Raw genomic sequence first — 62,620 nt, forward strand, 5'->3', positions numbered from 1 at the left:
TCTGCGCAGTCAGCTCTGCATAACAAAAAGTAAGTCAAAACTATTTGATCTATTGCCATGGCACCATTGAATATACTTTCCCTGAATGTTCAGGGAATAAATGTCCCTCAAAAAAGGACCAAAGCCTTCCGTACTTTCCATAACAAGAAGGCTCACATAGTATGCCTCCAAGAAACACACTTCACCAAAGATTCTACTCCAAAATATATTTCTCCTTTTTATCAACAAATTTACACGGCTTCTGCCTGTACCAAGCAAAGGGGAACTCTAATTGCATTTCACCGATCCACACCATTCACCTTATCATCAGAAATTAAAGACCCAGAAGGTAGATACCTGATACTCATGGGTTATATAATGGATACAGCAATCACAGTGATTTCCTACTACGCTCCTAACAAACAACCTACACCATTCCTCTCACATATATTACAAGTGATTAATACACACAAAATAGGAACAGTGATAATGTGTGGGGATTCGAACCAGGTCCTCCTCCCATTTCTAGATAAATCACCTTTTACACCATCCAAAATAACCTCTAGATTACCTTTTTCTCAACTTCTTTCCAAATACAATCTGGTAGATTCATGGAGAGAAAGTAACCCAATGAAAAAGAAATTCACTTATTTCTCGCACCCTCATCAAACCTTCACCAGAATAGATCAAATTTTTCTAACAATAGGAATGATACCAGAAATTATTGCATCAGATATAATTCCGATTCCGTGGTCTGACCATAATGCAGTATACACTACTATAGCCTCAGCCATACCAAAAGCGCATGACCCAACGTGGTACTTACCGGACATAATGCTCAAACACCCACTACATCAGATGGCCATTGAACAAGCTTTAAAGGAATACATATCAATTAATAATACAACAGACATCTCCCCAATAACACTGTGGGAAGCTCATAAGCCTGTCTTGCGTGGTACAATACAAAGACAAATGGCACTATTTAAACGGGAACGCAAAAATCTAGTAAAAAAACTAGAACTCAATTTTAATGCAGCCTACATATCATTCCAAGATAATCCATCTCAGAGTACAAAATCTCATCTGGAAAAATCTAGATTGGAATACGATCTATTTCTCACGGAGTCAGTTGATAAATCCCTCAAACGCTCCAAACACAATTTCTACATGAATACAAACAAACCAGGTACATATTTGGCTCGGGCATTAAATTCAACTAACAGATCTTTCAAACCAATACTTTTGAAATTATCAAAAAATGTTTACACTTGTAATCCAGTTAAAATAGTCCATAAATTTCACTCACATCTCGCAACTTTATACAAGACAAACAATGAATTTAATCCTACAGAGGCTGAATCCTTCTTCTCAAAAATAACCTTACCTGAGTTATCTCAAAATCAAAAAAGCAGTTTGGATGAGCCTATAACTATAGATGAAGTTGCTAACGCCATAAAAGACCTAAAACTTAATAAAAGACCAGGCCCAGACGGCTACTCGGCTTTATACTATAAAACATTCTCAGAAATACTCTCTCCCATTCTCACTGAAACTTTTAACAAACTTCTAGATGGACATTCTTTTCGGCAAGAAACACTAATGGCAATTGTTTGTATGATCCCAAAACCCCTTTCTGATGATACTTCCTGTGTGAATTATCGGCCTATCTCTCTGTTAAACCTCGATATTAAATTATTAGCAAAAATAATAGCAAAACGCCTCAATAGCATTATAGGAAAATTAATACATAGAGATCAAGTAGGCTTCATGCCAAATAGACAGGCAGGCGATAATATACGCAGGGCAGTGTTATTGGCACATATTGCTAAAAAACGGAAAATCCCTTTATGTTTTCTATCTCTCGATATTAAGAGGGCATTTGACACAGTATCCTGGCAATATATGCAATATTCATTACAAAAATGGGGTTTTGGACCCCACTTTTTAACATGGATCAAAGCATTATATAATAAACCCAAAGCCTATATAAAATATGCTGGATACAAATCTGAAGCCTTTAATATCGAAAGAGGTACCCGACAGGGTTGCCCATTATCTCCCTTATTATTCGCCCTTATACTCGAACCCATGGCCCAATACATCAGAACAAACCAGACTATAACTGGCATTGAAGTAGGAGGTATTACACACAAATTATGTATATTTGCAGACGATATATTACTTTTTCTATCATCACCACAGGTCTCTGGTCCTAACTTAAAACCAGCTCTTGATGGGTTTGCAGTCCTATCCGGCCTTATGATTAATCCTAAGAAATGCCTAGTGCTTAATATTTCACTCACAAACATGGAATTGATCCCGGCTAGGGCTGCACTCCCATTCACATGGGCAGAAAAATCAATCCCATATCTTGGAATTCATTTAACAGCATCTCATTCTGACTTATTCTCAACCAATTATCCTCCTGTATTAAGACAGATCACAAATCTAACAAAACAATGGTCGCAACTTCCTTTATCCTGGATAGGGAAGATTAATGCAATCAAAATGACTATTCTACCCAAATTGCTTTATCTATTCAGAGTCCTCCCTATTCCAATTCCTTCCTTTTTTGAGAATAGTACAAAAAAGAGCAACTTCGTTTATATGGGGCTCTTCTAAACCACGTATACCTATACACACACTACATCTTCCCAAAAATAAAGGAGGCCTGGGATACCCTAATTTTACTAACTACTACAGAGCAGCACATTTGGCCAGTCTGTCCAAATACCATGCAAAACAGGAAATCCCATTATGGGTATTTATAGAGGCTTCAGAAAATGACCCTCTATTAATATCAAATTTATTATGGCTTGATCCTAAAGACCGCTTTAAAATTCATAATCCCATAACTAAACACTTCTTATCTCTCTGGGATAAACTAAAAACCAAATATCAGTTACAATCTCCACACAATCCTCTCCTTTCTTTTATCAGAAATCCGGCCTTTTATCCGGCATGGATCTACCCAAATTCTTTTAAAGCTTGGACAACATCAGGCATTCAGACACTAAATAACTTCATAGCATCTAAATCATTCCTTTCATTCCCATCGCTTAGAGAAAAATATGATCTACCAAACTCTGAGATATTTAGATATCTCCAAATCAAAAATTTCTATACACCATTCCTAAAGGGGGATACACCATTATCCCAATTATCCATTTTTGAATCAATCTGTACAAAAGATCCATTTGCTAAAGGTACAATTTCATCACTTTATAATCAATTATATGGAGTAGCAAATCTTAATAGACCCTCTTACGTTCAGAGGTGGGAGGAGGACCTGGGACGAACTTTAGAAGACACGGACTGGTCTAACATATGGCTCACATCTAAGTCATCCTCACCCAACATCTTAGCACTGGAGACAAATTATAAAGTCCTAACTCGCTGGTACCTTGTACCCGGCTAGAGTGGCAAAATATTCACCTAATACCTCAGCTCTTTGTTTTCGAGGATGCCCAGAAATAGGCACATATTTACACATATGGTGGACATGCCCAGTAATCCAAACCTTCTGGAAGGAAGTCTTCGTGATTGCATCTAAAATATTTAAAAAAATAATACAACCAGATCCATATTTAACTTTACTTAATCTAAAACCGGAATGGTTAACACTCTCTCAATTCAAACTTATGATCCAACTAATAACGGCTGCAAAACAAACAGTGGCCAAGGCATGGAAATCTCCTACATTGGTACTAGCAGAAACAATTCACAGAATGAATAATACAATGTCCCATGCTAAGATGGTAGCCATCGATCAAAATCAAATTCCAAAATTTGAAAAACTTTGGCATCCTTGGATAAAACAACAGTTCCTGTCAAACTTCAATGACTCTGTCCTGTTGCCATGGTAACAGATTAAATGACTTACAGAGACACCCATTCTAAGGCTTCAAAGAGAACTAAAAAGAATAATAAACTGACGAGCGGGACAACCTTGTGGACCATACCTCTACCTTTCAACCCTTTTTCTTCTTTCTCTTTCCTTTTCTCCACCTTACGATTAAAGCTCATTATCAGAATTTATTTGACCTATATACACTCTACTTGTAAACAATATGTATAGTAGGTATAAATCATTTAAATACCTACAAAAGTAACTAAGGAAATGATATATATCTTTAATTTAGGTTTACGTGAACCCAATGTTTAATATTTGAAATTTCATGATATTTACCTATATAAACCCTACTGTAAAACAATGAGCTTACTTTATAGATCCTTGTAAACTTACTTTATGTATCTTTATAACATTGTATACTCAATAAACTTCTTTTGACAAGGAAAAAAGAACCAGCAGTATTGTAATGCTTCCAAGAGCTGTGATGTAATACTGAAATCAGAGCCTACCATTTCATGCTCAGTAATGTGTCTGTGTAACCCCTCCAGGTATTTATTACCTCTCACAGAGATCACAGAGGATCCTGCCTAAATTGGCCCTACTATGTGTATGTATGAATGTGAGTTAGGAACCTTAGATTGTAAGCTACTTGAGGGCAGGGACTGATGTGAATGTATATTATGTAAGTAAAGTGCTGCGTAAATTGACAGCGCTATACAAGTACCTGAAATAAATATATAAAATCACAGTACTCCCCCTGACAATGCCTTCATCTGCTTTTTTCTCCAGACGGTTGGCACCATCTTTGTTCAGAGATTATCCAGGGCTACTATCTACTTTCTGGAGATGCTGGCTCAGAGATGACACAGTTATGTAAATCCTGGTGTCTATGCAGGTCTTAGAGGTGTTCACAAACGTCTGACACAGTTGAGCCCCTGCTGCAGCTTCTCACCTTATCACTTGCTACAAAGTTACAATGTTCTGATCACTAGGGGAGAGGAGACTGAGGAAATGCTTCCCCTAGCCTGCAGCAGATTGACGACCTCAGCTCAGCCTAGACAAAATCACCTGACAGGAACTTACATTACAGATTTGAATTATATGTGTATACCTGAAATGTGCTGAAGATGTTGGTGTGGTAGACGAGTGATATTCTGAAGGAACTTACCCAACTATATTGGCGGTAGTCTCCCTGATGCGAAAGCCTGTTATTTGCCCGTTCCGTTGATCCGAAGAGAAAGAGAAAGCTGTACCTCCACCAATGCCAAACTCGTTAGAGAAGGAAGAGCGCCGCGACTGAACTGAAAGGTGCAAGAGAGAAGAGCGGTCAGACAGGGAGGAGTCTCCTACAGGAAATGTGTATATTGTATGTGCATAGAGTTCAACCACCTATGTAAGATTGCTGTGAAAGCAATTTAAATAGGCCCAGCTTACCAAAACGAGATCCCTGCACTCAATGTCTTGGTCTGTACACCAGCTGTGCCCATTATGAGAGGTTCCTACCATCCCTGTGCTGAGTTCCCAGGTCTGTATACCTGATGTGCCCATTATGAGAGGTTCCCACCATCCCTGTGCCAAGTTCCTGGGTCTGTACCCCTGCAGTGCCCATTATGAGGGGTTCCCACTATCCTGCACTGAGTTTCCAGGTCTGTACACCTGCTGTGCCCATTAAGAGGGGCTCTTGATGACAAGGATTCCAAACACATATAATGGTTTTATGTATGTAGCAATAACTCTCGGTGGAGCTGCTGGTTTATTATTGGGCCTGTCCTCTATTCTTTTCACCCCTCGTAAGTTGTTCAATCCCCTTGACACAGCTGTAGTGCAGTGTTGTAATGATATGAGTACCAACTTTAACCCACAATATACACTTATATTTATATTTACCTCTACCTGGGTGCTTGTAGCTCCACCTGCAGGAGAAATAACAACACTGCACACAAACTTCTGTAATAACCAAAATAACTTCTTTTTTGGGTAAATGATATATTTTATATAAAGAGTTATTACAGTGACTACACTATCACACCAATGTAGTGTAACAGTATAGTAAATAGTTATGACAGTCTTGGTGACATACACAAATATATCTAAATATATATTTATACCAGGGAGCTCCCCCTGCTCTAAACCGTAAAGTCACTACCCTTTGTAACTAGATGCAGGGCCCTGCAATAAAAGAGATATGCCCCGTACACACGGTCGGACATTGATCGGACATTCCGACAACAAAATCCTAGGATTTTTTCCGACGGATGTTGGCTCAAACTTGTCTTGCATACACACGGTCACACAAAGTTGTCGGAAAATCCGATCGTTCTGAACGCGCTGACGTAAAACACGTACGTCGGGACTATAAACGGGGCAGTGGCCAATAGCTTTCATCTCTTATAAAATTTCATAGCCTGCTCTCAAACTTTGTGTGTTGGAAAATCCGATGGAAAATGTGTGATGGAGCCTACACACGGTCGGAATTTCCGACAACAAGGTCCTATCACACATTTTCCGTTGGAAAATCTGTGTACGGGGCAATAGTCTTGACGTCTTCAATCTTCGCTAGCTATGAAATGGTAATTGTAATCCACAGAGAGTTCTTCTGAGGTGTTGCGCAGTGTAAGGTAATACAAAAAAGGCAATTGTAATCAAGCAAACTGATTAAGTGTTCTTATACGAAGAAGACAGACATCTAGTGTCAGCTCTTGAATATTGCAGTCTAAGCAAATGTAATATTTTCCAACTCAACTTGTTCCGTGGGACTATCGGTCCCAGCAACAATCTGTAAAAGTTCTAAGTGTGTGTGTAGTATTAAACAAACTTCCGGGTGTTAACCCTCTCACCACACGGGATCCGGCAGATGGATGTCTCCGTTTCAGCAGTTCTCCGTCCGTATGGAGCCACCACCATGCCGTCACACTGTTCCGTTTACTAAAGACCAGGAGTCCTCGGTTACCTCCCCCACGGGTCTCCGGAACAATCACTTCTGCTGCTTCAGCACACTGTAATACGATGGCAGGATCCTTGCTGCTGCTCTGCTCCTTCACAAGGTAGGCTGCAACCCTGTGGGACACATACACACCCACAGAGTTCTGCTGGCAGGCCACACGTCCTAGGAACAAGAGGCCTAAGATGGCCGCTCCCAAACCTTTTACACCCTCCCATAATGCAGTTCAGTTCTTCTCTTGTCCAGGAGCATTGTGGGTAGGTCGTAGTTTACATTCAGAAGTAAACAATCAATCACTTCCATGTCACTTCTCTTAATCATGAAACATAAAAGTGTTGTACCTTTTTAATTGTCCACTAGATGGCACTAGATCAACTTATACCTTTATAACACACTTATGACTAAAAACAAAAGTTGTCAGCGCTACATGTACCTCATGAAGTAATGCATAAAGTGTCAGCACTAGATAAATAGTGGGAAAAAAATCACTATCAGTCATCATCATTAAACATCCTCATTAACCAATCATCAACAATCACAATCCACTAGTACAATAGATGTATAGGGTGCTGTAATAACCCATACTCACCACTCAAAGCTGCTGTGGAGCCCAGCAAGAAGCACACACACAGGAGGGTCAGCATCCTGGTATTTTTAAGTTATCACCCTAGAAGATATGGATTATATTAATACAATTTACTGTAAACCAAAACCATAATTCATACAACAATTCAGACCTTTACTGGGAGCACCACTTGTTATCTTAGACCAGTCATTCTCAACCAGGGTCCCTTCAGAGGTTGCTAGGGATTCTTTAGTGTGGCTGACTGACCTCCCATCTAACAGAACCCCTAAAACATTAGGGCAAATGCCACTTGTCAAAGCCAGCAGCATGACTACAATTATTTTTTTTAGCTGTGTGTAAGGGTGGCAGTCTGGGCACAAACATAAGGGGTGTATTCTTCCCACTGACCACCAATGTAAGGAGCATTCTTCCCACTGACCACCAATGTAAGAAGCATTCTTCCCTTTGTTCACCAATATAAAGAGGATTCTTCCCACTGATCACCAATATAAGGAGGATTCTTCCCACTGATCACCAATATAAGGAGGATTCTTCCCACTGACCACCAGTGTAAGGAGCATTCTTCCCACTGACCATCAATGTAAGGAGCACTCTGCTTTATGATCACCAATGTAAGGAGCATTCTGCTTTCTGACCACCAATGTAAGGAGCATTCTTTCCAAAGGCTGCCAATGTAAGGAGCATTCTTCCCAAAGACCACCAATGTAAGGAGCACTCTGCTTTATGATCACCAATGTAAGGAACATTCTGCTTTCTGACCACCAATGTAAGGAGCATTCTTTCCAAAGACCGCCAATGTAAGGAGCAATCTTCCCTTCCCATTCTTCCCAAGTGACACTGGAGCAAAAAGTGGTCTATAGACTCCACTTTACCAACACACTCTGCTCTAGGACAATCCCAACCATCCACAGGGGGTTGCTTCAGGTTCCCTCTTACATAGAGCCTTCTATGGAAAGCGAACCAGGCTTTATCCCTAAATTTCAAAGGGATTCTTTCCAAATTGATTAGATGCAACGCCTCTATCATTACGGAGCCTGTGCAATCCATTAAGGCCAGTTACACACTGAAAGCAGAGCCTAAAATCCTCTTCTCCAGAAGCTTCCGTGGGAGGGGCTTGATATCCTCCATTGTCACCTGCCACTGCCGAAGTATTTTCAGATACGGATAAGTCGGGAGCTTGCCATGTCAGACACTCAGACTTTTCACTGGCCCGCCATCTTCACAATCATTACAGGAGACTTCCATGGATGCCTCCACTCCACATGGTGCACTGTGCTGATCCCCTCCCCCACCAGCATCAATTAGCTCTGGAACCCACAGAGGGTCAGGTGAAGCAGACTCTTTGGAGGTGACAGCCATCTTGCCTGTAGGGGAACTACTGGTCTCAGCAGGAGCAGAAAATCCATGTCCGGGCTGTATGATGCAGGTCCATTCCCATTTCTCTGATGGTCTGGTGACACCTGTCAGCGGTTTTCTCTCCATGTCTGCACAGGGTTTCTTCACAGTAGAAAGTTCCACAGGCAACATCCATCACAGCCGGTGGGTCAGATATGGTGGAAGGCAGCATGGTGTACTCAGATTTCTCCACTTGCACTGGCTTAGCTGGTCTGTATCTCCTCTGCTCATCCTCAGGAACTTCTGATGGATCATCAGAAAAGGCAAAACTGTCTGCCCTCAGGGGTGACTCCATCTGCTGGATGAACTTTAGGGTGCCATGCTCACTCTTAACCCCCTGGCTGGTTTCCACTGGCGATTCCCAGCCCTGACATGGGGGGAGAGGTGCAGAGGCAGATTGTCTGTTACCTGAGGCTGCATATCCACAGAACTTGCTGATGTCTGGCTGGCAAATCTCCTCTCATGATCAAACTTTTTGGTAAAAGAACCACTTCTGGATGTTAACTTTCCAGTAATAAAGATTGTTTCTTTATCTTTTCATCCATTTGTTGTAACTCTGGCTTCATGGCTAAACAATTCTTACTCCAGGCCTGGCAGTATTTGGCCTTGAATGATTTGTGTTCAGCTTTCAATCCTTTAAGTTTCCCCTTGGCTCTTCCAATCGCCCAAAAACTATCAATAATCTTCAGTCTAAAGATATCCACATTCTAACCAGGGCCTGGACCCACACAGTCAGGACCTCCACCTTCTTCTCAGCTCCTTCAGTGTGTCCTCCTCCTTCTCCCACTGACCACCAATGTAAGGAGCATTCTTCTCACTGACTACCAATGTAAGCGTCATTTTTCCCACTCACCCCTAATGACTTAGTTGAGGTAAGGGTTCCCCAAAGCCTGAAAACTATTTTTGGGGTTCCAGTGGGGGGTTAACAATGCCATATATGAAAAAAATTATATAGCTTGACCCTGAGTTATAATCATGGATAATGTGGGATGAAAGGATGATCAGCACTGACCGACTCACATAAACTTTGTTCATGCTCTCAGTGATGTGTGCGTCCACTGAGGCTTCTTCTACCATGAACAGCAATGAAAAGAGTCCTTCCTTATGGGTGGAACTCAGCGAGAGCCAACAGTCATGGCACCAGCAGTTGATGTAGCTCATAGGATATATATATATAGATACAGTGTATATATATATATCTATCTATAGATATATATATATATATATATATATATATATATATATATATAATTATACCATATACAGGGTTGCTTCTCTTATGCTGAGTAAACACGATCGGACATTACGACAACAAAACCATGGATTTTTTTCCGACGGATGTTGTCTCAAACTTGTCTTGCATACATGATCGCACAAATGTTGGAAATTCCAAACGTCAAGAACGCGGTGACGTACAAGACGTATGACGAGCCGAGAAATATGAAGTTCAATAGCCAGTGGGGCTCTTCTGCTTGATTCCGAGCATGCGTGGAATTTTGTGCCTCGGAATTGGATACATACGCTTGGAACTTCCAACAACAAATTCTGTTGTTGGAAAACTTGAGATCCAGCTCTCAAACATTTGTTGTCGGAAATTCTGACAGCAAATGTCCAATGTAGCCTACGCACGGTTCTATTATAAAGATACAGATCTTGAAGTTTCCACAATGGCCAATGGAGAACATATAGGAGGTTATAGTCTAAGGAGGGAACAAGAGCAAGGAGGGAGCAAGAGAGGGTGGCTATGTTCCTAAATACAGTGGGACCATGAAGAACCAACGTAGTCACCAATGTAGTCACCTTCTAACAGGAAGTCAGATCACAGCAGCAAAAGAGAAGGAAATTGAGGAGGCTAAGAGCAACATATGAGACTTTTCATAGTTAAGAATACATACATAGAGTGTATTGTCCCTTTAAATGAACAATCTTCTCTTATTAATACAATTTAAAAGCAATTAATAAAAACAAATCCACAATAATTATCAAAAGCAATGATCACCCTTTCAAAATAGACATCTTGTAAAGAACTTTGTTGCAGAAAGAGACGTGAGACTTCAAGCCAAACCGGAAACGAGTCATGGATTGTCCTGATAAAATCCTGATGCCAGGGCTGGGACAAGGGGTGGGCAGGAGGGGAAGCTGCCCTGGGCACTGTGGTATCATGTGAGGTACTGCAAGGAGACTGGGGAATGGGATTTGTGTTGCAAGGAGGAATTTGGGGGGAGGAGCAGGGGGTAAGAATTGTTCTAGGAGTGGTAATTTTGGGGGTTTGTGCCAGAAAACATGATATAGTAGAGGGGGGAGGGGATTTGTGCTAGAAGGGGAATTTTATTTTTTTTGGGGGGGATTTGTGCTATCAGGGATTATTTGTGCTAGGAGGGGAACTTTGGGAGGGAGGGACGTGTGCTAGGATAGATAGGGAAAGGAATTTGTGCTGGAGGGGATTTGGAATGGGAGGGGGGAGAGGATTTGTGCTCAGGGAGGACATTTGAGGGGTAGAGGATTTGTACTAGGAGGGGGAAAAAATGTTCTTTTTGGGGAGGGATTTATGCTGGGGGCATATGGGGAGAGAGAGGATTTGAGCTGGGGGGGGCAAAGATTTGTGCTGGGAAAGAGGGAATTTCAGTAGGGAGGTGGAATTGGGAGGGGGGGATATATGCTTAGGGGGTAAACATGCAGATTAATACTCGATTGTTTTGGAGTGAGGGACGTGTGCTGACACATATGTTTACATTTGCCAGTTACATTTACACTGTAATCAGTGCATTTTTATGGCACTGATCGCTGTATAAATGTCAATGGTCCCAAAAATGTGTCAAAAGTGTCCGATCTGTCCGCCGCAATGTCGCAGTCTTGCTAAAAATCGCAGATCACCACCATTACTAGTAAAAAATATATTGTAGGAATATGTGTGGGAAATGTTGCGCCAACTCTCATTGAGAGGGGGGAAGAAATGAAGCCGCCAACACAACAATCTGACTATTGTGAATATATAAGGAACAACAAAGTGTGGCGCTAGTAAGGTATTAGTGAAAAAGCAACAAAACACAGTATGTAGTGATAATATAAAAGGGGGGGTTGTTACCCTAATGTTGAACCCGTGATATTCTCAAAAAGTATAAATACAGAGGTATCTCCTCAGAAACAATGAAAAGTAAATAACTAGTGAAAAATAAATATAAGGAGTATTGAAGAATAAACTACATATAACTCATAATAATCAATCGTGATACAGTGAATCTATTGTGACTGAAGTGACCCAAATAATTAAATGACCTAAAAACTGGATCAAAATGAATATATTATGAATAACACACATAGATGTAGTATAGGTAAATTCAACAGTATGTGTCTATCAGACTCATTATGTAGTCCCAAATCCCTGAGTGTATCAGACAAATAAATATATGAAATATTAGTGTCCGTCACTGCAGAATGAGTTGGTCACGGTGTCTGTGTGGCACTGTAGGTGCTCCCGGTCCTCATATGTGTTAAACAGGGACTGTTAGGAACATCTCTGCATGTGGGGTAAGATCTTCTCTCAACATGACAATATAATCTCAGGCAGGTAAACATAAAATGTCCTTACCAGACAGGGTGGACTCACAGGCCGTTGGCGGTGAGTCAGAAAGGCTTGTACTGTGAAACGGTGTAGTAGATCAAACAGTAGAGTTGTTCGGATTTGGATCCTGCCGGTAGACTTGGCTAGAAGGAGCAGAAAAAAATCACCAGATGGTGTGTCCCTGAGTGGGTTGGACCGGACCCAGGTGTCCTTTCGAACCAGCTTCGATCATCAGCCAGATACCACCTCATCAACGACCATCCACATGAAGGGGCAAGGAACAAAAGAAAAACTTCCACATAGTGTAAATCCGTTTGAAGCATTAAGGAGTTGATTGGTATAAAGATTACAAAAAATTTTATCCAACAAATGATAAAAACTGGGCAGTAAAAATTAGGCTCAAAATGGGCTGGATAGCGCAATAGGTAATGGTTAGGGTAAAACAAACAGATCTGACACGTTTCGTCCTCTAAGATTTCTGCTGGGGTATGAATTATGAAATTTATCATTTGTTGGATAAAATTTTTTGTAATCTTTATACCAATAAACTCCTTTACCATGGACTCAGCCCTGGGGTGAAGGGCTAGCCCGCCCCTGGCTCTGGAGGTGCTATCCTGCCTTTGGGGTGTCAGAGGTGGTAGTCCCAATGAAGGTCTGTATTGTATGAATTATGGTTTTGGTTTACAGTAATTTGTATTACTATAACACATAACTTCTAGGTGATAACTGAAAAAAGACAAGATGCTGACCATCCTGTGTGTGTGCTTCTCGCTGGGCTCCACAGCAGCATCAAAAAGTGAGTATGAGTTATTACAGCACCCTATAAATCTATTGTACTAGTAGATGATGATTGATGTTCATGATTGATTAATGATGATTGGCGATGATAATTTATTTCAACTATTTATCTAGTGCTGACATATTATTAGCCATCGCTTCACAAGGTACATAGAACCATTCGCCCTGTTTGGAATCAGTGTGGTCAGGTGCCAATTATTCTACTAGGGGGTGTTTGGATTGTGGGAGGAAGCAGAAATATTTGTAAGGAGCTAATTACAAATAAACAATGTACAAACTCCATGCAGATGGTGTACCCAGAAGAACCACATCAAACAAGTTCCCCTTCCACCTCAAACAGAACCCAAGGATAGAGGAATATAATAATAATTCATAAATTATTTAATTTAAATCAATCGAAAATAAATTAAAGGGTCACCCCAAGCAACAAATTAAATCAGAAGACTGGTAATGTTAACCAGGAGACAGAGCCACCATCCACTTTATTTGTTTAAAAATGTAGCTGGACCCTTGGTAAGGTAGCCCTCTCCCCTTCTTAGTCTCATACTCACCTGTCCCTATTTGAATGAAATAGCCGCTCTCCACATTATAGAAATTAACCAAAAATCCAGCAGGGATGGTGAGAATCCCCATAATAGGCACAGCAGGTGTACAGACCCGGGACCTCATCACAGGGATGGTAGTAACCCCTCATAATGGGCACAGCAGGTGTACAAAGCCAGGACCTCAACACAGGGATGGTGGGAACCCCTCATAATGGGCATGGCAGGTGTACAGACCTGGGAACTCAGCACAGGGATGGTGGGAACCCCTCATAATGGGCACATCAGGTATACAGACCTGGGAACTCAGCACAGGGATGGTGGGAACCTCTCATAATGGGCGCAGCAGGTGTACAGACCCAGGAACTCAGCACAGGGTTGGTGGAAACCCCTCATAATGGGCACAGCAGGTGTACAGACCCAGGAACTCAGCACAGGGATGGTGGGAAACCCTCATAATGGGCACGGCAGGTGTGCAGACCCAGGAACTCAGCACAGGGTTGGTGGAAACCCCTCATAATAGGCACAGCAGGTGTACAGACCCGGGAACTCAGCACAGGGATGGTGGGAACCCCTGATAATGGGCACGGCAGGTGTGCAGACCCAGGGACTCAGCACATGGATGGTGGGAACCCCTCACAATGGGCACAGCAGGTGTACAGACCCAGGGACTCAGCACATGGATGGTAGGAACCCCTTATAATAGGCACAGCAGGTGTGTAAGCATGGGGACTTATTGCAGGGATGGTGGGAACCCCTCATAATGAGCATGGTAAGGGTACAGAGCCAGGAAGTCACCAGCTAAGTCCCCCCCCGAGGAAACTATCAAGTGTTTTACTCTCCAGCAACCACCAAACACTAGAATTGGTGGACCGATTCTAGCAGGTCAGCTTTCCTTATGCATCTCTTCATGATGTGCTTAGTTTTAATTGTTTACATATCCCCTAAATCTCCAACCTCAAATATCAACATATTTGATTAAAACCACACTCATTTTGTTAAGACGTGCCTATTTTAAGTTGCTTTCACAGCAATCTCTCTGTACACTATATGTATACTCACATGCAATATACACATTTCCAGTAGGAGACACCTTCCTGTTTGATTGCTCTCCATTTTTTTCACCCTTGTAGTTCAGTCGCGGCTCTCTTCCTACACTGGGGAGTTTGGAGCTGGTGGAGGTACTATCTTCTCCTACTCTTCGGATCAACTGAACGGGCAAATAACAGGCATTCACGTCAGGGAGAACCCCAGCCATGTACTTGGGTAAGGACTTCACACTATCTCTTTTCTATCACATCAACATCTTCAGCACATTTCATGTACAAATCTGTAACGTAAATTGCCTAGGCTCAGCTGAGGTCATTAGTGTATTGCAGGCAGGAGGTAGCATTTCCTCAGTCTCCTCTCTCCCAGTGATCATACTGCAACATTGTAACTTTGTAGCAAGCGATAAGGTGAGAAATTACAGCAGGGGGTGATGTGTATGAGACATTTGTGAACACAGCCAAGAACTGCACATTCACCAGGATTAACATGATTGTGTCCTCTCTGAGCCAGCATCAGTGGTGGCTGGTGCTCAATATTTTGGGTGGAGGCGGCAAACAAACCTGCCCCCCACACACGTGGGAGACGGACATCAGCGATCAGTGGCCTTACCTTAGGAGGCCGATGCTGCTCCGCGCTCCAGCTTACTGAGGGAAGAGCCTGGGCCATTGCAGAGCAGTAAGTGGGTCCTGAGACCCAATTGGCTGGAAGTCCTAAGACTCACGGTCAATCGGGTCTCAGGACCTGCTTCCTGATTTGCTGGGAGGAGAAGCAGTAAAATGTTAGCGAATATTAATTTGCTAATGTCGCACAACTTTTTTGAAGCCAATTAGAGCCTCAAGCTCTAATCATGTGCTTAAAAAAAAAAACCCTTTGAAATCCATGTATCCAGTGCCCTGCATGTAGATTAGGGGCTGAGCGCATGGATTAGGGGGCGGCGCCCCTGCGGCCCTAATGGAGCGGCCATCACTGGCCATCATCTCCAGGAAGTAGATAGTGACCCTGGATAATGCTTGTACAAAAATAGCGCCAACCTCCTGGAGAGAAAAGCAGATGAAGGCATTGTCAGGGGGAGTACTGTGATCTCTGTGAGTGACATACTTGTAAGATACATTACTGAGCATGCATGGACTTAAAGCGGACGTCCACCCTAGAATAAAAAATTACATTAACATTCTCCAAAAAAATCTATAAAAAAAATTTGAAAAAAAACAATTTTTTTACTTACCAGAAACGCCTGTTGCTAGGCAGTCTTCCTAATCTGCCTATTCCGCGGAGCTGTTCGGTTACTTCCTCCCCTTCGGCGAGCTGCCCCATTGTCTTCTTGGACATGTGTGTGTCCCAGAAGACGACAGGGCCATTCACAAAGCGCCGCGCGACTTGCGCATGCGCATTAGGAAACGGGCAGTGAAGCCGCAAGGCTCCACTGCCTGTTTCCCTTATTTTGGATGGTGGCGCCGGCACCCGATCCGATGGACAGATTGGCCTCAGGGGGCTGACATCACGGGCTCGCTGGACAGGAAAGTGCCCTTAAAAGTCAGCAGCTATAATGTTTTTGTAGTTGCTGAAAAAAAAAAAAAAAGGCTGGAACACCGCTTTAACACAGAGGGCTCTGATTTCAGCCTTACATCACAACCCTTATACGGCGTACACACGAGCGGACTTTACGGCAGACTTGATCCGGCGGACCAGACTCCGTTGGATAATTCGATCGTGTGTGGGCTCCAGCGGACTTTCTTTCCCCAAAAGTTCGATGGACCTAGAAATGAAACATGTTTCAAATCTTTCCGACAGACTCGAGTCCGGTCAAAAAGTCAGCTCGTCTGTATGCTAGTCCGACGGACAAAAACCCAACACTAGGGCAGCTATTGGCTACTGGCTGTGAACTTCCTTATTTTAGTCCGGCTGTACATCATCACGTACGAATCCGTCGGACTTTGGTTGATCGTGTGTAGGCAAGTCCGTTCATTCGAAAGTCCGTCGTAAAGTCCGTCGTAAAGTCCGTCAAAGTCCACCGGACCTAGTCCATTGAAAAGTCCGCCCGTGTGTACGCGGCATTGGAAAAATTATAATACTGCTTAGTCTTTCTTCTCATCTCTTTATATCGTTTTTCTCCAGGATCCAGCTCCAATATGGTGGCATCTGGGCACCTTATTATGGAAGCTCCTCCGGTACTCTTTTTGAGGTCCTGCTGTACCGTGGTGAAAACATCACTCAGGTATCAGGGAAAGTTGCATGCTATGTAAATGAGCTGGTCTTCGTGACAAGCCGTGGAAGAATATTTAAATTTGGGCAACCATCAGGCACAAGCTTCAACGATTTTCCACTGTTCGAGGGGACTGTACTACGCTACATTAGTGGGCGATATACCACCTCAGTCCTGACCAGCATCGGCTTCCACTGGGGCAGCCAACCCGGCTGCTACTACTATAAAGATGGCTCCAAGTGACCTCAAGAACTGAGGAGAGCCAACCAAACCAACCAGCCAGCCAGACTCTTGGCTTTTTTTTTACTTTCTACCTTTCCAGCGTTCCCTTATAATGAAATATTAAAGCTTTTAAATATTCCGCTGTGTCTAAAGAAGCTTGTTAAGTAGCTATTACTAAATGGGAATGTGATGTAATGTTGGTGCTGCGCTGTTATGCCCCGTAGACACGGTCGGATTTTCCGATGGACAATGTCCGATCGGAGCGTGTTGTCGGAAATTCGACCGTGTGTGGGGGCGCCATCGGACATTTTCCATCGGATTTTCCGACACACAAAGTTGGACAGCAGGAGATAAAATTTTCCGACAACAAAATCCGATCGCGTCAATTCCGACCGTGTGTGGCCTGTTCCGACGCACAAAGTGCCACGCATGCTCAGAAGAAATTCCGAGACGGGACAGCTCATTCTGGTAAACTTAGCGTTCGCAATGGATACAGCACTTTCGTCACGCTGCAATGTTCAAAATGGTTTAATACAGCGCACTCTCTTCTTCTTTATAATGTGACAAGAATTAAGTAGTTTTGCTGCTCATATTCACACACACTTCTCACAAACTTTTATTTGTGTTTTTTTAGTGGGATTCCCTGAATATATTGTTATTAGTTGTCACATCTGAAATTTTTTTTTTTTTTTTTGTATTTTCAGCCTTTTTTTTCTTTAATGTTTGGATTTTTTCCAAGGCTGATCTTTGTTCAATGTTATTTTTATTTTTACTCCAGAATATTTTTGTGTGTGTTTTGTGTGTCAAGTTACCCCAACACCATTGATATCTTTTATTATTTAATCTCCAGGAGATTGTTTGGTGTTGGTGTCCCTTGTTCATTTCACATTGTATATTTGAAATGTACCTGAATCCTCATAAACCAACTGTCTTTTTTGAAGTAAAACATATAGGAGAGTAGAATTCAAAACAAAAATCATTTATTAAGGGCTCAGAACCAAACAAAGAGGAAGGCAACACTGGATCAACAGGAGAAATTAGTGAAGCCTGTGACCCCCACGGCAGACATCAATTCTTCAACATCAAAATTGGTGGCCTGAGGAGTCCATATCTAAGGGAGGGCAGTCTGGTCCGGGATTCGCAGAGATCTGGAAAGCAGCAGATGACATCTATGTTCCCAGGCTGTGGTACCACAAGAGGCTGCATTTTTTGGCCGACCAGACTGAACCCAGGGCAATCACTGTCTGGTCTTCCTTCCACACTTCCTTCCGGGCTGTGGCTGTGCAGTTGGAGATGTGGCAGGAGGAGGAGTAGGACCTGGAGGAGGAGGAGGACTGGGGGGACCTGGAGGAGGACTGGGGGGACCTGGAGGAGAGGGAGGAGGAGGAGGAGGACCGGCAGGAGGAGGAGGAGGACCATCCCAAAGGTGTGTCTGAGGTGTAATTTGGCCCCTCATACCTTTCTCCAGAGCCTCCGATATGAGGGCCTCACACATGGCTTTTTGGCCCTCCTCCATCCTCTGCATTTTATATGCAATGAAGGCAGCAATGTTCTCCTCCATGGTGTGGGGTGCTCCCAGGACCTCTGTAGCCCTCCAAAAGAATCCTATAGCAGCCTCCTCTAGGGCACTCCTCCTACTGCCACTTTCTCTTTTCAGGGGGGGTGGAGGGACCTGAAGATCAGCCAGCCGGCTCGGCCCGGCCACCTCCTGGCTGAGACTTCCCTGTGTATGAAAAAGGGACATGGTTTTAGTTTTTGCTTCATCAATCACAATCATAAATTACTACTCCCAACTAACATCTAGTTAACATCATTGATTGGACAAGCAGAAATATTTAGAGGAATGCTATACCTGGCTCAATCTGGGCTCCTCCACATGTGGCCTGGAAGGCCCAGGTTGGGCGTCAGAAGCCTCAGCCGGGGGGAAGGAAGCGTGGAAGGAAGACTTGAGAGGGATGGCCTGGGTTCAGTCTGGCCTGCCAGAAAGTGCAGCCTGTCGTAGTACAACATCCTGGGGACATAGATGTCATCTGCTGCTCCGGATCTCTGTGAATCCTGGACCTTCTTGCGCTCCCTTAGATATGTGCTCCTCAGGCAACCAATTAATATCTTTAAATAGGTGATGTCTGCCGTGGGGAATCACCTGCTTCACAATTTCACACAATTGCTCCAGTGCTGCCTTCCTCTTTGCTTGGTTCTTGAAATGGGGGTGTTTAATCTCCCACAGACAGGGCAGCTCCCTTAGCATATCTATGAATACTGACATGAAGTCATTGTCTTTCAGTAAGATATCCATGTTCACTGCAAGACACAACACAAGACAAAGCCTAATGTCAGACAAAACTCTCCTAATCTTGTTACAATATAGGCCTCAATCTAGAAGCAGTATAGGCACAAGTTTGTCTCTTACCTTCGTTCTTACGATCAGCGCGTCCAATGCTCCTTCCTCCGCTCACAGATCGTACGTAATACGCACGCGTGTTACGCTTTATACACACTGGGCATGCGTGTAACTCCGCCCGCCCCTGACGTTCTTTCTAGTCTATTCCCCGCCCCTTTTCGTTCGGCGCAGTGGGTGAAGAGCATGATGGCAGATTTAGAGCAGGTGTGTGCTAATTATAGCAACGAGGAGGAGGAGGAGGAAAGCCCGGATCCGGACACGTCCCGATCCAGAAGGAGACGTTTTAAGGCCACAAATATGTCCTTTGGGGAGATGTTGGAAATGGTCGACATCATGAGGAAGTCCGACTATGACGGAAAATATGGACCTTACCCCAACCCCAACATCCGAAAGGCCAAAATCATTGCTAAAGTGATCAAAAGCCTTCACAGGAATTTCAGGGTACGAAGATCTAAAGATCAGCTCAGGAAGCGGTGGTCGGGCCTGAAGTTGAGAGAGCCAGAGCAGTACCGAAAGATCCGGAGAGTGCTGCAAAAAAGTAAGTAGTTGTGCTGTGTTCCTATTCTTTCTGTCTTTATTCCGTTCGTTCTGCTCCATATGCTTTTATTAATTGTAACGTTTAAAAGGGCAACTTTAATGTTCATGGGCCCATTATTCGTTCGTATCTGTTATATTCCTAATATCTAAATTTTAATTGGCTTTATTAAAAAGAATATGCATTTTCCATATTTGTGTGAATGATAGGACTTTGAGCTAGTGATATCCAGATGACGACTCACTGACTGAAAATGCAGGTCAAGACCCTGTCAGAATTTGATGGATTTTATAAATAATATATGTATGGGTTGAAAATCTTCCTATGTAACCAATACTCTGTTTGATTTATGCGTTTATGTTTTAAGTGGTCTTATAGGCTCTCTCACATATATCCTGTTTCATGTTTAGAGGGTTGGTTAAAGTGAAACAGATGTTAAAGAGGCTTGTATATCTACTCTAGCCCCCGCTCTTAGGAAGGAGGAGAAAGGGGAGTGTATGGGAGGGATTTGTGTTTGGGCACGAATTTGAAAGACTGAGTTCATATAGACACAAGGAATCCAGTCTTCTGCCTCTGCACACACATCTTCTGCTTCCAAGCCACATATACCTATTCAAGACACAGCTCTCCTATGCACACAGAATTCCTTCCAGGACACAAGAAGTTAATCGGCCATCTTGAAGAGCTTATTCAAAGGGAAGCACATGGTCTAATGACTTTAAGAACTTTTTTCAGATCTTTGAAACAAATGAACTATATTTGAACATTTTTTGCCTATATGAAACAATACTAATTCTGAATATGAATGTACTATTTTTGTAAGTATTTTCCAAGTTTATGTGTGTACAATAAAACACACAGTTTGATTTAAGCTGAATCAAGCAGAAATAATTCCAAAATTCGTCTCACGAGAAATCATCATTATTGAAGGCTTTTTATACAATATTAAGCCATTTATTTCATTGGCGGACGCCAGCCAGTTTCAATCGTCAGAAGTTTTTGCCACTTATTCCGTTGAACAGAGGGGAAAAAAGTGAGGAACAGGAAAAAACTTTGCAATTATTGAAAGAACCTAGAAGAATCGTTCGATTTACGTTTTTGATGATTGTGTGAAGACCAGAGGATTTTGGATACAGAAGTCTTGACAGACGGTTTAATTAGAGTCCAGCGGAAAACGGAAAAGTTTTATATTCGGTGAGTACCAAAATATGGAATTTATAAATGTGTTAGCTGAAGAAAGTAATTTAGAATTTGAAGGTTTAGCCAGTCATTTTTCTGATGCTAAGTTATGGAAATCTATGTTTCAGCAATGCCTACAGGCAAATAATGAAATTGATAAAACTAGATTTTCATTAGCTAAATCTAAGAGAAAATTAAGCAATGTGATGAAATTAATTACAGTCTTCAATGCAATGGTTTTTGATATGCCAGGAAAACAAAGGCAAAGTGTAACAGAAATTGCACAAACACAGGAGAATTTACATATTGAAAAATTAATGATTGAAAAAGATGCATTAGAACATAAAATGAATGCATTATTGGAATCGGTTAAAGAAAAAGAAAGTTGTATTGCTTTTTTAACTCAGAAAGAAATTGAACAAGAGAATGTTATAAGTTTGCTTAAAACGCAATTATTGCAAGCTCAGTCTTCTGCACATGCTCAGTGTTTAGCTTATGAACACGTGACAAAGTCAGAGGCGAGGGATAATGATGCTGATTCTGGAGTTGACTCAGTGGAGTCATTTTAGGAGGTTAATATTTCCTCAGACAATGAAAGCGTGAAGTCTGTTGATTTGAATAATAGTAATATTCAACAGAAATGTAAATTTTCATCGCCATATACTCAAAGAAAGGTATACGCAAAAAAAAAACAACTCTTAAATGTTTAGTTTGCAAAAGAGAGGGTCACATAGCTAGGTTTTGTGTGATGGCTAATAATAATGATATACAAAAGAGGTTGTATTATCCGAAAACGATGCCAAGACGCTATGAAGTGTATTCTGTGCGCTGGTGTAGTAATTTGAGGTATAGAGGCCATAATAATCAAACTAATTTCCCTTTTAAGACCCAAATGCAAAGATTGCAAACTACAAATAGTCCATTAAGACAGGAAAGGTATCACTATGTATCATATAACACTGTGAAAAACAATAGGACAGAGATTTCATGTATCATATCATTCACAGTTTGCAGGTACAGTTTTTTCAGTTACAAAGTATTCTTCATTTGAATTATTGACAGGAAGAATTTACTTTGTCACTTGTTTCACAATGAACTATTGTTGGCAGTATACAGCAAGGATAGTTAGTGTCCCTCTGAAGTGTATTATACTGCAATGCTTGTGATTTGAGAAGGGATATTAGGATGTTATTTAAAGGTATTGAATGTCATTCAGGAAGGATATTTCTTTTTGGTATTTTGTGCTCCTTTTGCATAAGAGTGTATTGGTTATAGATGATACAGGACAATTTGAACAGAATTGTGTTACATGCAGTTACTTGTATGAAAAAAATGGTCCTTCCACACATTTTTAAGTTTGAGTTAAAAGATCATAATCTCTTATTTTACAATATTCCTTGTTTAGGAGATTACTAAGAGACAATTTGTATATATACTGATATGTAGTATTTGTTTTAGAAGTTTAAAGAAACTTGTATTGTATAAGTTAAATGGTTACTCACAGAGCTCATAGCCCCACCCTTAGGAATTTGAGAGTGATGTGACACCCACTTTTTTAAAAAGGAGGGGGGAATACTCATTGAGAGTCTGCATCTGTGGGACTACAAGACAAAAAAGAACCTTTCTGAATAAGAAAAGGAGGGGGTATGTTTTTTTGGGAGTAGAATGCCTGTAACAGAGTTTTTTGTCAGACATGCATTCCAGCAGATGTTGCAACAGACATTCACTCCAGTATACACAAGACATATACACAGTATGAGAATTGCTGTTATATCCACACACACATATCTTATTCTTGTAACATTTTGTTATTTTATTATTAAAACCAAAATTATCTTTTATTCAAGATAAACGGTTTATCAAGATTGATAATTAAGAATGGAAAGATTTATTTAAATCAAAAATTAGATGCTGTTAGCATAAGTTTATACAGAAAGAAAATGGTGATCAAAGAGTTGCCATGTGTAAGGTCACACCCAGAGATGGTGAGATACACGTCACAGGCAGAATTAAAGGTTCAGGAGAAGTGGACCATGGCAAAGTAATTGGGAAGGTCCATTTGACATCTTGGATGTTCAAGGGACAATGGTACTAGTTCAAGAATTTCTCAATTTAGTGAAAAAGCATGGATAAATAAAAATGTGGGTATAACAAATGTAATATTCTGAGATAAATGATGCTGCTTTTATTTTTCCTAGGAATGAATTATATTTCACTAACCTGGAGGAATCATGGATTCTAAAAAAGAAGAAAGATGACAGTTCAACAAAAGAAAGTGTTAAAGAGAGAAGATTTATCATCATCACAGGATTCATCTTTTTCCTAGTGACAATTTTATCTGTGGTAAAATATATCACAAACTGTTCCAGCTATGCAGAGGTTAGTTAACAGGATTGAAGAATTACACAACAAAATCATTACATTATTCAGAGACAAAAGAGATCTAGACACTGATATCAATATAGATGATAAAAGTGATAAAGACATTGATATTAATACAGAGGACAAGAGTTTGATCTTAATACAAATGACAGAATATAATTCTAGATATGTTGATATTAATACAGCTGAAGAATTTTATGGATATGTATTTGTAGGACAGGGATATGATTGCTGTATAGAATTATATTTCATTCATAGTAATAATGTTGAGGTAAACGTTAAAATAGAATCCAAAACAAATTTTGTTAAAATGCTGGGATCTTATAGGTTAAACAACAGAACCCGGAACTTTTGAATGTAATATATTGGGAAGGAGTTTTTGGTCAGTATTTGTAAAAGGTAACAATCTTTGAACATTTTTGAAGATAATGATAGTTTGCATTTGATATGTAAAACAAAAATATATGTACCTCAAGATTCATTGGTAACTTGGAAAAGGAACGATGAATTTTTGGGAAGTTTTCTTCACAGTTCTACTATGATAATTCATAAAGGAATTTATGGTAGTGTGAATTGGATCAATAATACATTTGTTTATCAACAAATGAGAGTATCTTTGAATGATACTGGTATATATGAATGTTGCATATCAATAGTAAATTATCCAATGAAATGTGCGAAGGCAAGTGTTGTTGTAAGGTCTCCTAGGAAAACTCCATGTGTTGGTAAGAAAAGTGTCTCAGCAAATCCATTTCAGATTAACCATTTCCAATCCAGAACTCTTTTGAGAGAGGGAAAGTTTGTCATTATATTGTGGAACTTTAATGTTTCAGAATGGAAAATTTCTACAAAGTTTCCACAATGTCAAGGACATTTGGTTAATATGGAATTGGGTATTGAAAGATGGTTTGGAATTAATAATAGAAATCATAACAGAAATAAGCGTGGTATTGTTGAAGGTATTTTAGGAGGGATTGGCACAATTGGGAGTATTACTAATAGTATGGACATTAATACTTTAAAGTCTGATCTTGAGACAGCTGGTTTAGTGGGTAGTAACGGGATTAAAATACAGAGAAATTTAAATGAAATTTTAGAAAATATGGTTATTAAAACAACTAATATAATGGGTCAATCTATTTTACATCTTCAAAATATTACTCTTGATTTAATGTTAAGTGAACAACATTCTCATATTGCCAGAGCATGTTTAGAGATCCAGACTGAATATTCCACTAATTTTAAAATAATTGCACAAGCATTTCAGAGTGGAATAACCCCTCCTGGCATTTTACAGAATTTACCCAGAGAATATGTATATGCTATAAATCATACAGATTTATGGGTAAATAAATGTATAGGATGTAAACAGGATGTTTGTTATAGTTCTTCTATGATTCCAATAGCAGGACAAGAACAAATTTTGGTTCCAATCACTGTCTTGGGATTACTCGTCAGCAATACACAATTATTGTATTATAAATTACAGTATACAGATTTTGCATTTAACAATGAAAATTCTGAATTAGAACAATTAGATTTGTCATCATGTTTACAATTTCAGTCTAAAGTTATATGTTTACCTAATCAAGATAAAAGTATTTTTCATTCTTGTTATCATAATCATACATTATGTTCAGCAAGAATAGAAAAAGTTGAAACAATTTCTGAATTAATTACTCGTGTAGATAAAAAGAAAGTTTGTTTCCAGATCATGTCAGATACAGAAAGGGTTAAAACTTTTTTCTCTTCTTGTACAAATACAGAAAACCTAAATCAAGGCTTGTATTGTATAGAAGGAGACATTGTAGCAATAAGTATTAATGGGTTTAGAACAAATTTAACAAATATGCTTATGAAAAATATAAGTGCTCTTCCCACACAATATAATATATCTCAGATAGATGAATTTCCTTGGGAAGAATGGGCAAATGTAATTCATAAGGATAAAGGTTTATTGATAGCTTTGGCTAAGGAACTTCAGAATGCAGAAATATTGTTTAAACATGAACAAGGTAATTTGCAAGAGATATCTCATCAATGGTCAGAATTTTCAGGAAGTAATTGGTGGAAAAAATTCAGTAACAGTGTATCAATTTGGGGAAAAACTTCAATAACCTCAGCAGCAGGAAATATTTTATCACATCCTATAGTTATTCTTTTTATTATTATTATGTTATTCATTATATTCCAGTTATGTTTGATGTTTAGAATGAAAAAATTATATTATCGAATTAGAAATGAAATCAAGAAAGGAGATGATTTATTGCAAAATAAACTTAAGAGAAAGATGGGTTTTGGTATTGCAGACTCGGTTGGTGATGGAAATACATTTGGAGTTATTGGATCAAAGTCAGTATGAATGGGACATGTATGTTATGAATGGATAAAATATGATTGTTATTCATATTTCAGAGGGGAATGTTATATTCTTAATATCTAAATTTTAATTGGCTTTATTAAAAAGAATATGCATTTTCCATATTTGTGTGAATGATAGGACTTTGAGCTAGTGATATCCAGATGACGACTCATTGACTGAAAATGCAGGTCAAGACCCTGTCAGAATTTGATGGATTTTGTAAATAATATATGTATGGGTTGAAAACCTTCCTATGTAACCAATACTCTGTTTGATTTATGCGTTTATGTTTTAAGTGGTCTTATAGGCTCTCTCATATATATCCTGTTTCATGTTTAGAGGGTTGGTTAAAGTGAAACAGATGTTAAAGAGGCTTGTATATCTACTCTAGCCCCCACTCTTAGGAAGGAGGAGAAAGGGGAGTGTATGGGAGGGATTTGTGTTTGGGCGCGAATTTGAAAGACTGAGTTCATATAGATACAAGGAATCCAGTCTTCTGCCTCTGCACACACATCTTCTGCTTCCAAGCCACATATACCTATTCAAGACACAGCTCTCCTATGCACACAGAATTCCTTCCAGGACACAAGAAGTTAATCGGCCATCTTGAAGAGTTTATTCAAAGGGAAGCACATGGTCTAATGACTTTAAGAACTTTTTTCAGATCTTTGAAACAAATGAACTATATTTGAACATTTTTTCCTATATGAAACAATACTAATTCTGAATATGAATGTACTATTTTTGTAAGTATTTTCCAAGTTTATGTGTGTACAATAAAACACACAGTTTGATTTAAGCAGACTCAAGCAGAAATAATTCCAAAATTCGTCTCACGAGAAATCATCATTATTGAAGGCTTTTTATACAATATTAAGCCATTTATTTCAGTATCAAACATTTTTCTTTCGGCCTCTAGAACACCATTGTTTAGGCTATATGCATTTTTACACATTTTTTTGGGCCTACTTGGATGCCAAATATTTGTTTGTGTAGATGGGTTTGTTACTAGAATGAAATGCCAACTAAATTGTGTGTAAGGAAGGGACACTAAGCAGCTGTTTTCACATCTGGACACTGGAGCACTAGTGTGGGACCCCAGAACACCATTTTTATTAGGGGGGCCACACAGGTGCTCCAGTGTATACTATAGGGGGGCTACATCTGTGAAGCTTGTACCAAACAGGTAAAGTATTGCAGCTTGACAAAGGCCAATAAAAAATATACATCTTGGAACTCGGCTAAAATAGACAATTGTACCCCACTTCCAGGCAATGTTTCCTATTTCTAGTTCTGCCATCAAATATCTGTGTGCTAATTATACCATTTTTGTTTTACATAGGGGAGAAAAGACTCGGAGGACACCCCTCATCCCAGGAGAACACAGACCCCCACCTATGGAAGAAGGTGAAATACCCCAAACCCAAGAAGAAGAGCAGGAGGAAGAAGAAGATGTGGTGGAGATTGGCACCACAACAGGTGAGTGTCTGCGACCACAGGCTCAGGTAAAAGAGATGGATGGTGGCAGATTTTTGAGACCTTTTTTTTTTTCTTTATCTCTTTTTAGGTGATCGTGATGTGAGGGATAGAGAACGCTTTACTTCTGAAAGTGCCCAGATCCTGATCGGGGAGATCATGGGGTGTAATTCCGAACTGCAAAACATCCAGCAAAAAATCAATGATGTGATTAAAAAAAATAATAACATCATTGATGTTTTGGGGCAAATTTAAACCCCACAAAATCACTTGTTTTATTGTGGTCCAATCTTTTAAAATTTTTTGCAATGTTTTGAAAAGCCAAATTTGGAGGATGCATACAGTGTGCCAACATGTGCTATCTGCCATCACGGGAGATCAATGGACGCGTTTTGGGGGTGCAACCCCTTCCTCAATTATAAAGTAGCATTGAGGAAGGGCTTGCTCCCCCAAAGCACGTCCCTTGATCCCCCCTGATGGCAGATAGCACATGTTGACATTCGTAAATTGGTGTGCATCTTCCAAATTTGGCTTTTCCAGGGGTGATTTCCCCCCATCTGAACGCTATATCAAACCCAGTTCCTAAATACTGATGTCTGATATAGCCTTCAGGTTTTACCTAATGTGAACTTTGTAAGTTCAAGTTTTTTGGCTTTCTTGTTGGTTTTACACAGGCCTGTTTTATCCGAAATGGATATTTCGATTTTTGACAATGCTACTGCAAAAATTGTTATACAACAAACATGTTGGTTTGTTTTAAAAACCTTTGGTAAATGCACATGTGATTGTGCAGGTATAAAAAAGTGGCTTACTCAAGAATGTGTGGATTATTGTCTCAACACTACAACACTTTTGGGGTGATGTAATTGCTGTTTTATGCAAAAATGGGGGTTATTTCCTAAGGACAAATCCACTTTACACTACAAGTGCAGGTTCAGTGCAGTTGCAAGTGCACTTGGAGTGAAATGTGTTTTTGCATGTAGGAAATACCAGCCAACAGTGCTTTGTATAATAAGTTTACACAATCACGACATTTTCTGGACTCCACACATTTCTGTCAGGGTCAGCTAAAACAAACACAAGCAGTAAATGTCCACAAAGAATTTCTTTTTTTTTTTTATTTGAAAAAGGCTTCACATATTGTCTGGCATATTGATAGCCCCCGCAAAGAACTCCAGGTAGCGTAACCGGACATCACGGGCACTCAGGGAGGGCAAGCCAGGACGGCCACTTTCAAGCGCCGTCAGTGTTGTTGAATGTAGGATTCCGGCCTCAGGCCCAACTGAGCCAGCATAGTTGGCAGAATGTTTTCTTAAAAAATTATGGAGAACACAGCACGCCAGTATTATATGGTTCTGTTTATACTCCGCCATATGGATGGGTGTCAGAAATAGTCGGAACCGGCTGGCCAGGATTCCAAATGTGTTCTCCACCACTCTTCGGGCTCTGGCCAGCCGGTAATTAAAAACCCTCTGTTCCGGGGTGAGGGTCCTCATCGGGAATGGCAGCATCAGGTGGTCCCCCAGCGCAAACGCTTCATCAGCAACGAACACAAATGGGAGACCTTCCACATTGTCCTCTGGAGTTGGCAAGTCCAAGCTGCCATTCTGGAGACGCCTGTAGAACTCCGTCTGGGCGATCACTCCACCATCGGACATCCGGCCATTCTTCCCCACGTCCACATACAAGAAGTCGTAATTAGCCGACACCACCGCCAACATCACTATACTATTAAACCCCTTGTAATTATAATAGTACGACCCCGAGTTGGGTGGTGGGACGATGTGGACGTGTTTCCCATCAATTGCCCCTCCGCAGTTAGGAAAGTCCCACCGCTGGGCAAAGTGGGAGGCCACAGTCTGCCATTCCTGTGGCGTGGAAGGAAACTGTTGAGGAAAAAACAATAAACATTACTATTTTTTCACAGAAACATGGCAAGCAGATTATACACAAACATTATGGGGCAACCTCCAGATAGCATTTATTAAGGGGAATTTAACAACGCCAAAGTATAAGGTACACCTATCATATTCCCCCTCCCCCCCTCTCATGGGCCATTTCTAACATTGTAGGGGGGGAACTCTTGGACAGGTAACCCTCTTCACTTCATTGAGAGATGAATGCCTAAATAATGGGTATTACTTGGAACAGCCCCTCCTTAGTTACACTATTGGCAGCCCACTGGACAGGTAAGAAGTGTCATAATACAAAGATATAAATACACACTGTACACATTTGAGGACATTTGGACATTCTGCTATTACAAAAACTTTAAACAGTACCATTGAAAAGTATCCAGGCAGGCCCTTGCACTACATGCTTTGGGGAATTCATTCATAAATCTGAGCACTAAAGAGGTGGGTATAGTGTGTATGGGTTTGGCAAAGTCAGCAGATAGATGATTGAGGATAGATAGAGAATTGGAATCAGCTGACTTAGCAGTTGGGGGAGGGAGGGTTACTAAAAATTATTTGGGGACACCACAAAAAAAAGCCTCTGCCACTCTGCCTGAATTTAAATCAAAAATAACATTACCAAACATTTTAGGGGGTGCTTGGGGTAAAGCACTACTATGGAGCTGATAAAATACATTGTTAAGTGACTACATGAGGTGAATATAGGGCAGGAGACACCATGCTGGGGAGGTTAGTGAAGGGCAAATATGTATGAAGGACCGAAAATAATAATTACATAAAAATCCAGCATGCATGAGGACAAAGGGGACATTCACAGCATATTACAATCATGGTAATTAGGGAATGAGGAGAGAAATAAAATATATTATCAAACATTCAATACAATAAAATGTGATATAAAAGGATAAAAATCTTACCTTCATATATTCCTTCTGCAGGACCTGTATGATGGCAGAACAGGTCTCTGGGATAATGATCCCCAGAGCCTGGGGGGAGATGCCTGTCGAGAACTTTAAGTCCTGCAGACTTCTCCCTGTGGCCAAATACTGCAAGGTAGCGACCAACCTCTGCTCCGGAGTGATGGCTTGCCTCATGCAGGTATCCTGCCTGCTGATATAGGGGGTCAGCGAAGCCAACAAACGGTGAAACACGGGGTCCGTCATCCTGAGAAAGTTCCTGAAATCATCAGGATTATTCTCACGGATCTCACGGAGCAAAGGCATATGAGAGAACTGGTCACGCTGAAGCAACCAATTCTTGGTCCATGAACTCCTCCCCACCCTGTTCATGGACTGGACTTATGTCAAGGTCAGGACCCCAACACCAAGCCCCCGCACAGCACGAACTCTACGAGGAGTACGCATACGAAACATGGCTAGAAAACGGTCGGCTACTCAGAACGTAGTAACAGAACGCACTGAAGAACAGCAAGGCCTGTGAAGAGCGACCTGAAAAACAGCAACGAGCAGGCAAGATCACACAGGAAACTCTGATACGAACTGACTGCACGCACTGAAGAGCAGATACAAACCCACAAGCACAAACTGAACGGCAGAAAACGATCTGAAAGCCACGAGTCTGAAAAAGCGCGAATCGTCTCTCACCAAACTTTTACTAACACGAGATTAGCAAAAGGAGCCCAAAGGGTGCCGCGCTTGGTTCTGAACCGGCCTTTTCTAGTCTCGTCGTACGTGGTGTACGTGACCGCGTGGTTGGCGATCGGAAATTCCGACAACTTTGTGCGACCGTGTGTAGGCAAAACAAGTTTGAGCCAACATCCGTCGGAAAAAATCCTAGGATTTTGTTGTCGGGAAGGTCCGAACAAAGTCCGACCGTGTGTACGCCCTATTAGAGTGATGGAAGTATACTTAATCAATAAATAAAGGATATTTCACAAATTATAAAAAACAAATGATGCATGTGCCAAAGTGAAATGTTATTCACTAAAATGAATCGCCCAGAGTGAAGTATATCCAAAACGTGCAAATGATCAAATAAATGTTTTAAAACAAAGATATTTCATAGATATTTATTCACATTGCACATAGGTTGGACGTGTCTTTTTTCGACCTCACCTACTATGTAAAAATGTAACATTATAATAGTGGCTAGTATGTGCATAAGTGCCTGTAACTAATCAAGATACAAAATTGTGCAACTTAAATTCATACGTTGATACAATTAGGAATTGAGGCTGGGTATAAGGTTGGTTGATTAAGGAAGTATGTGTGCCTTATTATTAATTACCTGAGTGCCTTTCCCAGCCTTACCTAGTTACACATTTACACATACTCACTTTATATATGCTACTTATCATTATATTTTTTTTTGTTGTCACTCATTGTTTGATTATTTCAGTTATGATTTGATACACTTATCACATGCCCACCTTGTTACCACACCCACTAGTGGGACACATATATATATACAATTAGTAAGGTTGAATAAAGACACCAGTCCAACCTGAGTGAGTACACACTCACATCAGTCCCTACCCTCAAGGAGCCCACAATCCAAGGTCCACAACTCATATTCATATACTAGGGCCAATTTTTGGACTGAAGCCAATTAACCTACCAGCATGTCTTTGGAGTGTGGGAGGAAACCGGAGGATACCCACGCAGGCACAGGGAGAACATGCAAACTCCAGGCAGGTAGTGTCGTGGTTGGGATTTGAACCAGCGATGCTTTTTACTGCTAGGTGAGACTGCTACCCACTACACCACTGTGCCGCCCAGTTGGTTCATAAGCTTAGCACCTGCATATTTTTCATACCCTTTTGGTATTTACTCAGTGGCTATAGGGTAGCGACAATCACCTAATTTTTTATACTTTGGATATCCATGCCTTTATGAGTCGGTGTCGCTGACATCCGGGTCCACCGGTTCCAGTAAAAGTGTTTAATCTCATATACTTAGCGGGGACTCACCATCCTGGATGTTTCCTATTTCAGCCATCTCATTCTACTTGTTTGAAGATTATCACTTCATAGTTGTGGACTCCCATCCCATTTTCCTTTTTAGGACTGGATTCATTTTATGAAACTTATTTTCACATCATTTATCCCACAATGATGGACTTCATCACTATATTAGATGTATACTAGAGTTTTTTTCACTTCACTGTGTTATCTTTTCTTAGCGCTACATTTCACTTACTTTACTACAGCACATTCTGACACTTGCCTGAGTCACTTGCTTGCAGATCCAGGCCGGGGTCCCAAGAGCACGATCACAGCCCAGCACAAGCTTTATATTACCTCTCCCAGCATTCCCCTCTCCTACTCCAGGCGGCTAGTATTTGTAGTCTATTACAGTCCAGCCTGAGTGTGAAACCTGAGTCCTGGGACTACAGCTCCCAAGATGCTTTACTTTTCTCCCTGGTGTTGATCACTATGCTGGCAAGATGTGTTAACATAGAGTTTTAGCTGAGCACTAGTGGGAAGCAGTCTTACTGCAGCAATGCTGCAGAGTGTCTCCTGACAAGCAGGCAATATTAGCCAGCTCCTGGCTACACGTTTCTAACTGTAGCCCTGGGGCACACTCCAGTAGTGTAACTGATTCCTTTTTCCTCTGCAGACTCAGGGTCAATCACCCTTTCAGTCACTTTTGGTACTGGACACTCTTCAGTTAGGGCACCCCCTCGTCCCATTCCTGTTCAGACTCTCCTGAGGGATCCCAATCCTCCTCCTCTAGCAATTCAAATCCATCCCCAAACTTGGGTGACCCCAGGTCTGTCCCCTTCTCATTCTTTTTCTCCTGAGGCTCACCTGGTGCCATCGCAGCATCTGGCTTCCCAGGTGCTCTATCTCTATATGGGCTTCTCCCATATAGTGCTAGATGTTGTGTCTCCTTCCCTAGAGCAAATCTATGCCCCTGACCAGAGGTATAGCTGGCTGTCTTCTGTCCTGGCCCTAAAGACAACTCGGCCTTACCCGCGCTAAGCGCTGATAGATTTGCTGACAGCCTCTTGCCCTGCTGCAGCTTTTCCAGACAGTTCTGCCATTTCAGTGCAGAAACTGCTGTCCCAATTAACTCTTAGTACATTTGGTGGTAGATCTAGCAGTGCTTCTCCACAGTGATCACAGCAATTCCATGCCTCTATTTTAGCGGTTACCTACCTGCACTGCCCGCAGGCTATTGCAATGTGCTCAGACCCCTTTGTGGTACATAGGGCCAAGCACTCTTTGTGTGCCAAGTGCACTCCTGTATCAGTGAGCAACTCCTCCTGCAGCACTGCCAGCCAGTCTGGATACCTCCGAGCAGTATCACTCTGGGTAGTTGTCACGATCTGGTAACCAAAAAATCAGATGTGTGCCGCCATCTTGGTGCTCTCACGTGTTGCCCACATGCTGAACGCTCCTTCTCCCACGTCTGCACTCTACCTCTGCAGCTCTGAACTCCACCTCCAGTCTCTTTGATGCCAGAGCCTCTCTCGCTCCACCCACCCAAACTCTTTACAGTCCACTAGAAAATGCACCCGCCTGGCAGTGGTTCTATCTAACAGAATAACCTTGCCCCTATAACACACTATTGCATCAATCCTCTTCTGTATCCACATACACTAGACCGTCCACAGAACATGCCAAACTCCAATCCTCTCATTGGTTGCTGATAGCAACGGCTGCATACACTAAAGCAGCCTTTCTCAACCAGTGTGCCGCGGCACACTGGTGTGCCGTCAGAGGTTCTCAGGTGTGCCGCGGGATCAGGGGAGAGAAGGGCTGTCAGATGAGCCTGATCTCCCGATCTCCCGATCCCCTGCCGAACTGTACATCGGCAATGTGAGAAGCTCTGTCAGCCTCAGCAAAGTGAAAGTAAAGAGCAGGGGAGTGTGCTGTGCTCTCTGCTTCCCCCTACAGTGCAGTACCTGGCTGAATGAGGAAACTGGAAAGGTACTGTGCTAGAAGCTAGATTCGTTTTAAAAGGGCTTTTTACATGTGTCTGTGTGTGTGTGCATGTGTACATGTGTCTGTATGTGTCTTTGTACATGTGTGTGTGTGCATGTGTCTGTATGTGTGCATGTGTCTGTATGTGTGTGTGCATGTGTCTGGTATGTGTGTGTGCATGTGTGTGTATGTGCGTGAGCATGTGAGTGTCTGTCTGTATGTGTGTTTGTACGTGTGTGTGTGTGTGTGCATGTGTCTGTATGTGTGTGTGTGTGCGCATGTGTCTCTATGTGTGTGTGTGTTTGTACATGTGTGTGTGCATGTATGTGTGTGTGTGTGCATGTGTCTGTATGTGTGTGTGTGCATGTGTCTGTCTGTATGTGTGTGTGTCTGTATGTGTGTTTGTACATGTGTGTGTGCATGTGTCTGTATGCGTTTGTGCATGTGTCTGTGTGTGTGTGTGTGTGCATGTGTCTGTATGTGTGTCTGCATGTGCGTATGTACAAGTGTCTGTATGTATGTGTCTGTATGCGTGTGTGCACGTGTATGTGTCTGTATATGTGTGTGTGCGTATGTTACTTTTAATCCTGACACCCCCCCCCCATTCCTGTACCATCAGAACTGCTTTTGTAGGTCTTGTTTGTGATAGCAGCAAGGACTGCTTCTCCTCTGAAAAGCAACCTATGCACAGATCGCTTTTCAGAGGCATTTGACAGGCGGTAAAGAGGCATTATGTTGCCTCCTCACCACCTGTTTTAATGCAGCATCACTACACCGCAACCGTGCAATGTACACAGTTGCAGGGTAGTTGCAGTTCAGCCCCATTTACCCTGGGTATACCTCCAGTTGCAGCCACATGTGTACACCCCCAGTTGTTGTCTCTGCAGCTAAAGGGGAAGAATTTGGGAGTGGTAAAAACAGCTTAAGCATGTGCTTTTACCACCCCTCCAACCCAACATGTGAACAAGCCCTTGGTTCACATCTGTGTTGCTGCGTGCTGCGTGTAGTGCAGCCCATTCATTTTAATGGGCTTCCCTAACCACAAAAATTCAGGGAAGGAAATCCCCGACCTTTTTTTTTTTAAATTGCACCGCACCAAAAGCACCCCACATTTTCCAATGTGTAAGGTACCATTAAGATTTAATGGCACCCCTAAAGAGCAGAGCATTTGTCTGTGTGTCAGGAACGAGTGCGATTTTGCGCATGTTCCGCGACACACAGTATTGTGAACTAAGCCTTGGACTGGGGTGCCTCAAGACTAAAAATACTTTTTAAGGGTGCCCCGACTGGAAAAAGGTTGAGAAACACTGCACTAAAGAGAAATCCCAGACGGGCCCCCACATGTAGTGCTCACCTCCAAAAGGGCCTGCTGATTAGCCCCAGGTTCTTTTCCCAGGTTAGTGAAACAGCAGCCAGGTACACAGCAACAATCACTTTTTCTGGCTCAGTGAACAGTCTAGGGGTTTGTCTTTTTGAGATTTGTTGTTGAAAAAAATTGAATGGGGCAAAGGGAGCTGTGGGATACTCCAGTAACACTGTTCAGCAATAAGAGGACATTCTCAACTTTGTCAAAGCTTCTTAGCCCAGTCCCCAGTTGCAGCTAAGGCAATGAGCAACTCTGAGATACTATAAGGATTGCCCTAGTTAAGCAAGAATTAGCACCGATGCACAAGGGATAGTAACAGCAAACAGTCACCAGGATCCTAGACTCGAGTCTGTACTCTCAATGTCCTTGGATACTTGGATGCCTCCTTCCAATATCAGCCAGACATACACCCACAAGCCCTCCAGACCAGACTCCAGGTCAAATCCCTTGATTAGTTCCAGAGATTCTTGATAAAATAGGTCCCCCAGCTCTGGCATAGCTGGGACCCCGATAAGGACAGGTAGAAAATCAGCTGTGATGCCTAGAAGGACAGCAGCCCTTCAGGCTGGGAACTTCTCCTCCTGGAAAAGAACAGGGCTGCCCCAGACCCCAGACTATTTATGTACTCCCCAGCCATCTAGTAGGCACCCTCCCAGAGGAATTGGCTGAGATAACGTAAATATTCAGGCTGCCAATTTGCCTTTTCCTGCCCACTACATTCTAGAATCCACCAGAAGAAATGGGGAACTAATCAAAACTGCATCCAGTGAAGTCCAGAACAACCCAAAGCAATCACAAACTGCTCCACTGATTGCAGAGGAGCCAAAAACAAAATGTAAACACACAAATGTAACAACCTACCTATCTAAGAGGGTGTTACACTCATTAGGTTTGGGGGGGGCTGCAGAGGATGTATTACTTTTCTTACCCCTGCTTTGCTCAGCTCTGGGGCTCTTCTTCCTCTTGTACTCAGGGCTGGGGGAGGTCCCTCAGAGTCATCACGTACAATAAAGGGCTATTAACCTTGTATTGTACATGAAGGAGGCAGAAGTCCGACCATGGCCAAGAAAGCATTAGAGAGGAGGCTTAGAAGGATTAGTGGGACCTCAGGAGGGACCCTGATGAAGCAAGCAATGGGGTAAGCATTCCATCTTACTCATTCACCCCTACACTACAAGCGTAGATTTTGTCTAGATCCTGGAGTTGAACATTAAATGGGTACCACTTGAGAGCTGAATCAATCCCCTGCATATATCTCATCTATATAACACAACCTCTATTTTACCCCTGCCATTCTCTTGGCAAGTACAAATTACTGTTATTAATATTCCGAGTTTATATTATCTTTAAACGATATCATAGTTATTCAACCATCATCGCAATCTAATAAGAAATAGCCCAGTTTCTACTTTTGTTGTATTTTCCTTAACCAAGAAGAGCCCTGGTTATCATCAAAAATCATTTGGCTGGCCAAAGACCAGAGCACTTTTTGCGATTCGGCACTGCGTCGCTTTAACTGACAATTGCACGGTCGTCGTGCGACGTGGCTCCCAAACAAAATTGGCGTCCTTTCTTTCCCACAAATAGAGCTTTCTTGTGGTGGTATTTGATCACCTCTGCGGTTTTTATTTTTTGTGCGATAAACAAAAAAAGAGCGACAATTTTGAAAAAACGCATTATTTTTTACTTTTTGCTAAAATAAATATCCCCAAAAAATCTATAAAAATTTTTTTTTTCCTCAGTTTAGGCAGATACGTATTCTTCTACATATTTTTGGTAAAAAAAAAATCGCAATAAGTGTATATTGATTGGTTTGCGCAAAAGTTATAGAGTCTACAAAATAGGGGATAGTTTTATGGCATTTTTATTAATAATTTTTTTTTTTAACTAGTAATGGCGGCGATCAGTGATTTTTATCTTGACTGCGACATTGTGGCGGACACGTCGGACAATTTTGACACATTTTTGGGACCATGGGCATTAATACAGCGATTAAAAATGCACTGATTACTGTAAATTGTCACTGGCAGTGAAGGGGTTGTTGTGAATTCATGAAGAAACATATTTTATATTTCCTGGCAGAAACATGAGAGATGCTTAGGCCTCAAACAGCAGATGAACTGTTGCCTTTTTGACCTTTAGGACAAAATGGACGTTCTCATGTTTGAACAAGCCCTTCTCTACTTCTTCAAATATTGAAGACTTTTAGAAGCATGTATTGTAAAGGAAACTGTTGGAACAATGGCTGCCCTCGTCACAAAACAAGGAGATATTTACATAGTATGGGGAATAAACAAAAGCTGCCACAGGACACAAGGTTATATAGACTTTTCTCGCATAGAGATAACCTAACTTATTGTGTTCGAGTGAAGAACTGTTTAAATAGCTAACACCTTGGCTAACAAAGCTCATTGTATGAACTTTTAGGATGGTTTAGACAAACAAGTCATTTCTAAACACCCAGTGAGAATGTTCACGGTCCATCTCAACACGTTAGAGAAAGTTGAATATTGTGCCAGTCAAAAATATTTTAAAGTATCGATAAGGTTATTATAAGTCATTTTAAACTATCTATGACATTGTAGGTCACAGAGACATTATAATGTTGGCGTCTGCGGACCCAACAACTTTGCTATGAAGAAAATGGATATAAAAATGTGATTTTATAAGTAGAAGTATTTTAAGTAACGAATTAGTATTAGGAAAAACATATAATCATGATTATAATCATATAAGATTGTAGCCTACACTTAAGATAAACAAATGTTCAGTGGAGATACCAGAAGTTATACAGGTATTCATATAGATAATCATTTTTATGTGGTATTGATGAAATATATAACAATGTGTGTATTTCCTAGATAGACCAGTTTTTACAGATATACATTTATAGAGATACAATTATATAACCAAGTTATGTAATGATGATTAATCAAACTTATACTGAGTGTATTTTACATTAGACCGAGTACCAGAATATTTAAAGGTATATACTTATCCTTACCATTATACACCTTATGAAAATAGAATGTATTAATTAATTAAAGGATGGACTCAAAACACGTGTGAGACACCTGGTGGCTGAAGGTGGTATTATTTGAACTCACTAAATTTCCAGAGGAAGTTAATCATTACGTCTCCTAACCCAATGGGAAGTGAGCCACCTCCTTTTGGGCAGAGCCATTATAATTTTTATGGTCTTATTATCTGAAATGGTAATTAGAGGCAAGGAAGATGGCAGGAAGGGAACAACGAAAGGAGGAAGGGAGCTCAGGGGGAGAGCTCAGGGATCCACCCTGAAGGGGGGACACTGGGAGACAATACACTCCCAGACTGACACTCATGCACCATGCATGAATACATATCTTTACATTCATGAAAATTCCTCAACACCTAATACTTAGAACTCGGAGGTCACAAGAAGTAAATCCTCTTTAGGAGTATCCATTTTGAAACTGCGGCAGCCATCTTAACTCTGGTAACCAGCCAATAGGAACTGTAGCCATCTTGGAATGGGTAATTATGTCATGTTGATTTTACCTTGTATGTTCTCTCAAATATTGATATGTTCTCTCAAATATTGATGTATTGAATATTTTACAGTGGATAATCATTCTCCCGAATCAATAACCGCCTTGTAGATTTTTCTCTAAAGATTCAAATTTTTCATTATATTTTTCTTTTTGCATAGTTGCCACATTTATTGACAAAACAAACATCTAATTTATTTCACAATTTTAACCACTTACTTACCTGCAGCAAAGTAAGGGTTGCACGTGTGAAATACAGACGTTCTGTTTTATTGTCAAGTTCATAAGGTTATTGATTCTACTGAGAAGTTATCATGGTGGTATTAGGTCATAGGGACGGTACGCCCATTTTGCAAGTGTTTTTATTGATTTTCAAGACGTTCATGTAACCCAATCGGTATCGTAAATTCATGTGATTATTTGTGTTTGTTTACCAATAAATTTCTATTTCGTATGACCACACGTCTCCGTGAATAAGTTTCACAAGCATAGACTGTGTCATATTGATTTTGTATCTTAAAAATATCTTCGTTAAAAATTACTCAAGGATAATTATTGTGCGGGAAACCTGTCCTTAAAAAGGCACAACTTATTCTGACTGAATATTCACGACATAATGGAGGCACTGCTGAGATAACGTCGATGTTTTGTACAAGATCAATCATAGTTATAGTGGTGACATACATAATATTTTGCATGAAATTATTAATTATTAATTAAAAAATTTTTTTTTATTTTTATGCCAAAATGTCTGGTCAAAGTGAATTTTATGTTGATGGGGATTATCAAGAGTCAGCCCTTAGTGGTAGTATGAGCACTCAGGAAGAATTGATACAGGTACAGGAAATGTTGGAAATAATTTATAAAATGGAAACGGCGGATCAAGCCGGAAAAAGTTTGTCTAATGAGTCTGATCTAAAAGTATTTGTTAAAGGCCTTAGAAACCACGCCAATAATTTAAAAAAGGGCATGTGGACTGTAGGATGGCAAATCCGTGGACTCACAGACAGATTCCCTGAGGTAAAGGGAATAAAAAGGTGTGATCGCCTTCTTGTGGAATTATGCCTTATCCTGATGTATCTTCATAATGAGTTTAAATATCAAAGTACCCAACAGAGGAATGATATCTTAGATTTTCTAGATAAATTTGAACAATCAGAAAAAGACGCTAAAATAATTATGGACGGACTTCACCAAATAAGTAAAAAGTGGGAACAATTAATAGAGCAGAGGGAGAGCTTTCTGCAGGAAAACGAGTCTCCTGATGAAAATTGCCGAGTAATAGGCAGTGGAAATTTAGGAAGTTGCCGAGTAATAGGCAGTGGAAATTCAGGAAGTTGGCAGGAATCCCTAATTAGGCAATTAGAAAAATTAATAGAACAAATGAAGTTTATGCCCCAGGGTAATACTCAGATACGCATCCCTGAAAGGGACGAGTTTGACAGTACTTCAGAATCTGACTCTGAATCTGATTCTGACTCTGATTCTGAATCTGAAGGTTGGGAGTCAGACGATGAGGAGGAATCAGAAAAAGAATCAATATCCTACCCCAAGCCATCTGTAGAGCAAAGGGGGGTAAAAAGTGAAGCACCACACGAAAGGGGATCTAACCAGTTTTCTTTGGGATCAGAGAAAAAGACAGACACCCCTAACCAAGACACAGCAGAAATAATAACATTTGTAAATGATGCTATCCCAGTCTTTAGTGACGAGTCTGACAGTACTTCAGAATCTGACTCTGAATCTGATTCTGAATATGAAAGTTGGGAGTCAGACGATGAGGAGGAATCAGAAAAAGAATCAATATCCTACCCCAAGCCATCTGTAGAACAAAGGGGGGTAAAAAGTGAACCACCACATGAAAGGGGATCTAACCAGTTTTCTTTGGGATCAGAGAAAAAGACAGACACCCCTAACCAAGACACAGCAGAAATAATAAAATTTGTAAATGATGCTGTCCCAGTCTTTAGTGACGAGTCTGACAGTACTTCAGAATCTGACTCTGAATCTGATTCTGAATATGAAAGTTGGGAGTCAGACACTGAGGAGGAATCAGAAAAAGAACCAATATCCTACCCCAAGCCATCTGTAGAGCAAAGGGGGGTAAAAAGTGAACCACCACATGAAAGGGGATCTAACCAGTTTTCTTTGGGATCAGAGAAAAAGACAGACACCCCTAACCAAGACACAGCAGAAATAATAAAATTTGTAAATGATGCTGTCCCAGTCTTTAAGGAAGAGGGATCCATGTGCGTTATTGACCACATCGAGACCTATGAAAATACCCTATCAGTTTTAGGCCTAGATGATGACCAGTCTAGGATTAATTTCTTGCCGTGGGTATTTGAAACCAAACACCGTAGATTCTGCGAATCTTTAAAAGGTCTGTATGGTGCTTCATGGCAAGAAATTAAACACCGCTGTCATCTAAAATTTGGCCCATATGAAAATGTTACCGCGGCTACAGCGGCTATACCCAACCTCAGATGTAACAGTAATCAAAGCCCCAACGAAAATCTGGCTGTGTTCAAAAATGCTTCCCACGTAGCAGAAAAGGAGCCAGATCACAACCACCCTGAGTTTAATTCCACATTTTTCGAAGCCCTACCTAACTACATAAAAGTGAGTTTAGCAAAAGATTACAAAGGGGGTTTCATCGGAGTCGTTGGTAAAAGAGAGTAACAATTTGTATTCTATCCAACAGACTGGTGAAAACAAAGGGGGGCCTGAACCCTCGAATAAATTTGCGGATGAAATTCATGTATCTCCTAAATCATTACATGTTGAGCTTCAGGAGGAGACATATGCTGACATAGTCAGAGGAGACGTGCCAAAGAGTTTCCCCAGCAGGAGACCAGATACCCCACCAAATAGAAGGGAGGAGCAAAGACCACCTCGGGAGTATCACCCATGGGATCCTGGCCCAAAGTTTGAAAGAAACTATAGGGTGTATCTCCCACGGGTCAGATTTAAACCTAAGGGTAGACACCCTCACCAGTGTAATTGGCCCCGGGGGCCTACACAGGTAAATAGGGAGCAATCACAGGGTAGGACACCCCAAAATCCCCGGAAAAATAGGGAGCAACTAAGGCCCAGACAACTATCCCAGAATGAAGACAGTGGCTCTGATGGGGATATGTCTGATCAAACTGAGCCAGTAGCCCCTAGAAAGTACAGAAACCGGGTTCCACGACCCAATTCTGATCAACCTGTAAGCAATGCAAAATCCAAAATCGTTCAAATTATGAATATGTTACACGGTTTTATTGCTGTACGGAACGTGAATAGCATTCTTCAAGGGGCAAATCCTGTGGCCAGCCAAGGGCCACAGAGCCTTTGAAGTGCCCATGTTAAAATAAATCAGAGGAATGCACTGAATAAAAGGTACAGGAGACAGAGGCTCTAACACCATGTTTTTTCCCAGGTCACAGTAATGAGGATCCAGAAATCCCTACCGGGGGATGGTGGTTGTTAGATATTAATTATTCTCCTATTTTTCAGTGGTCACTTCATTCCTCTGACATACACAGGTCACTCCAAACAGCCTAATTTCAAGAAGTCGCCTAAGACGGTGATTCCAGAGGAAGACCGAATCCTAAAGACAGATGAGGAGTCACCCGCATAAGGTAGTTTGATTGCCTCAAACGAATTGTATTGACACCCCAAAGGGGGGAGATTTTATTTGTTTTATTCCTCACAAGTAGAAGGTTGACTATAATGTCAAATATCTTAGTACTGACAATAAGTGTCACATGTCAAACTTAAATGTTTTAATTATTATTCCAGAACCGCTACAAGTAAGCTAAAAAAAAAAAAAGATTCTGAAGAATGTCAGTCATTCATGTCTGGTATCCACAGCTCTAAAGAAATGTCCTCATGTTAATAAGCCCTGGAGCTTGGTCTCCCATAGCAAATGTTTCATACATTGTCCTGCTATCCAGAGTGTTTAGTTAAAGGACTGATGACACAATGGAAAAAAAAAGGGGCTCTGGGGAAGCCCAGGATACCAGCTTAACACTGAGATCTCAAACACAGATCATGTAAAAAAAAAAAAGGAGACTATATATGTCTTTTCTAACGGAATCCATTTTCCCTTACAGGACTAAGATGTCCTTGAGCTGGTCAACAGAACCGAGAGTCCAATGTGTGTGAAACATCCAGAGAAGGAACCGTATGGGGGATTCCGGAACACCACTGATGGCCAGTCTACACGGACAAACCTACCAGGACGGCCAAGACCCAAAGGTGCCCGAAGTGATCCATTTCCGGCCAACCAACGGATGACGGCCCTGAGATGCACACATCAATCACCAACCCATTTTGTGTTTTCCCTTCAAAGAATTACACCCACATGAAGGTGTCTACACCCTTTAAACATAGATCCACGATCTGGATCCATCTCCCCAACTAGAATTACAAAACTAGAAGGAAGCCATATTTCTTCAATATGTGGCGGTGGTGAAGTCTTTCAAACGACTCCCGGCATTTGAACACTTCACAAGGGGGGATTTGTTGTGAATTCATGAAGACTCATATTTTATATTTCCAGAAACATGAGAGATGCTTAGGCCTCAAAAAGCAGATGAACTGTTGCCTTTTTGACCTTTAGGACAAAATGGACGTTGTCATGTTTGAACAAGCCCTTCTCTACTTCAAATATTGAAGACTTTTACAAGCATGTATTGTAAAGGAAACTGTTGGAACAAAGGCTGCCCTCGTCACAAAACAAGGAGATATTTACATAGTATGGGGAATAAACAAAAGCTGCCACAGGACACAAGGTTATATAGACTTTTCTCGCATAGAGATAACCTAACTTATTGTGTTCGAGTGAAGAACTGTTTAAATAGCTAACACCTTGGCTAACAAAACTCATTGTATGAACTTTTAGGATGGTTTAGACAAACAAGTGATTTCTAAACACCCAGTGAGAATGTTCACGGTCCATCTCGACATGTTAGAGAAAGTTGAATATTGTGCCAGTCAAAAATATTTTAAAGTATCGATAAGGTTATTATAAGTCATTTTAAACTATCTATGACATTGTAGGTCACAGAGACATTATAATGTTGGCGTCTGCGGACCCAACAACTTTGCTATGAAGAAAATGGATATAAAAATGTGATTTTATAAGTAGAAGTATTTTAAGTAACGAATTAGTATTAGGAAAAACATATAATCATGATTATAATCATATAAGATTGTAGCCTACACTTAAGATAAACAAATGTTCAGTGGAGATACCAGAAGTTATACAGGTATCCATATAGATAATCATTTTTATGTGGTATTGATGAAATATATAACAATGTGTGTATTTCCTAGATAGACCAGTTTTTACAGATATACATTTATAGAGATACAGTTATATAACCAAGTTATGTAATGATGATTAATCAAACTTATACTGAGTGTATTTTACATTAGACCGAGTACCAGAATATTTAAAGGTATATACTTATCCTTACCATTATACACCTTATGAAAATAGAATGTATTAATTTAAAAGGATGGACTCAAAACACGTGTGAGACACCTGGTGGTTGAAGGTGATATTATTTGAACTAAATTTCCAGAGGAAGTTAATCATTACGTCTCCTAACCCAATGGGAAGTGAGCCACCTCCTTTTGGGCAGAGCCATTATAATTTTTATGGTCTTATTATCTGAAATGGTATTTAGAGGCAAGGAAGATGGCAGAAAGGGAACAACAAAAGGAGGAAGCGAGCTAAGGAGGAGAGCTCAGGGATCCACCCTGAAGGGGGGACACTGGGAGACACACACACTCCCAGACTGACACTCATGCACCATGCATGAATACATATCTTTACATTCATGAAAATTCCTCAACACCTAATACTTAGAACTCGGAGGTCACAAGTAGGGATGAGCTTCGAGTTCGAGTCAAACTCATGTTCGACTCGAACATTGGCTGTTCGCAAGTTCACCGAACAGCGAACAATTTGGGGTGTTCGCGGCAAATTCGAATGCCGCGGAACACCCTTTAAAAGTCTATGGGAGAAATCAAAAGTGCTAATTTTAAAGGCTAATATGCAAGTTATTGTCATAAAAAGTGTTTGGGGACCTGGGTCCTGCCCCAGGGGACATGGATCAATGCAAAAAAAAGTTTTAAAAACGGCCGTTTTTTCAGGAGCAGTGATTTTAATAATGCTTAAAGTCAATCAATAAAAGTGTAATATCCCTTTAAATTTCGTACCTGGGGGGTGTCTATAGTGTGCCTGTAAAGGGGCGCATGTTTCCTGTGTTTAGAACAGTCTGACAGCAAAATGACATTTTGAAGGAAAAAACTCTTTTAAAACTACCCGCGGCTATTGCATTGCCGACAATACACATAGAAGTTCATTGATAAAAACGGCATGGGAATTCCCCAAAGGGGAACCCCGAACCAAAATTAAAAAAAAAAAATGACGTGGGAGTCCCCCTAAATTCCATACCAGGCCCTTCAGGTCTGGTATGGATATTAAGGGGAACCCCGGCCAAAATTAAAAAAAAAAATGACGTGGGGTTCCCCCTAAATTCCATACCAGACCCTTCAGGTCTGGTATGGATTTTAAGGGGAACCCCGCGCCAAAAAAAAAAAAAAAACGGCGTGGGGTCCCCCCAAAAATCCATACCAGACCCTTATCCGAGCACGCAACCTGGCAGGCCGCAGGAAAAGAGGGGGGGACGAGAGTGCGGCCCCCCCTCCCTCCTGAACCGTACCAGGCCACATGCCCTCAACATTGGGAGGGTGCTTTGGGGTAGCCCCCCAAAACACCTTGTCCCCATGTTGATGAGGACAAGGGCCTCATCCCCACAACCCTGGCCGGTGGTTGTGGGGGTCTGCGGGCGGGGGGCTTATCGGAATCTGGAAGCCCCCTTTAACAAGGTGACCCCCAGCCCCCCCCCTGTGTGAAATGGTAAGGGGGTACTTATGTACCCCTACCATTTCACGAAAAAAGTGTCAAAAATGTTAAAAATGACAAGAGACAGTTTTTGACAATTCCTTTATTTAAATGCTTCTTCTTTCTTCTATCTTCCTTCATCTTCTGGTTCTTCTGGTTCTTCTGGCTCTTCTGGTTCTTCCTCCGGCGTTCTCGTCCAGCATCTCCTCCGCGGCGTCTTCTATCTTCTTCTCCTCGGGCCGCTCCGCACCCATGGCATGGGGGGAAGGCTCCCGCTCTTCTCTTCTTCTTTTCTTCTCTTCTTCTCTTCTTCATTTTCTTCTCCGGGCCGCTCCGCAATCCATGCTGGCATGGAGGGAGGCTCCCGCTGTGTGACGGCGCTCCTCGTCTGACAGTTCTTAAATAACGGGGGGGCGGGGCCACCCGGTGACCCCGCCCCCTCTGACGCACGGTGACTTGACGGGACTTCCCTGTGACGTCACGGGGAATGCCACAGGGAAGTCCCGTCAAGTCACCGTGCGTCAGAGGGGGGCGGGGTCACCGGGTGGCCCCGCCCCCCCGTTATTTAAGAACTGTCAGACGAGGAGCGCCGTCACACAGCGGGAGCCTCCCTCCATGCCAGCATGGATTGCGGAGCGGCCCGGAGAAGAAAATGAAGAAGAGAAGAAGAGAAGAAAAGAAGAAGAGAAGAGCGGGAGCCTCCCCCCCATGCCATGGGTGCGGAGCGGCCCGAGGAGAAGAAGACAGAAGACGCCGCGGAGGAGATGCTGGACGAGAACGCCGGAGGAAGAACCAGAAGAGCCAGAAGAACCAGAAGATGAAGGAAGATAGAAGAAAGAAGAAGCATTTAAATAAAGGAATTGTCAAAAACTGTCTCTTGTCATTTTTAACATTTTTGACACTTTCTTCGTGAAATGGTAGGGGTACTTATGTACCCCCTTACCATTTCACACAGGGGGGGGCCGGGATCTGGGGGTCACCTTGTTAAAGGGGGCTTCCAGATTCCGATAAGCCCCCCGCCCGCAGACCCCCACAACCACCGGCCAGGGTTGTGGGGATGAGGCCCTTGTCCTCATCAACATGGGGACAAGGTGTTTTGGGGGGCTACCCCAAAGCACCCTCCCAATGTTGAGGGCATGTGGCCTGGTACAGTTCAGGAGGGAGGGGGGGCCACACTCTCGTCCCCCCCTCTTTTCCTGCGGCCTGCCAGGTTGCGTGCTCGGATAAGGGTCTGGTATGGATTTTTGGGGGGACCCCACGCCGTTTTTTTTTTTTTTTTTGGCGCGGGGTTCCCCTTAAAATCCATACCAGACCTGAAGGGTCTGGTATGGAATTTAGGGGGGACCCCACGTCATTTTTTTTTTTTTAATTTTGGCCGGGGTTCCCCTTAATATCCAAACCAGACCTGAAGGGCCTGGTATGGAATTTAGGAGGACTCCCACGTCATTTTTTTTTTTTAATTTTGGTTCGGGGTTCCCCTTTGGGGAATTCCCATGCCGTTTTTATCAATGAACTTCTATGTGTATTGTCGGCAATGCAATAGCCGCGAGTAGTTTTAAATGAGTTTTTTCCTTCAAAATGTCATTTTGCTGTCAGACTGTTCTAAACACAGGAAACATGCGCCCCTTTACAGGCATACTATAGACACCAACCAGGTACGAAATTTAAAGGGATATTACACTTTTATTGTTTGACTTTAAGCATTATTAAAATCACTGCTCCTGAAAAAACGGCCGTTTTTAAAACTTTTTTGGGCATTGATCCATGTCCCCTGGGGCAGGACCCAGGTCCCCAAACACTTTTTATGACAATAACTTTCATATAAGCCTTTAAAATTAGCACTTTTGATTATTCATGTTCGTGTCCCATAGACTTTAACGGTGTTCGCATGTTCGAACGAACTTTTTTCCTGTTCGCATGTTCTGGTGCGAACCGAACAGGGGGGTGTTCGGCTCACCCCTAGTCATAAGAAGTAAATCCTCTTTAGGAGTACCCATTTTGAAACTACGGCAGCCATCTTAACTCTGGTAACCAGCCAATAGGAACTGTAGCCATCTTGGAATGGGTAATTATGTCATGTTGATTTTACCTTGTATGTTCTCTCAAATATTGATATGTTCTCTCAAATATTGATGTATTGAATATTTTACAGTGGATAATCATTCTCCCGAATCAATAACCGCCTTGTAGATTTTTCTCTAAAGATTCAAATTTTTCATTATATTTTTCTTTTTGCATAGTTGCCACATTTATTGACAAAACAAACGTCTAATTTATTTCACAATTTTAACCACTTACTTACCTGCAGCAAAGTAACGGTTGCACGTGTGAAATACAGACGTTCTGTTTTATTGTCAAGTTCATAAGGTTATTGATTCTACTGAGAAGTTATCATGGTGGTATTAGGTCATGGGGACGGTACGCCCATTTTGCAAGTGTTTTTATTGATTTTCAAGACGTTCATGTAACCCAATCGGTATCGTAAATTCATGTGATTATTTGTGTTTGTTTACCAATAAATTTCTATTTCGTATGACCACACGTCTCCATGAATAAGTTTCACAAGCATAGACCGTGTCATATTGATTGATTTTGTATCTTAAAAATATCTTCGTTAAAAATTACTCAAGGATAATTATTGTGCGGGAAACCTGTCCTTAAAAAGGCACAACTTATTCTGACTGAATATTCACGACAGGGTTAACACTAGGGGGCAGTGAAGGGGTTAATGTGTGTCCTAGTATGTGTTCTAACTAAAGGAGGATGGGGACTGTGCAGGGAAACTAACAGATCGCTATTCATACTGTGTATGAGCAGACAATCTGTCAGTTCTCTGCTCAGAGAACCGGAAACTGTGTTTACACACACAGTTCCGAGTTCTCCGTGTGCCCCCCGCGATTGCGGGAGCCTGGTGGTGATCGAGACCACCGGGCACTCGCATCGGCTCGGGAAGCGAGCGGGGGGGCGTGTGTCGGCATGTGGTTAAGAGAGAGTTTTTATATTTTTCAATGGATAAAGGAATGTCATTTAATAAAAAAAAATTCTGGGTTTTCTCCTAGAGACATTTCTGTAATTATTTTGACTGTTTCAGAAACCATCGTCCAGAACTCTTTTAGCCCTGGACATTCCCAGAATATATGTAATATAGTGCCCTCAGACTTCTGGTATCGGCAACAAACATTTGATACCTGTGGAAATATCCGATGCAGTGCTGCCGGTGTTCTGTACCATCTGGTAAGGATTTTATACCCTCCTTCTTTGTACCTACTTGCCAATGACGCCTTGTGGGTAAACAATAAGATCCTATTTTTTTGGACCTGAGAGAATGTAGCCCTCAGATCCCTTTCCCAAGCTTGTAAGAAGGCAAGTTCTTGTGGCGCTTCCAAATCAATCAGCAAGGCATATAGAAATGATAGAGAGTGTCTCAGTAGTTCCCCAGTTACGCATACTTGCTCAAACATAGATGGCGTGTGTACTAGAGTAAGTAGTGATGGCATTGAATGAAGAAAAGCATTAAGCTGTGTCCACCTAAATAAATCTAGATCCAATGAGAACTCCCGTTCAGTCCCCCTACTTGGGATCACACGATTGTCTACCGAGACATGCACAAGCCTACTAAATCCCCGTCGCAGTAAGTCATTAAAGTTCAAGTCCGTCAGGCCTGGCCGAAATGGTGCACCCAAAATTGGAATCATAGGGCTCGGATATGGCGATATCGCAGTTTTTTAAAAGATCTTTTTAGTGGATCGTAAAGTAGCACCCACCGTTGGATGTCTCCTCGCGGCCTGTGGTATGTCTGCATCCGAAAGCCATACCAGCCCCTCCAAGGGTAGGGCAATCATTGCTTGTTCCATATGACACCATGGCTTCTTCTTTTGAAGCATACACCAGTCAACTACCTGTGCTAAGAGCGAGGCTTTGTGATATCCAACCGTGACCGCAGTTATTTGGTTATTACATTTAATAGAGAATCCATTGGGGGAAGGGTGACACCATCATTTGACATTGTTAAGCCCATGGTAGATGGACAGGACTGGGGATTCTGGTTGGGAGATTTCACCCTATAAGAATCTAGCACATCGTACCACAAATCACTCAAAACTAAAATGTGAATTTGTGGTGGTATGGGCCATTAAAAAATGAATCTTTTAGCTATTTTCAGTGTTTAAAAGTAAAAATCTTGCCCAATAGTAGAAAGCCAAGATGCCAGCTGTTCACTAGCAAACCCTCTGTGGTGCTCCTCTCTGAAACTAGGTTCACTTCAGTCATCTTGGTTAAATCGACCAACTGCCACCCTTCTGTCCAATCAGAGGCAGCCTCACTGTTCAATGGAATGGCAGCCGAGGCATCCGGAAGATCGGGCTCCTAGTGACACATGAAAGCTAGTTTCAGAGAGGTGCACAGGGGATTATTTTATTGGCTAACAAAGGTTACAAGTTGGAATCTTTTGCTGTCAAAAGTTTAAAAATGGCTGACAAAGCTGAAAGTATAAATAACCTCCGCCATGTTTTCTACTGAAGTATAATACAGTAATCCAATCACTGGCTAAATCCTGCTGCCTAAACCTCCGAAACATCTCCAGAATTTGACTCTTCCTGACTAATGACCACAAAGCAACTTATTCATTCCTTGATTATTTCTCGCCTTGACTACTACAACTCTCTCCTTAATGGCCTACCCTTGTGCAGGCTTCTCCCCCTTCAGTCTATTATGAATTCTGCTGCTAGACTAATACACCTCACTAACCGATCCATGACTGCTGCCCCTCTCTGCCAATCCCTTCACTGGCTTCCCCTACCCCACCGTATAAAATTCAAAATGCTAACCACAACATACAACCCCATCCAGAACATCGCCCCCAGCTACATCAGCAACCTCATCTGCAGATATCACCCCAAATCGTCCCCTCCGCTCCTTCCAAGACCTCCTGCTCTCTAGCTCCCTTGTTACCTCCTCCCACTCTCGCCTTCAGGACTTCTCCAGAGCCTCTCCCATCCTCTGGAATTCCCTGCCCCGGTATGTCCGATCAGCCCCTAACCTGTCCACCTTTAGGAGATCCCTGAAAATTCACTTATTCGGGGAAGCCTATCCCACACCCACCTAACAACTGTCCCCGAGCCACCCCCCATCAAATCATTCCCCGCATTTATTACCATTTGTACCACCGCCCCCTCCCTTTAGAATGTAAGCTCTACGAGCAGGGCCCTCCTGTCCCTTCTGTATTGAACTGTACTGTAATTGTGCTGTCCCTTCTTTACATTGTAAAGCACTGCATGAACTGTTGGCGCTATATAAATCATTAATAATAGTAATAATAATTTAGTTTCACGTGGTATAGGATTCTACAAAATATGTTGATAGGTATCTTAGAATTATTATTTTATGGATATTTCTATCAACAGACTTTGACTATAATCGCCAGTAATGCTTTTATTTCCCATCAGCAAACAGTATTGTAATACCGGTAAATGTAACATAAACATTCTTATCTGACATTTCCCGTTAAGCATCTTTCACCAATTAACCACTGCATCTAGCACTATACTCTGGTATTTACACACTGCAAATATTGGCTCTTTGTATAAACCTTATTTAATTGCCAATAAAAGCCTCTGACACTTATGAAATGCTTGTAATTATACTTCAGTATACCATAGTAACATCTGACAAAAAGATCTAAAAACACTGAAGCAGCAGACTTTGTGAAAATTAATATTTGTGTCATTCTCAGAACTTTTGGCCACTGCTGTACAACAGATACAAATTGGAAATGATGCTATTTTCTCTCCAGATTAAATGTTTTTTATACAGTGGATCAGGAAAATACTGCATTGTAGCCACTAGATGGAGCTGTTATAAGAAATGTAATATTATTTCTTTCTTTCTTTCAGGTACTTATATAGCGCCATCCATTGTACATTCACATCACTCCCTACCCTCAAGGAGCTTACAGTCTAAGGTCCCTTAACTCACATTCCAACATACACATACTAGGGACGATTTAGACAGGATCCAATTAACCTACCAGCATGTCTTTGGAGTGTGGGAGGAAACCGGAGTACCCAGAGGAAACCCACGCAGGCACAGGCAGGTGGTGTCATGGTTGGGATTCGAACCAGTGACTCTTTTTTACTGCTAGGTGAAAGTGCTACCCACTACACCATTGTGCCACCCACATACTTATTAAAGCAAAACTTCACTTTCTTAATCAACATTGACTACTTTGAACCCTTAGGCCTCATGCCCACATTTTTAAAAATGAGCTGTAAAGCTAGTACCGACGCCTGGAAAAAGCGGCGGTAAAAACACGATTTTTACTGCGCTTTGCATTAGCGTTTATGCGCGTCAGCATTAAGTAGCGTTTTTTTAGAAAAATACATCTCTCGGCTATGAAATTACTCACAATGCCACAGAAACCAAAAAAAATGCTGGAACTCAAAAACGTGCAAAAATGGCAATGCAGCATGTTTGCGCATTTGCCGTTTTTACAGCTCTAGCGCTGTAAGAACGCCCTGGTACTGAGTTTTTTTTTTGCAGCTCAAAAACGCCTATACCATTTACGGCTCAAAAACGCCATGGGAGGAATGAGGCCATAGGCTAACATGGAGAGGCGTTTTTAAGCTGCAAAAAAGGCTCATAAAAGCGGCTGTAAAAACGTCCGTGGGCATAAGGCCTTATACTGCTAGCATTAGTAAATAGATAGGAAAGTATATCATAATTACTTGTTTAAACTTTTTATTTTATATTTCTTCAGTTACTTCCTGGTTTCCAGGCCTAGGCAAATGATGTAATGAGTGAAGGAGACAGCGCTCGCAACAAAAGATTAAATTAGAAACTATCGCTGCTGTAAAAAAGTATACAACTTGAAAAATAAAAATAAACGGTTACAGCGCTGATAGACGTGGCTAAACAATAAAGTGCTGAGTGCTAAAATAAATAAAATTAAATAATAAGTGAATCACAAATATTGAGTATTGGCTGCAATCCAAACACAACTGCTGATCACCACAATAACATATATGCAATGCATGAAAAAACCATAAGTGCTGCCCAATTGGAAAAACAACCTAAAAAACAGGCTAGCAAAAAAACAATAAACTGTTTAAAATAAAAATAGAAGTGACATCTGATCACAATATATAGGTATACACATAAGAAATAGTCCCAAAATGAGTAGCACCAGCTGAACACAGGAAACTCAGACAGACAGTTTGGTGATAGCACAGTGGCTCCTCAATCAACAATGTCAGTCCGTCTCTATATGATCAGACAAAGGTGCTTCTATAGTGGATAGATGGATATTTTGGCTGGCATTTCAAAACAGTGGAGCCATAGATCTTGTAATTGGTCAGCCAAAATAAAGAGAAGAAAAAAATATGGTGAAGTACTGCGGGATGTAAAAGCCAATTGAGCTACAAGCCGCTACTCACGCTCTCCATGGTTGCAGTCAGGCATATCAGATGCTTCAGCTAGTAGCGTGCGTTCCACGGAGCCAGGAAGATAAAAAGCGTCACTTGGTTGTGTGAAGGCCGGATGTGACGTCGACGCGTTTCGCCCCTCCCCCAGGGCGTCATCAAAGGTCCTTGGTCCAATTTTTTTTGTACAACGTGAATGATGATGTTACACTGAGTAAAAAGATACCTAACATGTCATGCTTTAAATTTGCGCACGCTCGTTAAATGGCAACAAACTACAATACTTAGAAATCTCCAAAGGCGACGCTTTAAAAATGTTTACAGGGTACATTGTTTAAAGTTACAGAAGAGGTCTTGCACTAGAATTATTGCTCTCGCTCTAGCGATTGTGGCGATACCTCACATGTGTGGTTTGAACACCGTTTATATATGCGGGGGCAACTTACATACACGTTTGCTTTTGCATGTGAGCACGGAGGGATGGGGCGCTTTAAATTTTTTTTCTTATTTATTTTACTTTTTATTTTTTATTTTTACACTTTCCATTATTGATTCAATTTTTTATTCTTTTTTTCCATTATTCAATTTTTTTTTCTTATTTATTTTACTTTTTATTTTTTATTTTTACACTTTCCATTATTTATTTATTTATTTGTATCACTATTATTCCTATTACAAGAAATGTAAACATCCCTTGTAATAGAAATAAACATGACAGGTCTTCTTTATTAAGAGATCGGGGGTCAAAAAGACCCCCAATCTCTCCTTTATCTTTAAAAGCTAAAGAATTTTTTTTTTTGACATTTTGACTTTAAGAAAAATAAAATAAATTCTTGATGGCCAAGAACCTGCAGTGACGTCAGAGGTTGCTCCGGTCCTCAAAGGGCATAGAGCCAAGTGAGGGCCATCTTGCCCTCACTTGACTTCCTGCCCAGTCATCGGCCAGATCGGATCGCTTCCGGGTTTACCAACGGCTCCGGTAAACAAATATTTGTTGTATACTGGCCAATTTATCATCCCTGGATGCAACGTATGCACCGCATCCATGAATGAGGCTATCACTAAGTACATACAGTGCCACTATGTTTAAACACCACCAGCCTGGATTCTCCTCCCTTCACTTCTCCCAGCACTCTCTCACTCAGTGTGCTCCAGCACTGCCTGTAAAAAGATGTCTACTGTACAGAGTAGAGGCAGGGAGGGGTGAGAGTAGTGTCTGCAGGATGGTGGGAGGCTAGTACTGCTGCTGTGTGCCGGTAGCCAGCGTAAGTTGTTCCATTCAGGCCACTGCCCAGTGGCCTTTTTAGTGCTGGAGCAATGACTTAGGACCATGTACTTTCCTACCATCTGCACTCCTCTCTTGTATATACTACCCACCGCTAGGCATGTGCAATTCGTTTCATTCCGAATTCGTTTTTTTAACGAATTTCGACAAATTCGTTAATTCGGGAATATCCGAATTAACGAAAACCCGTTTAATTAATTTTTTCCGAATATTCGGAAATTTGATCAAATTGGACATTCGTAAATTCGGGCATTCGTACATTAGTAAATTAGCGAATTTGTAAATTTGTAAATTAGAAAATTCGGAAATCTGAAATAATAGTTAACTAATAATAACTTAACTATTAGTAATTACTAGTAACTTTTAAATTATAGGTATTGTAATTTCCTTTCAAATTTGGCTGTTAGTGAACGTAACACATACAAAATTTATCCAAAGTTATGAATGATCCGAAAAAACGGAATGGAACGTAATGAATTAATAATAATAAATAACAATAATAATTATAACAACATTTTATTATTATTATTTATTATTAATTTGTTCCGTTCCATTTGTTTAGATGCAGCATTCGTTTTGGATAATTCGTAACTTCAGATAAATTTGTATGTGTTACGTTCACTGACAGTCAAATTTGAAAGGAAATTACAATACCTATTATTTAATAGTTAGTTACTATTTTTGAATTTTTGGGTTTTTGGATTTTCAAACTTCGAATTTACAAATTTCCGAATTTTCTAGTTTACAAATGTACGATTTTACGAATTTACGAATGTACGAATTTACAAATGTACGATTTTCCGAATGTACGAATGTACGAATTTACAAATGTACGATTTTCCGAATGTACGAATGTACGAATTTACGAATGTACAAATGTAAAAATGTACGAATGTACGAATGAACGAATGTTCGAATTTACGAATGTACGAATGAACGCATTTACGTATTTACGAATGAACGCATTTACGAATCGCGATCATAACGAATGACCCGAAAAATGAAAAAAATAATAAACTAATGAAACGAAAATGAACAAATTTTTTGGCTGTGCTACCCACCGCCACACACTCAGCACTCCTCTCCTGCACATAATACCCACCTCCATACAGTCCGCACTCTTTTCCTGCACATACTACATTCCGCCATATACGTCACACTCCTCTCCTGTACATACTACCCACCGCCATACACTCCGCACTCCTCTCCTGTACCATCTACCCACTGCCATACACTCCGCACTCCTCTCCTGTACCATCTACCCATCACCATACACTCCGCACTCCTCTCCTGTACCATCTACCGACCGCCATACACTCCGCACTCCTCTCCTGTATATACTACCCACTGCCATATACTCTGCACTCCTCTCCTGTATATACTACCCACCGCCATACACTCTGCACTCCTCTCCTGTATATACTACCAGCCGCCATATACTCTGCACTCCTCTCCTGTATATACTACCCACCGCCATACACTCCGCACTCCTCTCCTGTATATACTACCCACTGCCATACACTCCGCACTCCTCTCCTGTATATACTAACAGCCGCCATATACTCTGCACTCCTCTCCTGTATATACTACCCACCGCCATACACTCCGCACTCCTCTCCTGTATATACTACCCACCGCCATACACTCCGCACTCCTCTCCTGTATATACTACCTGCCGCCATAGACTCTGCACTCCTCTCCTGTATATACTACCCACCGCCATACACTCAGCACTCCTCTCCTGCACATAATACCCACCTCCATACAGTCCACACTCTTTTCCTGCACATACTACATTCCGCCATATACGCCACACTCCTCTCCTGTACATACTACCCACCGCCATACACTCAGCACTCCTCTCCTGTACATACTACCCACCGCCATACACTCCGCACTCCTCTCCTGTATATACTACCCGCCGCCATACACTCAGCACTCCTCTCCTGCACATAATACCCACCTCCATACAGTCCGTACTCTTTTCCTGCATATACTACACTCCGCCATACACGCCACACTCCTCTCCTGTACATACTACCCACTGCCATACACTCAGCACTCCTCTCCTGCACATAATCCCCCCGCAAAACACTCCGCATGCCTCTCCCTGCACATACTACCCACCGCACTCCTCTTCTGTATATACTACCCACCTCCATACAGTCCGCATTCCTCTCCCTGCACATACCACGAACCGCTGTACACTCCACACTCCTCTCCTGTATATACTACCCACCTCCATATACTCTGCACTCCTTTCCCCACACATACTACCCACCGCCATACACTCTGCACTCCTCTCCTGTATATACTACCTACCGCCATACAGACCACACTCTTTTTCTGCACATACTACCCACTGCCATACACTCCACACTCCTCTCCTGCACATACTACCCACCGCCATACACTCCGCACTCCTCTCCTGTACCATCTACCCACCGCCATACACTCCGCACGCCTCTCCCTGCACATACTACCCACCGCCATACACTCCACACTCCTCTCCTGTATATACTACCCGCCGCCATATACTCTGCACTCCTCTCCTGCACAATCTACCCACTGCCATACACTCCGCACTCCTCTCCTGTATATACTACCCGCCGCCATACACTCAGCACTCCTCTCCTGCACATAATACCCACCTCCATACAGTCCGTACTCTTTTCCTGCACATACTACACTCCGCCATACACGCCACACTCCTCTCCTGTACATACTACCCACTGCCATACACTCAGCACTCCTCTCCTGCACATAATCCCCCCCGCAAAGCACTCCGCATGCCTCTCCCTGCACATACTACCCACCGCACTCCTCTTCTGTATATACTACCCACCTCCATACAGTCCGCATTCCTCTCCCTGCACATACCACGAACCGCTATACACTCCACACTCCTCTCCTGTATATACTACCCACCTCCATATACTCTGCACTCCTTTCCCCACACATACTACCCACCGCCATACACTCTGCACTCCTCTCCTGTATATACTACCTACCGCCATACAGACCACACTCTTTTTCTGCACATACTACCCACTGCCATAAACTCCACACTCCTCTCCTGCACATACTACCCAACGCCATACAGTCCGCACTCCTCTCCTGCACATATTACCCACCCTGGCCAACCTGTACATGGGTTGGTGGGTAGCGGTCCCTCATCTTTGGGGTGGAGAACCCTTTAGACCTCGTATTGCACTGTATTTGAGATACATTGATGACCTCCTGAAGGTGGTCACCAATGGCAGAGACTTGCTTGACCCTCTTTTGAGTTACCTTAATGACAATAATAAAAACCTGTCATTTACAGGGGTGGCGAACCCTAGGGAGATGTGTTATCTAGATGTTTGCCTTACAGGCGAAGGATTGGAAGTGAGCACTACTTTAAATAGGAAACCTTTATCTGGGAATACGCTACTTTCAGCCCAGTCAGGACATCCCAAACATACTATCAAAGGTATCCCCGTAGGACAATTCTTGCGCTTAAAACGGATTTGTAGTAATGATTTACAATTTGATAAAGAGTCTAGTGCTCTGTATAAGCGCTTTTTAGACAGGGGTTACCCAAGTTGGATGCTAAATAGAGCCCTCAATATTCCTAAAAATAAGGGGGGGGGTTATTAAATTTCAACGTGATCAAGAAAATGGATCCATATAAAAATAAATTAACTCTGGCCATTCCTCTTAGTAATGAATTTAGTGAGGTTTGTGCTATCAATAGTAAATATCTGCCAATTCTTTATATGGATAACACATGTGCCAACATATTGCAGAATCCAGAATGGTATTAATATAGTACCTAGAAGGGCACTCATTATCACCCAGTTTTTACGATAATAGAGACAAATCTCAATCAATTACATGGCTTATTTTAAGGGTAACTTTAGGTGTGGGTCATGGTCATCATGTTGCCCTTGCTGTAGTCATATTCTGGGGGGCAACATGTTTCAAGCGTTCTCTAACCAAAGAGAATATGAGATAAGGTCCTTTTATAACTGTAATACTAATTATGTTATATACTTGGTTACCTGTGACATGTTATGTCCAATATGTGGGCCGTACTACGAGACGGTTGAGAGACCGTTTTTATGAACATATTCACAGTGTGGCCAAAAAGGGGACCAATATAGCCAAACATCTCAGAGAGTGTCATAAATGTAATATCGTGGCCATGAAGGTCCAAGTCATAGAAAAGGTGTGTGTGCCCAAAAGGCGGGGGGGTTTGTCTTCCGGATGTTGTGCCGAAGGGAGTTTTTTTTGGATCCATCAGCCCCAGACCCATATCCCTTCTGGCCTCAACCTCAAGTGGGATGTTAGCCACTATCATGACTAGAATGAAAAATGGTCTCATTATAAATTAGTGGATTTAATGACATATATTTATTCTTTTATTAACATTGGTTCTAAGAACAGCTAGTTAGATATGGTTTCTATGGTGGTCCACATATGCATTATATATCTACTCAGTCAATGAATTATTTATTTATTTATTTATTATAAAATAATATAATATAATATTATGAAAATAGAGTGTTTGACAAGGGGGCCACCAGATCCCGCTCCCCCATGTGAATGGGTATTGACACCAAAAAAGTGTCAAAAAGTAAAAACTACAAAATACGTTTTTGATAAGTCCCTCAAGGTATATCTATCATCAATCACACCGCCCGCCGGACCCGCAAAAAAGAAAAAAGGCAAAAAATGCTTCGCCTCCTAAGAGGCTACCAGCCGTATGCCCTATTATGCCTGCAATTCAGAGACATTGTGTAGTGTTATTAATGTGGAGTTGTCTACCTCTAGTGTTGTCTGGACTCTATGTGTCATTTCCTTTTTCTTTTGACAAAACTTAGAGCAAAGCATTGTGGGATATGTAGTTCAGAATGCTGAAGCTTCAATGCCAGCAGGACTGAACTACAACTACCAGAATGCTGAGAGGACAGAACGGAGAGGATTTAAAAGGGCTGGTCGCGGCCTGCATCGCTCTCTTGGGATGCCGATTGACTCTGCCAGCAGGAGGTCTGTCTGACAGTGAGCTGCTGTGATTCATGGCCTACACAGTGGAGAGCCGTCCAGCTATACCCAGGGGGATCTCTGTGGACAGCATCGCTTCTCCCTTACAGTGAACCGGAGGTTGTTGACGCCTGCACTTCAGATCCGAGTAGGCCGTAGCGCGGCGCAGCGGATGCCATTTCCCAGAACCAGGATACAGAGATAGTTCCTGATAGAGTCTTCTTCATCAACTACATCGTTGCCAGCTGTATCTGAGTCCAGTGTGGTGAGCGGGCATAGTCCATTTAGTTGCTATAAGACATTCCTTACAGACATCATTTACTCAGCTCTGCTTGATGGTACTTGTAGTGCCACTGAAAAGTCAGTTCTTATACCATAACAAACACTGTAAGCAGACATCTATGCCTTGTTCACATTATTGCTTCTTTTACTGGATACAACACCACTAGGATCATACAAGAAGAGATTTAAGTAACATAAGGAAACCCCAAAGTTGAACCAAATTTTGCTATACCCTAAAATCAAGGATTACCTTAATAGTAATCACATTACAATAAAGCTAGCTGAAGACATCTGGATTTCAAGGAATAACCCTTCCACCCTTTTATTATCCTTTCTTCATCTGCTCTAGCCCATTTGGACTCTATTTAAGGGAGCCAGCCAATTTGAATATGATAGTTTGCATATTGTTCTTTTCATGCTGTGAAATTCTTAATGGCCTGTGGGTTGGAGGAGACAGAAGGGAGTGACCCTGACATAGGAAATACAGTGTCAGTTTTCTACCCCTCTTCTGACCTGTTCACATAGGTTTTTGTGATTGGGTTACTATCTAATTGAATCTGAATCATACTGCATACCTCCCAACTTTTTGAGATGGGAATGAGGGACACCTATCAGCAAAAGTATGCAGGCATAGGACACACCCCTTACCACGCCCCCTTAAAAGAGAATTGTACAAAAAAAAACAAGATTAGTTAAACCCACAAGTGCTTTTTTTTACCACTACTATTCCTTTATATTGGCTTTTGGAATTTACAAATGCAGCAATTTAGAAATCAGATGAAAGGTTTAGCACTGGAAAACACTTTTTGATAGATAAAAAGTGCATTATATATATATATATATATATATATATATATCAGACCAAAATGAGGGACAAATGAGGAGGAATGAGGGACAGAGGGACAAATCAGGGACAGTCCCTCTAAATCAGGGACAGTTGGGAGGTATGCATACTGTGTTGATCTGTGTTCACTCACAGCCTGAAGAGGGCTTTAAACCATTATATTGCCTTTTTCATCAATAAAGCCATAGTGTTCATATAAGTGTGCCTTTTTCATATTGCAGTGTTGAAATATACTTATTTCTGTGTTCTCACTAATACAGGAACAAACTTGAACTGTTTTGTTAATATTGTGTGAGTCTCTCGTTATTAGTACAGTTGGTAAGATGACTGAACCCAGAGTGTCAGAGGTGATGGAGGATTTACAGAGTCGAGGTAATCAGTGGGGTACAGGGTCTAATAGCAGCCCTCACGGGGGTACCGCTACATACAGGCAAGGGGCAGGGCCAGCCTTGTATGTCACTTCATGACACTGCCCCCTTCTGACGTCACGTGGTTCTGATAAGCCCCCACCCGCAGACCCCGACAACCACAGCCCAGGACTTTGTCCCCATTAACACAGGGACAAGGTGCTTTGAGGGGGGGCGCATAGCCCCCCTGCCCCAAAGCACCCACCTGCCCATATTGAGGGCATGTGGCATGTATGATTCAGAAGGGGGGGCGCTCGCTCGTCTCCCCCTTCCTGACCAGCCAGGCTGCATGCTTGGATAAGGGTCTGGTATGGATTTTGGGGGGGACCCCACGCTATTTTTTAAAAAAATGTTGGCGTGGCATTCCCCTTAAAATCCATACCAGACCCGAAGGACCTGGTATGGACTGGGGGGGGACTCAACGCCGTTTTTTTTTTTAATTTTTCTATTGCCGGGCAATTGCCAGCATTCTTTACCTTTACATTTATCTGTCAGTGGGGAAGCCCACTGACAGATGATGGTTGTTAAGGACGCGGGTGGCCGGCTTTCCGGCCCGCTGCTTAACAACCTGCTATTTCTTCACACAGAATTCAAATCGGTCCATCGTTCATCGACCGATCCGAATTCTAAACGTTCTGAAAAGTTCTAAGTCACTAGAAAATTAATAAATGAAGGGAATTTTAACCTAAACTAAACCAAGCTAAGCGGATTCCGAAACCAAACTAAACAAATTTCATAACGAAACAAAATTAGTAACGTAACGAATCTATGCGTGAGTGGCTGAGACGGTAGTTGGAAACTTTCTTCTTGTGGTTTAGGTCTTAATTTACTGTATGGCCTCATTCAATTACCAGCCAGTCCGAAGGCCTCATCAGGAACAGCTAAAGAAAAAGGGTGAAACCATATAATCATAAACATTGTTTAAATATAGTAAAAATTTCCCCAAAAAAGCTGATAATGCAATAAACAAAAATAAATAACTACACTAAATAATCTATACATTTTTCATGATAACATATTATAAAATGTAACATACCTGATTGTCACAAGGTGATGTTCTTGGCCTGGGCCTCTCTAAAAGGTCATCAAATGCAGGAACAGACATGTGTGTGAAGGATGAAAAATGTATCTGGATAATTGCGAAGTTGTGCATACATATTTGCAAAATACCCCGCATAGAAACGCTGGGATTTTATAGGATGCATCCAGAACCGATGACAGCTGCTTCTCTCCTCCTCCAGCTGTCTCCATCTCCTCAGCCTCCATAACACAAGCAGCAGGATGGCCTC

The 62,620-nt window shown here is 41.7% G+C and overlaps 2 protein-coding genes across 2 annotated transcripts; both read left to right on the forward strand.

Moving 5' to 3' along the window:
* The first annotated feature begins 13,060 nt into the window (after positions 1 to 13,060).
* Positions 13,061 to 17,164, forward strand: LOC141147587 (zymogen granule membrane protein 16-like). Its single transcript, XM_073634814.1, has 3 exons — positions 13,061 to 13,115; positions 14,793 to 14,925; positions 16,825 to 17,164. The coding sequence occupies exons 1-3, from the start codon at positions 13,061 to 13,063 to the stop codon at positions 17,153 to 17,155; spliced, it is 519 nt and encodes a 172-aa protein (XP_073490915.1). The 3' UTR covers positions 17,156 to 17,164.
* Positions 17,165 to 33,165: 16,001 nt separating this feature from the next.
* On the forward strand, positions 33,166 to 45,221 carry LOC141148448 (uncharacterized). Its single transcript, XM_073635942.1, has 2 exons — positions 33,166 to 42,795; positions 43,270 to 45,221. The coding sequence occupies exon 1, from the start codon at positions 39,917 to 39,919 to the stop codon at positions 41,849 to 41,851; it is 1,935 nt and encodes a 644-aa protein (XP_073492043.1). The 5' UTR covers positions 33,166 to 39,916; the 3' UTR covers positions 41,852 to 42,795; positions 43,270 to 45,221.
* Positions 45,222 to 62,620: the final 17,399 nt, after the last annotated feature.

The sequence above is a fragment of the Aquarana catesbeiana genome, linkage group LG06, assembly GCF_042186555.1.
Source record: "Aquarana catesbeiana isolate 2022-GZ linkage group LG06, ASM4218655v1, whole genome shotgun sequence".
Lineage (NCBI taxonomy): Eukaryota > Metazoa > Chordata > Amphibia > Anura > Ranidae > Aquarana > Aquarana catesbeiana.

Bases quoted from the DNA above. Each gene is read 5' to 3' on its own strand.
- LOC141147587 (XM_073634814.1), top strand. From the start codon at position 13,061: ATGCTGACCATCCTGTGTGTGTGCTTCTCGCTGGGCTCCACAGCAGCA. The intron at 13,116-14,792 runs GTGAGTATGAGT...TCACCCTTGTAG, and splicing joins CTCCACAGCAGCATCAAAAA to TTCAGTCGCGGCTCTCTTCC. The intron at 14,926-16,824 runs GTAAGGACTTCA...GTTTTTCTCCAG, and splicing joins AACCCCAGCCATGTACTTGG to GATCCAGCTCCAATATGGTG.
- LOC141148448 (XM_073635942.1), top strand. From the start codon at position 39,917: ATGTCTGGTCAAAGTGAATTTTATGTTGATGGGGATTATCAAGAGTCA.